Here is a 72,089-nt window from a genome sequence, read left to right on the forward strand (position 1 = left end):
GAAAGATTTGCAGCAGAATTCTACAAGGCCTTTAAAGCAGAGCTCACACCAGTAGCTCTTCAATGAAATTGAAAGAGAAAGTTCACTACTGAACTTATTCTATGAAGACATCATAACCCTTATCCCAAAACCAGTCAGGGACTCATCAAAAAAGAGAACTATAGACCCTTTTCTTTGATGAACATCGATACTAAATTTTGACCAATCAACTTCAACAATTCATGCAAAAAAATCAAACACCATGATCAAACAGGATTCATTTCAGGGATGCAAAGCTGGGTCAATATATGCAAATCAATTAATAAAATTCATCACATCAACAAGACCAAGAATAACAACCACATGGTTATCTCAATAGATTCAGAAAAGGCATTTGGCAAGATTCAACACCCACTGATAATGAAAACTCTGGAAAAATTAGGAATCCAGGGAACATTCATCAATACAATAAAGGCTGTATATGACAAACCTACAGCCAGCATTATACTTAATGGTGAAAAACTAAAGCCATTTCCTCTTTAATCAGGAACAAGACAAGGATGTCCATTCTCGCCACTCCTCTTCAATCTAGTATTAGAATGCCTATCTACAGCAATAAGACAAGATGCAAACATAAAATTGATCCAAATAGGGAAAGATGATGTAAAACTCTCCCTCTTTGCAGATGGAATGATCTTGTATTTCAAGAATCCCACTTACTCCACTCCCAAATTATTCAAGCTTATTCAAACTTGGGCAAAGTAACGGGGTATAATGTTAACCCTCAAAAATCAATGGCTTTTCAGTATGCCAACAATGAGAAAAGTGTGGCTGAAATCACGAAAGCAACTCCATTCATAATAGCTGCACAAAAAATAAAATACCTAGGAATTAACTTAACTAAAGAAGTGAAGGACCTCTATGATGAAAACTTTAAAAACCTGAAAAAGGAAATCAAAACAGAACACACAAAGTGGCAAAAACCCCCCATGCTCCTGCATTGGAAAGATCAACATCATGAAAATGGCAATACTTCCCAAGGCTATCTACAAATTCAATACAATACCTATCAATATCCCAAATTCATTCGTCAAGGAATAGAAGAAACAATCCAAAAATTCATATAGAACAATAAAAGACCCAGGATAGAATAAAAGATCATTAACAGAAAGAAAAGGGCTGGAGGAATATCAATACCATATTTCAAACTCTACTACAACACCATAGTAATCAAAACAACTTGGTAATGGCACAAGAACAGACCTCAGGACCAATGGAATAAAATTGAACCTACAGATATATAGCCATCTTATCTTCGATAAGGAAGGTAAATAATTAGAATGGAAGAAAGACAGCCTCTTCAGTACATGGTGATGCAAAATTGGTTTATCACTTGTAGAAAACTAAAGCTAGATTCTTATAAATCACCCTGCACAAGATTCAACTCCAAGTGGATGAAAGACCCCGGAGTCAAAGCAGACACTCTGAAAACATTACAGGTGTCCTTGGCACAGGCCATAATTTTCTTAATAGAGACCCAGAAACACAACAAATCAAAGAAAATTTGGACAAATGGGATTGCATGAAATTGCAGAACTTCTGCAAGGCAAAGAACATAGCTAGCAAGATCGATAGAAAGCCCACGGATTGGGAGATGATCTTCAATAGCCATACAATGGACAAGTGTCTCATATCTAAAATATACCTGGAACTCAAAAAATTAAATCCCCCAAAAACAAATCCTCAGAGAAACAACTGCCCAATAAATAAGTGGGCTAAAGACTTAAAGGGAAACTTCTCTGAAGAGGAACGAAGGCTGGCCAGTAGACATATGAAGAAATGTTCAACCTCTCTAGCTACAAAAAAAATGCAAATCAACCCAACATTGAGATACCACCTCAGCCCTGTTAGAATAGCTATAATCAAGAAATCTAATAACAACAGATACTGAAGGAGATGGGGACAGAAGGGAATCTTACTGCATAGTTGGTGGGAGGTTCCTCAAAACGACTCCAGATAAAGCTTCCCTATTTCCCAGCAATCAAACTTTTGGGCATTTACCCAAATGATCACAAACAAGATCATACTAAAGCTACCAGCACAACTATTTTTCTTGCAACATTATTTACCATAGATAAGTTATGGAACCAATTCAAATGCCCCTCATTAGATGAATGGATCTAGAAAATGTGGTATATATACACAAAATGCAATTCTATGCCTCTATCAGAAAGAATGTAATTGCCCCATTTGTTAGGAAATGGAAAGACTTGGAAAAAATTAAGTGGATTAAGCCAGGCTCAAAAATATAGGTCCCATGGTTTCCCTTATTTGCAATAACTAGTATATTTTTGAGACATGCAGAAAAGGTAAGATAAGTTCATGTTAGGTGAAATGAACCCCAAGATAAGTATTGAAATGTTTTTTTTTCTTTCTTGCAATTGTTTCTAACATATTTATAAGATTATTTCTTGGTTGCTTTGTATGTCCCTCCCCCATGGTATAACCCCTGCTGCCATTTTATTTGATATTGGTATAATTTGTGGAGGGAATGGGCAAAACCAACCTTTAAATAGGGATACGTTGGACCCATTGCAACAATGCGCTATACAAGTCATTATGTCCAATAATGAACTTTACAACTTTTGCCAAGGGCGGGGTGTTGGGGGGTTGGAGAGGGGAGATCGGAAAGGATGAGAAGTGGAAACAGGAGGAGGCAACAATGCTTGATAAGAAATGTACTCATTACCTTACCCATGTAATTGTAACCCCTCTGTACGAGATTTTGCGAAAAAAATATCTAAAAAACGATTGGCAGAATAATGTCAAAAAGTTTTTGACAGAATAATCATTACTGTATCATCTAGAATCTGGATATGGTTAGTAACTCTAGAGGATTTTCTCATACTTTCAGAATTTCGTAAACATACATAATAAGGCAAATGAGGTGTTTTATACCTATAATCCAAGCTACTCTGAAAATGGAAATGTCGATAGTTACAGTTCAAGGTCAAGCTACAAGAGACCTCCATCTCAATCAATAAAAGCTGGGTGTGCCAATGTGTGGCTGTCATCCTACCTATGTTGGACATAAAACTAGGAAGTTCACTTTCCAGGTAGCCTAGGAATAAACAAATACAAGATTCTATCTCAAACACTAACAAAGCAAAAATTGCTGGATGTAGCATGGTTCAAGTGGTCAGATGCCTGCCTGGCAAATGCAAGGCTCTGAATTTGAATCCAAGTACTTACCTCAAAAAATTAAAAATAAACAATATGAATTAATTCTCTAAATCACTTCTCAGTGCAATTATCTTATGTATTCTTCAAATAATCTTGTAGTCAAGGCAGAGAATTGATTAAACCAGATCAATATGATAGGTGAAATGAACCCAAAAATAAGTATTGAAATGTTTTTTTTTCTTGCTTGCAATTGTTTCTAACATATTTATAAGATTATTTCTTTGGGCCGGGCGCTGGTGGCTCACGCCTGTAATCCTAGCTACTCAGGAGGCTGAGATCTGAGAATCGCGGTTCAAAGCCAGCCCGGGCAGGAAAGACTGTGAGACTCCTACCTCCAATAAACCACTAGAAAACCGGAAGTGGCGCTGTAGCTCAAGTGGTAGAGCGCTCGCCTTGAGCTGAAGAGCTGAAGGACAGCGCCCATGACCGACAAAAAAAAAAAAAAAGATTATTTCTTTGTACTGGGAATGCCTAGCTTCTTCATGGCTCAAAGGCTGGTGTGCTCATGTGGACCCATTCACCAGTGATGCCTGCTATGCCCCGAGTTCAGATCCCAGCCCTGCCAAATGATTCATCTTGATGTCAGAAGCAAATCGTTGCCCTGTTTTCCTTTCCTGTGCAACTCCTGGGTTTCAGCTAGGATGGAGAATGCATGGGCAACCCTGTGGTCATGGGAATAAGTTGTTATACATATCAGCCGAGTTATACCTGTCATCATATACTCAAGAAAATACACAATACATCCATGAATAGCATACAAAATAAAGACAATAACTACACTTAATATATGATGCAGTCCACACACGGATGTGAATATACATCCCATGTTTCAATGATGCATTGAGGACTATTTTGGCCTCCCTGGGGCTCAATATCAGTTCCTGGGAACAGTCCAGCTCCTTACTGGCTCACAGTCTGCTGTGATCACTTGGACCCAATGGGCAGTTGGGCTTCCTAGGCCTCGAGTTCGAATCCCAGCACTACCCAAAATTCTCCCTGATGTGAGAAGCCATTCATTGCACCTGTTTTCATGTGCTCTGCAAATTCTTGATCTCAGCTAGGATAGAGAAGGTATAGGCAACTCTATATTCATGGGAATAGGTTGTCATCCAGTTCACCACAGTTATATCTGTCAAGCTATACTTAAGAAAATACACAATACATCAATGACTGAGACACAAAATAAAGAGAATGACTACACTAAACGCAAGATGTCTCCCACTCATGTTTGGAAATATAGATCCTTTGTTTAATTATAAATTTATGACTATATTAGCCCCCACCAGGACTCCATCACAGTTCCCAGGAATGGCCTACCTCCTTAGTGGTTCACAAGCTGGTGTGCTCACCATGACCCATTCACCAGTTGGGCCTGCTAGGCCTTGAGTTCAAATTCCAGCACTGCCAAAAGATTCATTCTAATGTGAAAAGCCTAGGGTTGCTCATGTTTTCCTGTTCTGCGAATGTCCTGAGTCTCATTGAGGATGGAAAATGCTATATAAGCAAGTCAATAGCCATGGGAATAGGTTGTCATCCATGTAAGCACAGTTATATCTGTCACCATATTCAATAAAATGCACAATACATCCATGAATAAGATAAATAAAAAATGAATAAAAAGTGTAACTACACTGAATGCAAGATGCATACCACACCTGTAGGTTAAGAGAGATCCTATGTTTTAAAAAGGTGGGCTTGCTATTTTGTCCTGTGCTAGGGCTTCAAATCAGGCCCTAAACCAGGCCTGACATTCTAGTCTTCAAAGATGGTGAGCTTCACCTTCCCCCTCAGTGCAACAGAGCTATCCAAACCTGAATTCAAATCCCAGCGCTCACAAAAGATTCATCCTGATGTCAGAAGCCAGTTGTTGCACATGTTTTCCTCTCCTGTGAAAGTCCTGAGTCTCATCCAAGAATAGGAATTCATAAGCAACCCCATAACCATAGGAACAGGTTGTCATCCATGTCAGCAAAGTTATACCTGTCACCATATTTAGTAAAATACAGAATAGCTCCATGAAATAGAGACAAAATAAGAAGTTCACCGAACACAAGATGCTGTACAAACATGTATGTCAATATAGATCGTATGTTTAAATTATGAATTCATGACTATAGTGGACCACCCTGGCAATCAATATCAGATCCTGGGAATGGCCTAGCTCATTAGTTGCTCACAGGTTAGTGTGTTCACCTTGACTTATTGGCCAATTGGTCCTACTAGGACCTGAGTTAAGATCCCAGCACTACCAACAAGTGTATCGTGGAGTAAGAAGCCAAGTGTGAAACTTATTTTCCTTTTCTCTGAATATCCTGGGTAATCCTGAGAATCCTGGCATGATGGAGAACATTTCTATAAATCTAGATGCTCTGTGATAGGATGTCATCAATGTAATAAATTTAAGGTGTTTCATCTTAGTACAATCAATGGTAAATAAATGAATAAAACAAAAAATACAAGAACAACCACACCAAACATGTATGGACTGAACATCTATAAGTAAGTATAACTCCTATCTTTACAATGTATATAAATAGTATATTTCCAGGGCTAGGGCTTGAATACAGGACTAGTGAACAGGCCTAACTTTCCTATCTTCAAATACAGTGATCTTCTCCTTCATCCACATTGCTGCAGATTTACTCAGATCCTGAGTTCAAATCCAAAGCCTGGAAGAATAAACAGCGTGAATTGCAAGCCAGGGAGCTAATTTTTTTTTTATTTTACTTTTCTCAATATGGCGCTTGAAGTCAGGTCGTGGCAACTCTGCCTCAGCTTTGATCACCCTAGGCTGGGTTGCAGCCACTAGATCTACAGCTCCTCCTAGGATCCTAGACCCTCAGGCCTTACAAGGAAAGCAATGCACAGAAAAATTATGGCCATTTTATGTTTTCTTCATTGCATGGTGACCCTCGTGGGTCTGAATGACACTGTTGCAAAGGGTACTTCATCTTGCATTGCTGAAGGCTGCCAGACTATCAGGGATGCCATAGGCCCACGTGGCAACATAGGCTCTGATTTCGAATCCCTGTCCTGACACCAACCAATGGCAGGAGCTATTAAGGAAATGGTTCCCATCCATAGGATTAACAATGGAATGTTGTCAATATCATGGTTGAATGAATTGATCATGAGTGATGCTCCTATAAAATTAAACAGCATCATTTTAGGAGGTTGATGTATTTTATTTAATATTTATGAAGCATTGAAGGAATATTATTAATTAAAGGAACGCAATAATTTCAGGACACTGATTTCATTAATAGTTTAAGGATGAAAACAATTAATTATATTACATTAATTACATTAATTACATGGAGGCATAATTAATACCCAGGAATTGGAAGGAATGTAGTCTATATAACTGAATAATGTATAGTCATATCTAACACTCTATAAAGATATATATTTATTAGCGTACTGCCATCTGCATGTCAATCTTTTCTTATTTTGGTCACCCCTGGGGCTTGATCTGAGGTCCTGGGAACAGCCTGTCAGCTCAATTTGCCCCAGGATGGCATGCTAGCACTCACCCATTCATGAATTGGGCCTTATAGGCTTGTAGGTCTTGAGTTCAGATGCCAGCACTCCCAAAAATGAATCGTGGAGTAAGAAGATGATGATGACACATGTTTTCCTTTTCTATGAAAGTCCTGGGTGTCAGGTATGAAGTGGAATACATATGCAGACCTATATCCTGTGTAATCAATGTAATCAATGTTTTATGTTCCATAATAGTCAATAAAATAAATTGTCAATACATGAATAAAACAACAAAATAAAATAACTACACTGAATGCAATATGGAGTCAACATAGGTATATAAATATAAATCATATATGTAAATTGTACATGAATAGGATGTTTTCTAGTGTTGGAGATCTATTTTAGGCATAAGGAACAGACCTGAATTTCTTGACTTTAAGTAGGCCAGCTTCCCATTCCCACACAGTGCAACAGAGTTACCAAGACATTGAGTTTCAATCCCAGTCCTGGCAGAAAAATGGTACCTTTGCAGTATGGGAGGCCCAATTCTTAAGCCTTTCATTATGCCTCCATTTTATGAATGTGATTGTTTAACTGCTTAATAAAGAATTAACTAAAATCGATCAATGTCCTATAATATAATTGTGTATAATTTTATCCTAGAATCATTCAAGTACTTCCCAACCATGACATACATCACATTCCATTGGTATTCATATGGATAGGAATGAGTTCCTTAGGATCTCCAGCCATTTGGAGGTGGCAGGACCAGGATTCCAAATGTGAGCTCCAGCTCCCACCACTTCAACCTGGGGATAGGCTACTCACCGGGCTGTCCAAGAATATCAGCAAGACCAATGATTAGACAGGCACCAGTGGCTCTCAGCAGTCCACCTTGATACTTACAAGGCTGTGATGGGAGGATCATGGTCAAAGTCATCCTAGTTAGGAAAGTCCTTGAGACCTCTGTCCAACTTCAGTGCCAACAAAGCCAGAAGCCCAGGGCTCCAGTGTGGAGGGCGAGCCTTGAGCAAAAGCAGTGCACAGACTGTGCCCAGATCCTGAGTTCACGGTCCGGGTCTGGCAACAAACAGACATACAGAACAATCTGTGCAGCCATCCAGCTAAAGCAGGTCACCATCTCATCTCCAAATGAATTGGACATTGTTCCCTGAGAAAAGGGCTGGGGGAGCTCCTATCTTCTTGACTCCGCCCATGCTGCTTGCATCACAGAATTCTGGCCACACCCCCATTCTTTCATGGTTTTTTCTGACCAATGAGATACAAGAACGGTGACCACGCCCACATTCCATGCTGCCTAGTAGCACCCCGGATTCCCTCTGTTAGTTTACAACACTACCAGCAGTTGAGGAAGGTAGAGGTGGCTGAGTGGTGAGGAAGAGACTCAAGCAACTTTGGAGTATAGTAGGAAATTGAGAAGCCTGCCCGCACCTCGCTCCCTCCTCGCCTTTCCAAGTTGTAGGATTTCAAACCTCAGGCAATGGTGCACAGCCAGCCCGCATAAAGCCATGACCTGGTCCCTGGCCCTGGTTCTCTGCTCTTGGCCCATGTGTTTGCAATGCCGCTGCCATTGCTGCTTGCCCCACCTGGAGCAACCTCCAGCAGCTTTTCCCAGCAGCACAGGTGAGTGGCTGCCCCCAAATCACCACTACCTGGGATCAGACACCCCTCTGGGGGCACCATGACCACTTTCTTGGATCTGAGGAGCAACCTTTCTGTCTTGGGCATTTCTGAAACAGAAACTCATTATATGTTCTAGTTGGACTGGATTGAGGTCCTCCTATCTGGGACAGGTATGCTCCACCAGGATTGGTCCTCTGTAGTTGGGATGGTAAACACGTAGCGTCATGCTCAGTCATCGATTTAGATGGATTATCCCAAACTTTTAATCCACAGCAGCCGATTCTTGACCACAAGTGAAGCTCTGAGTAGGGCCACAACCATCAGACCTCATTCTCCTCACAGGACAGTTTTGAGGAAACAAGGGATTTATAGAGAGGGAATCTCTGGAGCATGACTTGGCATGGAGGGAGTGGCATTCAGAGAAGGTTCTCTGCAATTCTGTGAGCAAATGACAGGAAGATACCCACAAAGGGCTCAGGTTGGGCCAGTTATTAATCATGCAACAGCTGGGGATTTTGAAACAAACCATGGCTCTCTTTCATCATTACCCTATCCCCATGAGGAAGGGGATCCTTCACTGTGTTGAATTTTGCATCTGGGGAAACCGAGGCACAGAGAAGTCAGGTGACCTCCTTATGACTTCAACTTCACAGGAAGCTCAGCCTGACTTCACTACCATGCTCCCTAGGACAATGGGTGCTATTCAATCCACTTCTTGTGGTAGGAAGTACACTTCTTGTCAGTTGTGGGGTTTGAACCATAGGCATGGGCACTGTTCCTGAGCTCCTCAGCAAAATGCTAGTGCTCTACCACTTGAGCCCACAGCACCACTTCTGGTTTTCTGATGGTTCTTTGGAAATAAAAGGCTCAAAGACGTTAATGCGGGGGCTGGCTATGAACCATGATCCTCATATTTCAGCCTCCAGTGTAGTTAGGATTAGAGTTCTGAGCCACTGGCACTCAACTTCATTTTAATTCTGACTTCTCTCTCTCTTTTACAAAAACTGGTTGAATTGGTGCTGGAGAAGGGGGTCCAGCATCCCCATGTGGCTGGAATCCAAGGTGACCCTCTCATTCTGGAGGTGGGCTGTGGGTCAGGAGCTGTCTCGCTCAGCCTGTTGAAACAGCTCCCTGAGGTAAGCCCCACTGTTCCCTGGCTAGACCATGAAATTCATTGTCCATCCAGCCTTACTGGACTTATTGAATTGTATTGCTTTCTATATCATTTTCTAGCACCTGGCCAAACTTATGATACATAGTTATGGAGTGAAAATATAATGCCTTCTTAAGAAAGTCATTGAGGGCTCTGAGAATGTGCCTTCATGGTATGGTGATTGTCTAGCATGCATGAAAACCTGGGTTCAATTCCTCAGTAACACAGAAAAAAAGAAAAAGACTAGAAGGAATGCTGTGCCTCAAGTGGTAGAGTGCTAGCCTTGAGAAAAAAAGCTCAGGAATAATTCCCTACCCCTGATTTTAAGCCCCAGGACTGGCAAAATTTAGTAAATGGAAAATAAAGGACCCATACTTGAAATACATTATTGCTATTTCCATACTGATACCTGATAATAGCCCCTAATTCATGTATTTTACTTATGTTAGGATACTGTGTTGAAAAAAGTTTTGTTCTTTAAGTAACAGCAATTAATGCTAGGAATGTGCTTAGATGTCAGCTGAAGATTAATTCTGGAAATTCAAGGATTCAAGGATTTTGTGTAATCACTGCTAATCACAAAGTGAAAAGTAGTCTAAGTGTGATTTTGAAATCTTTTGGATCAGTTTTGGCATCAAAAAGGCAGAGGCTAATTACTAGTTGTGACAGAAAATAAGGAATAACTCCAGATGGAAGGAAAAAATGATAGTAAATAACGTATACCAGAAACTGGTCTAGAGAATCATTTTTGGTTATTGAAGAACTCGTTGTCAACTAGGCTTTTGCTCATTGCCTTTATCATTCTAAATCTCTTAGGCTAGTTCTTAATCTCTGCGTGATAAATGTTTCTCTCTTTTTTTTTTTACTTGTGTGCATTTTTTCCTCTTTTTTCTTTTTTAAATTTTTTATTCTTTTAATTTTAATTTTAATTTTTTGTGAACATACTGTACAGAGGGGTTACAATTACAGGGACAAGATAATGAGTACATTTATCAATCATTGCAGCCTCCTCCTTTGTTTACCCTTCACATCCCTTCCCAGCCTCTCCCCATCCCCCAACACCAACACCCCCACCCCCACCAAAGTTGTAATATTCGTTTTTGACATGACAACTTGTACTTCTCATAGTTGCATCAGGTCCACCTGTACCCGTAAACGACTTGTTTTTCCACATCTCCTCCACAAATTATACCGACATCAAATATAGTGAAAGCAGGGATTGTAATGTGGGGGAGGGTCATACAAAGCAACAAAAATATAATCTCATAAATGAGTTAGAAACAAAGGCATGAAAGAAAAAAACATTTAAATACATATCAAGGGTTCATTTTCCTAAGATCACATTATCTGACCTTTACTGCTTTACTCATACATATACTAAATATTGCAAATAAGGGAAACCATGGGACCTTTGTTTCCTTGGGCTTGGCTTACTTCACTTAATATAATTTTTTCCAAGCCTTTCCATTACCTAACAAATGGGGAAATGTCATTCTTTCTGATGGAGGCATAGAATTCCATTGTGTATATATACCACATTTTCTTGATCCATTCATTTACTGAGGGGCATCTGGGGTGGTTCCATATCTTAGCTATGGTAACTAATGCTGCAAAAAACATAGTTGTACTGGTAGCTTTAGTGTGGTCTTGTTTGTGAACATTTGGGTAAATGCCCAAAAGTGGGATTGCTGGGTCATAGGGGAGCTCTATGTGAAGTCTTCAGGAATCTCCAGACTGCTTTCCAAAGTGGTTGAACAAGTTTACACTCCCACCAACAATGAAGTAAGGTTCCCTTCTGTCGACATTCCCTCCAACATCTGTTGTTGTTAGAGTTCTTGATTATAGCCATTCTAAATGGTGTGAGGTAGTATCTCAATATTGTTTTGATTTGCATTTCTTTTATGGCTAGGGAGTTTGAGCATTTCCTCATGTGTGTATTGGCCATCCTTCTTTCTTCTTCAGAGAAGTATCTCTTTAAGTCTTTAGGCCATTTATTTATTGGGCAGCTGTTTCTTTGAGGACATGTTGTTGGGGGATATAATTTTTTTAGTTCCAAGTATATTTGAGATATGAGACCCTTATCCGTTGTATGGTTGTGAAGATCTTCTCCCAATCCGTGGGCTTTCTATTGATCTTGCTAGCTAGGTCCTTTGCCATGCAGAAGCTCTGCAACTTCATGCAATCCCATTTGTCCAACCTTTCTTTGATTTGTTGTATTTCCGGGTCTCTATTAAGAAAATTTTGGCCTGTGCCAGGAGACCTAGGGTTTCTCCTATTCCATCCTGTAATGTTTTCAGAGTGTCTGCTTTGACTCCGAGGTGTTTGATCCATTTGGAGCTTATTCTTGTGTAGGGTGTTATATAAGGACCTAGTTTTAGTTTTCTACAAGTTTTTAACCAATTTTGCCAGCACCATTTACTAAAGAGGCTGTCTTTCTTCCATTCTATTATTTTAGCTCCCTTATCAAGGATTAATTGGGTATAGGTCTATAGGTTCATTTCTGGATTTTCAATTCTATTCCATTGGTCTGAAGTCCGTTCTTTTGCCAGTACCAAGCTGTTTTGATTACTATGGCTTTATAGTAGAGTTTGAAATTTGGTATTGATATTCCACCAGAAGGGTTCTTTCCATTGAGGAGCGTTTTTGCTATTTGGGGATTTTATTCTTCCATATGAATTTTTCTAAGAATGAGGTTGGAATTTTGATAGGTATCACATTGAATTTGTACATAGCCTTGAGAAGTATTGCCATTTTCACAATATTAGTCTTTCCAATCCAGGAGCATGGGAGATTTTGCCATTTTCTAAGTTCTGTTTGATTTCATTTTTTAAGATTTTAAAGTTTTTATCATACCGGTCCTTCACTTCTTTGGTGAAGTTAATTCCTAGGTATTTTATTTTTTGAGGTGCTATTACAAATGGAGTTACTTTCCTAATTTCATCCACACTTTTCTCATTGTTGGCATACAGAAAAGCCATTGATTTTTTGGGGTTAATTTTATACCCTACTACTTTGCCAAAGTTTTGATTCAGCTTGAGTAATGTGGGAATGGAGTCCATGGGATTCTTTAAATACAAGGTCATGTCATCTGCAAAGAGGGAGAGTTTTATTTCTTCTTTCCCTATTTGGATCCCCTTTATGTTTTTGATCTTGTCTGATTGCTGTAGCTAGGCATTCTAATACTAGATTGAAGAGAAGTGGAGAGAGTGGACATCCTTGACTTGTTCCTGAGTTAAGAGGAAATAGCTTTAGTTTTTGATCATTAAGTATAATTCTGGCTGTAGGTTTGTCATACACAGCCAATATTGTATTGAGGAATGTTCCACGGATTCCTAATTTTTCCAAAACCTTCATCATAAAGGGGTGTTGGATCTTGTCGAATGCTTTTTCTGCATCTATTGAGAAAACCAGGTAGTACTTATCCTTGCTCTTGTTGATGTAATGAATAATATTAATTGATTTGCGTATGTTGAAACAGCTTGCATCCCTGAAATGAATCCTGTTTGATCGTGGTGTATGATTTTTTGGATGAATTGTGGAAGTCTATTGGCCAACATTTTGTTGAGAAGTTTTGCATCAATGTTCATCAAAGAAATGGGTCTATAGTTCTCTTTCTTTGATGAGTCCCTGCCTGGTTTTGGTCTGAGGGATATGATGGCTTCATAGAATGTGTTCGGTAGTGAACTTTCTCTTTCAATTTCATTTTAGAGTTGGAGGAGTATTGGTGTGAGCTCTGCTTTGCAGGCCTTGTAGAATTCTGCTGTAAATCCATCTGGTCCTGGACTTTTCTTAGCTGGGAGGTCTCTTATTGTTTCTATTTCAATGCCTCATATGGGCCTGTTAAGCTGATTTAACTCATCTTGGTTTAGTTTTGGCATGTCAATATTTGCTAGGAAACGGTCCATTTCTGTCAAGTTCTCAAACTTATTAGCATAAAGTTTTGTCAAGTATTCCATTATAAACGTTCTGAATCTGGGTTTTTTCCGTGGTGATGTTTCCATTCTCATCTCTGAGTTTATTTATTTGGGTGTGTTCTCTTCTTTTTCTGATAAGATTTGCTAAGAGTGTGTCAATATTGTTGATTTTTTCAAAGAACCTACTCTTTTTTTGTTGATACTTTCTATAGTTTTTTTCGATTCTAATTCATTTAATTCTAATTTAATTTTAATTATTTCTTTCCATCTACTGGATTGGGGTTTATCTTGCTGCTCTTTTTCAGGGAGGTTCAGATGTCTCATTAAAGTGTTGGTTTCAGATCTCTCCAATTCGTTGACTTGGTAACTCAGACCTATACCTTGCTCTGAGTACTGCCTTTGCTATGTCGCAGAGGAGCTGGTAATTTGTGTGTACATTTTTGTTGAATATCATGAATACTTGAACTTCAAGTCTAATCACTTCTATGACCCACTGGGGGTCCAACAGTGTTGTTCAGCCTCCATATGTTACCGGAATTTCTTTGGTGGCTTTTAGTGTTGAGTTCTAATTGTATTCCCTTGTGGTGTGAGTGAATGCAATGTATAACTTCAATGTTTCTGAATTTGGACAAGTTTGCTTTGTGGCCAAAAATGTAGTCTATTTTAGAAAATGTTCCATGTGCTGCTGAGAAAAACGTGTATTCTGAATCTGCTGGGTGAAATATTAGGTAGATGTCTTTTAAATCTAGTTGACCTATGCAGCTGTTTAGATCTGCGGTTTCTCTGTTGAGTTTTTGCCGAGTTGATCTATCTAGCGGGGAGAGTGGTTTGCTAAAATCCCCAACAATTAATGTCTTTGGATCTATGTGTGATATGAGGGAAAGTATTGTTGCTTGTATAAATTTGAGTGCTACATTTTTTTGGCGAATAGATATTAAGAATTGCAATAACCTCCTGAAAGAGAAATCCCTTAATTACTATGTATCGACCTTCTTTAACTCTTCTCCCTAATTTTAAGTTGAAATCTATTTTATCTGATATTAGGATTGCAACACCCGCCTGTTTATGGGGGCCATTTGCTTGGTAGATTTTGCTCCAGCCTTTAACTTTGAAAATGTGTTTGTTTATATGGGCAAGGTGTGACTCCTGAAGGCAGCAGTTAGAAGGATCTTGTTTTTTAATCCAACTAGACAGTCTATGTCGCTTAATTGTAAAGTTAAATCCGTTAATGTTAAGAGATAGGACTAAGAGGTATTTGGGAGTTGCTGCCATGTTATCTACCTTCTTGGGGGTTGCGAAAACTGTGTTCTTCCTATGGTTCTTGGATTCTCAGTTTGGGTGCAGTTTCTTGGCCTTTATTGTGGTCTTGTTGGTTTTCTATGTGTAGGATATCTTGAAGAATCTTTTGGGGGCTGGGAAGGTGGCTCAGTGGTAGAGCGCTTGCCTTGCATGCTCGAGGCCCTGGGTTCGATTCCTCAGCACCACATAAGCAAAAAGAAAAAAGCCAGAAGTGGCACTGTGGCTCAAGTGGTAGAGCGCTAGCCTTGAGCTGAAGAGCTGAGGGACAGCGCCCAGGCCCAGAGTTCAGGCCCCACGACCGGACCCCAAAAAAAAAAAAAAAGAATCTTTTGTAGGCCTGGTTTGGTGGAGATGTATTGTTTCAATTTTTCTTTGCTATGGAAGGTTTTTATTTGGTCTTCAGTTATGAAGGAGAGTTTAGCTGGGTACAGTATTCTTGGTTGATAGATGTTTGTTTTTAGGGCTTGTCATACATCATTCCCGGCTCTTCTTGCTTTGATTGTCTCTGCTGAGAAATCTGAGGTGATTCTAATTGGTTTCCCTTTATAGGTGATTAATCTTTTCGCCTTGACAGCTTTAAAGATCTTTTCCTTGGTCTGAGTTGATCCTGTGTGTATAATAATGTGACACTGGGATGTCCTATTCTGATCTGGTCTATTAGGAGTTCTAAAAGCTTCTTGTATCTAAATAGGTCTATCTTTTTACATGTTTGGGAAGTTCTCTGCTATGATCCTGTTAAACAAATTTCCTAGACCATTTACTTCTGTTTCTAGGTGCTCCTCTATACCCATTATCCTTAGATTAGCCCTTCTGATGGTGTCTTCTAAGTATTGGATAGATCTATAATATTTCTTGGATTTGTCTTGCATGGTTGTATGTTCTTTCTCTATAATATCTAGGCTATCTTCAATCCCCGAGATTCGATCTTCTGCATGGTCTAAACTACTGTCAAGACTTTCTACTTTGTTTTTTATTTCTTTTGCTTCTAATTATTCAGCTTTGATGGCTTCAATTTCTTTATTGAAGCTTTCTTTTAGATCTTGTAAGGAGTTCTTTACTTCCTTAATTTGGTGTTCAGTGTTTATTGTCAAATCACTTAGTTAATTGGTTATGGTTTCCTTGGATTCCCATTCCTTCTGTGGGTTTCCATTCAGCATTCCCTTTGTGGTCTCCCTGACTTCCTTCAGCTCTTTGTTAATGGATCCCATGAATGCCTTTAGTGATCTTTCTGTATTCTCTTCCTGCTTTCTCAATTCCTGTATTACTCCTTGCTTATCTTCCTCCTGTTCACGCCATTCCTACCTTTCTCTTTGATTATTCTCAAGAAACTGCTCACGCAAATCCTGTATCAGTTTTTGAGTAGCTTCCTCACACTCATGATATTCCTGTATAGACATTTGGATTGCCTCCTCTCACTCCCTCTCTCACTCATACAGAGTCCTTTGTAGGTTTTCAATCTTTTCCTGCATTGACCTATTGTTTGCCTCCTCTCTCTCCCTATCACGCTCATACAGAGTTCTTTGTATATTTTCAATCTTTTCATTTATCATGTTTGCCAGCAGTGTTTGTAGAGCTATTTGGGAACTCTCCTCTGAATTATACATTATCTGTTCTGTCCTCTGATTATCATGAGTGGGAGTGGAGATACCCAGACCTGCCATTTTTCTTGTGGTTTTCCGGCTTACTCTGCCCATTTGGGATGAAAGTAACAGCAGTTTTGTGCAAGAACACTAACTTTAGGCAAGCATCAACCAAAGTCTGAATTTGCATAGTCAATAGTCTGTAGATACAATCTAGTTCAACAGATATCTCTATTCAACATCAAACAACTATATATTAATGGGCTATGAACCGTTAAGAAGAATTTGGTAAACCAGAAATTATTAGTGTTAGGGAAATTATTAGTGTTAGGAATGGAGTGATGTGGGAAGGTACAGGGAGAGTTAACTAAGTCCTAGTCTCAAAGCGGGAAATAGGTTAGATAGGATGGAAGTAGGGAGAAAACAAGAAGAAAGAGAAAGGGAAAAAAGAGACCAGAAAAAGTAGAAAATTAAAAATTAGTAATATGCAGATTTGAGAACAAACTATTCAAAGAACGGGAATATATTGAGAGAAGGGGAGGGATATAAAGGAGATGTGAAAAATTTAAAAATAAAAATACTTAAAGTGTTATATAGGTATAAAGAGGTAGTACTGCTATTAAGGAATTTAATTCTCAGAAGTTTTGAATTGAGTAATAAATTTGTGGATTAAGTGTGTACACAATGGGGGATAGAGGCTAATAGTCACCTATGGGTTTATCTGAGGATGTGCAGAACAACAATTAAGTCCCATAAAGAGGAACAAAAGAGAGGAAAAGGTGAGAAGCATAAGAAAGAAAGGAAAAAAAAGATCAGAAATTCAGTCGAGCTAAGCAAAACACAAAAAGAAAAAAATTTTTAAAAGAAGAAAAAAAAAGAAAGAAAAACGCACACATGCATGTATCCCTAAAATAAAGATTATAGGTGGAAAAAATGTTACTAGAAAACATTTTTTTTTCAAAAAAGGTAAAAATTGATTTAAAAAAGTTTTAGAAAATAAAAAAAAATTTAAAGTTGTAATAAAAAATAAGAAGAGGGACAAAAATAGTTCTTTGATTTTTTAGGGAGGGTTGGGAAAAATCCTGTACCTCCCTTGTGTCTGTAATCAGCCTCTGGTTGTAGTCTCCGGTCTGCTTGTGGTCCTGTGGCTTGGTTGGTTTCTTAAGTCAGTTTGTTTGGACAGGCAGAAAAATTTTCTGCTTTACCCAGGATTTTTCGATCCTCCTCCCAAGTTAGTTCAATGAGATGGGGGTGTGCTTTGAGTATTACAAAAGAGGGAGATGGCTTTTTCCTCAAGTTTGGAAATGCTGTGATGAGGCTATGTTCTGGGTAGAGTTGAGGCCTCTCAGCAAACAGTAGCTTTTCCCTGGGGCTAGTTTGTGAGAAACTCACAGAGGCCAGCCTGGAGCCACTTGCAGGGTTTCTGTTTACTGATGTCAAGGCTACTAAAGGGAGGGGCAGTCTGTGGCTCTGATTACCCAATGAAGAAAGCCACTCCCAGGGCTGGTGCCCGAACTGGGTGACTTTTCCCTGGGTGGAGCTGAGTCTGGCAGGTCATGCCATTAAGTTCTTGTGACCTGCTAAATGACCCTATTTTTATTCCAAGGCCTGAGTTGGAGCTAGCAGCTCTGCGGAGCTTTGTCAGTATCCAAGATGGAGATCTCTGGTACTGGGGGGGGGGAAGGGGTGGCCTTCCCTCCTCTGCTACCTGAGAAGGAGTGAGGAAGTCAGGCTTCTACTCACGCTGAGTCTTGGTTCCTGGGTCGTCTCCAGTCTGCGAAATGCAGGATGAAGATGTCTGCTCCTTGTTGGTTCTTCCTGGTGTTGAGTAGTTTCTGCTTGCTTGCCGCATCTGGCTCTTTTAGTCCCCAGACTCTCTCTGTTTCAGGTATGGCGGTACCGCCCCCGCCGCCACCACTGCTGCCACAGCAGCAGCAGCAGTTTCTGGCAAGAGCTCAGATCTGTCTCCTTGCCTGGATTTTCCCTCTCTGGCCTAACTCTCTGTCCTGTGATGGCACACTTGGTGTGATTCTCTGGCTTAGGACTCTTCACTGGAACTCTAAAACTGCTTTCTATGGGAGAGCTTGTTTTGCCTCCAGCTTCTCCTCTGCCATCTTCCCGGAACTCCCAAAATGTACCTCCTTCTATGCTGTTGTTTCATACCTTATCTCCTTTGTTTTCTAAAAATCTCAGTCTTTCTATATTTCCCTATGAACATTTCCTGATAGTAAATACACCTATAAAGATGTCACAGGATGCTAATATAAGGGTCCCATAGCTCTTGAGTCATTAATGTAACAAAATGGAAAAGGAGACATATTTACTGCTTCCTCAATTTTTCTGAAATGCTGCAATGTCATCATTTGGTTAAAATTCAATTCTTTGTTTACACAGTGTCATTCAGTCCACCTAAATGCAAATATGAAATTGGTGCTGGTGGTTTACAACTGTAATCCTAGCTACTCAGGAGATTGAGACCAGGGGATTGTGGTTCAAAGCTAGCCTTGTCAGGAAAGTCCATGAGACACTAATCTTCAATTAACCACCAGAAACCCGGAAGTGGTGCTGTAGCTAAAGTGGTAGTGTGCACAACTTGAACTGAAACGTGGAGGGACAGTGCCCAGGATCAGAATTCAAACCCCACAAACAACAAAAAAGGTGAAATATGACTTTAAGTTTCCCCAGAAGGAACGACAAGATCAATAATCTTCCCAAGCAAAAAAATTAATTCCAAAAAAATTAATTCCAAAATTATTCAGTGCACCTACTTTTGGTGAGTTATGTTATGGAATCTGTGCTGGACATATTCTCTAAAAACAAATTGTTTAGGGATACAGGTGGACCCATTGCAACAATGAGATGTCCATGTCGTTATGTCAAAAAACGAACTTTACAACTTTGGAGAGGGGGAGTATGGGAAGGAATGGGAAGCAGAAACAACGAAGAGGCAACAATGCTTGATAAGAAATGTACACGTTATCTTGCCCGTGTAATTGTAACTCCTCTGTAAGGTATTCCTACAATAAAAAAAGAAAAAATGTAAAATATTAGCTTCACAATAAACATCTAATATTTCTTCTTTGAAGAGTGATGTCTATACAGTCGATGTCACTTGGCTTTCTTACTATCTTAGTTCGAATCCAACCCTGGCAGGAGAGTCTGTCAAACTCTTATCTCTAATTACACAGCAGAAAAGCCACAAGTGGACTTTTGGTTCAAGCAGTATAGTACTAGCTTTGGGGGCAGATTATCAGGAAATAAAACTGTTCAGGGACAGGATCCAGCCTATGAGTTCAAGCCCCATAACCAACACAAACTAAAAAAAAAAAAAAAAGCAAACAAAAAAACCCCAGATATTTCATTGGGACCCTGCTTAAAGGAGTACTGGTCTGAGAAGAGGTGCCTTTTTGCTGATCATACTCACTGGATGCTTTTTTGGAATCCTTATTGCTCTGGAGAATTCAGGACCAAACTAAAGGAATTGATAACTGACTCCTGAAACAAGAGAATCATCTCAGGGGAGGAAATACCAGCGGTAAGACACTTTAAAACCTCCGTGTCATTGTTTCTTGGCAGTAGAACTGTTTTGGGGGGTCCAGTCGTGGGCCTGAACTCTGGGCCTGAGCGCTGTCCCTCAGCTCTTCAACTCAAGGCTAGTGCTCTACAACTTGAGCCACAGCACCACTTCTGGCTTAATTTTTGCTTATATAGTGCTGACGAACCGAACCTGGGCCTCATGCATGAAAGGCAAGCGCTCTACCACTGAGGCAATTTCCCAGTCCCTGCAGTAGAACATGTTTAAAACAATGTTATTTCTTTTTGTTCTATGCTGGCCGTCAAATGGCACATTATTTCTTTTTGTAATACTCTCAATTAGAAGTTTACAGAAAAGCTATATATGAATAAAAACACACACGAAAAAGTCGGGGACAGAGTTTCTTTCAAGCCTTCTGATTTTCTTGTACAGTAAAAAGGAAAGCACAAGTTAACTTGAACTTTGTCAATCCTCTATGTTCCATTCCTCTCCTGGGATCAGTTTCCACATCCAGTAGCAGTTACTTCCAGGAACAATCTACGGTGCTGCCTGAGATATAATGAATGCTTTCTTGCTTCATGGAAATAACACAAAGACCCCCTGATCTGAGGTTACACGTGTTTCAGAGACAACTTAGTAAAGAGAAAATATGAAATTTATATTGCTCTTAAATACATTTTCCATGAGAATATTGAGTTCAAACTTTGTAAGTTCTCTATAAAGTAAGGTGAATTTTAAATGGGAAGAAGGTTCTCAGATCATTTTTTTGTGAGTGTATGTGCTGTGCATTATTTCCCAACTGTTCATGAGTTAACAGTAAGGAAACAATAGCAATAATAGGAGAAAGAGAAGTTTTGTGTTTAAGTATAAGGGTTCAATACACTATAGAAGATTCTACAAATAAGGCGACGTTGAAACAATAAAGCTATGTCCAGTATGTAGATTTGAGAGTGATATAGAGAAAGCATTACTCCCACGTGGAACAGGAAGTATGAGGCCACTCCCTTTCTTAATCACGCTTGCTAATCACGCAACTTTGTAGACAGTAGAATGGAAGCATAATTCTCTTTCCAATGCAACTCAGATATAAGAGCATGGACTTAATTGGAAAAGAAAGTCCATCCTGAGAGAGCAGGGATTATACTAGCCATTAACTGGTGGAGAAGATCACATTTATTTTCTTTCTTTTACTTATGTATTTTTTGTTGGTGGTGGTCTTGGCACTTGAACACTGGGCCTGGGAGCTGTCCCTCTGCTATTCAGCTCAAGGCTAATGCTCTATACTTGAGCCACAGTGCCACTTTCAGTTTTCTTGTAGTTAATTGGAAAAAGAATCTCCAGGACTTTCCTGCCCGGCCTGGCTTTGAACCCTATCCGAAGATCTCATCACCACCCAGCTTAGGATCACACTTCTAACAGTGAACACACAGCATATATAATGTGCATGTTCATCTATCTTTATATAAATTCGTAAGTTAAAAATATAGGCTACAACTTAGCTTTTTCACTCACAAAAATGTTTGTAATTTAAAAGTTGATACTACTGGAGGAATAAAACCTAAGAATATAAAGGTGTTTGGGAAGTTCAGTTTGCATCCAGCCTGGGCAGAACAGTCTTTGAGAAGCTATAATTAACCAACCAAAAGCTGGATTGGAAACATGGCTCAAGTATTGGAATACCAGTCATGAGCAAGATTGCTGAATAAGATCTTGACGCTTTTGCATACATACATACAATCATACACATATATACAGAGACACTTATATGCACACACAAATACACATATGAAGCAACTCTCAGAATATGTGGAAAAGTTGGAAAACAATAGAAAATATGTCCTGAGTAAGACTAGAACCAAGTGATAATTTTTAATGTTAGAAAGTCCTCAAGAGAACCTTCTTCAAAAAATTTTAAGAATATTACTTACATAGATAAGGACCAGAGATAGTAAGAGAGTCAAGTAATGATTATTAATGGGAACCGGTCCATGGAGGAATGAATCAGAGACTCCTGCAGGTGCATCTGAAAATGTTCATATCCTGTGTCAAATGTTAGAACATCTTTGAAAAGAGTACATGAACACTCTGAGCAGTATAGTGGATAATATTATTGGAGAAATTCAGAATTGCTAGTCTGTATCTAGATTAAATAAACCAAGAAACTATGGAGGGGCAATGTGATACAAGGCTAGAATTCTAGCACTCAGACTAAGAAAGGAGATTAGATAGTGGAATTACACAGTGATACCTTCCCTGGACCAGGTAGTATAATTTTGTCTTAATAAAACAAACCAAACAAGAAAGGAATAAAAAGTTGGAAGCATGGGCTAATTTTGTCATTATGTTTTGAGAAGTCAAGTTTCCTATTGAAATGCAACTCATATGTAATCCTCAGTTGTGTTTTAAATGTTCTCTTCATTACAGAACATTCTTAGATGCAAAATGGCTCATGATTCCCATCCAAAATTTGAAAAAGTAAGTAATCATCATTCTGATATATTCCAAGGATAGGATGAAGGATTTCAAAAGCTTAAGGCTGAAAAAATAGCAAAGTTAATCTAATGTAGCAATATGTAGATCTTGCTAAATTAGAGTTTAGATTTAAAATAAATGTTTTGGTTTTGTTTGTAATTTCATATTCTATAGGATACTACAAAATTCTTTTTAAATAGAGGGTTTAATTGACAAATTTACAAATGTTTCTGGAATTCTATTTGCCTAGAAGTTTCTTTCATGAGAGTTATAATTAGAACTGTTAATAGATATCCCAACACTTCATGTATAAAATGATAATGTGAATAATGTCGACAGAGTTGGCAACAAATGGATGATATTAATTTATAAATTTAGAAAAAGGGCGATTTTCTGAGGCTTTGGTATAACATGGTATGAAGAGACTAATTGTGTGACATCTTCTTTCTTCTACCTGTATGTAAAACAGGAAGCAATTTCCTTAATTACGTATATCTGTATACAGTGAGAAAAATGCTAAATTTGGGATTTCTTTTATTTTCGTTTTTGTTTTATTGGTTTGTCCTAGGCTTGAACTCAGGGACCGGGACACTGTCTCTGAGCCTGTTTATGCTCAAGGCCCGTGTCCTACCACTTCCAACCTCAGCTCACTTGTGGCTGGCTTTTGTTAAGAAGTTTATTGCAGATTTTACGGGCAAGATGTGACTCCTGCAGGCAGCAGATAGAAGGGTCTTGTTTTTTAATCCAACTAGATAGTCTATGTCGCTTAATTGGAGAGTTCAGTCCGTTAACGTTAAGAGATAGGACTGAGAGATATTTGGGGGTGCCTGCCATGTTATCCACCTTCTTGGGGGCTGTGAAAACTGGGTTCTTCCTAAGGTTCTTGGATTCTCAGTTTGGGTGCAGTTTCTTGGCCTTTGTTGTGTTCTTGTTGGTTTTCTATGTGTAGGACATCTTTAAGAATCTTTTGCAGGGCTGGTTTGGTGGAGATGTATTGTTTCAATTTTTCTTTGCTATGGAAGGTTTTTATTTGGCCTTCAGTTATGAAGGAGAGTTTAGCTGGGTACAGTATTCTTGGTTGATAGTTGTTTGTTTTTAGGGCATGGCATACGTCATTCCAGGCTCTTCTTGCTTTGATTGACTCTGCTGAGAAATCTGAGGTAATTCTGATTGGTTTCCCTTTATAGGTGATTAACCTTTCCTCCTTGACAGCTTTAAGGATCTTTTCCTTGGTCTGGGTTTATCCTGTGTGGATTATAATGTGACAGTGGGATGTCCTTTTCTGGTCTGGTCTATTTGGGGTTCTAAAAGCTTCTTGTATCTGAATAGGCCTATCTTTTTGTATGTTTGGGAAGTTCTCTGCTAGGATCCTGTTAAACAAATTTCCTAGACCATTAACTTCTGTTTCTAGGTGCTCCTCTACACCCATTATCCTTAGATTGGGCCTTCTGATGGTGTCTTCCAGGTGTTGGATAGACCTATCATATTTCTTGCACTTGTCTTGGATGGTTGTATGTTCTTTCTCTATAATATCTAGGCTGTCTTCAATCCCTTAGATTCGATCTTCTGCATGGTCTAACCTGCTGTCAAGACTCTCTACTTTGTTTTTTATCTCTTTTCCTTCTAATTGGTCAGCTTTGATGGCTTCAAGTTCTTTGTTGAAGCTCTGTTTTAGGTCTTGTATGAATTTCTTTACTTCCTTAATTTGGTGTTCAGTGTTTGTTCTCAAATCACTTAGTTGATTGGTTATGGTTTCTTTGGACTCCCATTCCTTCTGTTGGGTTCCATTCAGCATTCCCTTTGTGGTCTCCCTGACTTCCTTCAGCTCTTTGTTAATGGATTCCATGAATGCCTTTAGGGATCTTTGTGTATTCTCTACCTGGTCTCTTAATTCGTGAATTACTCTTTGATTAGTTTCCTCCCTTCTGTGGGATTGCTGCAGTTCTCTTTGAGTGTTCTCTGCCTGCTCACGCCATTCCTCCCTTTCTCTTTGGGTATTCTCAAGTTGTTCACGCAAATCCTGTATCAGTTTTTGAGAAGCTTCCTCACGCTTATGATATTCCTGTATAAACTTCTGGGATGCCTCCTCTCTCTCCCTATCACGCTCATACAGAGTCCTTTGTACATTGTCAAACTTCTCATTTATCATGTTTGCTATTAGTGTTTGTAGAGCTATTTGGGAACTCTCCTCTGGATTATTCTTTATCTGTTCTAATCCCTGATTATCAAGGTTGGGAATTGAAATACCCGAATTTGCCATTTTTCTTGTGTTTTTCCGGCTTACTCGGCCCATTTGAGATAAAGATTGCACCAGTTTTGTGCTAGAACCCTACCTTAAGGCAACCATCAACCAAGCAAACGGCCCTCATAAACAGGCAGGAGTTGCAATCCTAATATCAGATAAAATAGACTTCAAACTAAAATTCGTGAGAAGAGATAAAGAAGGTCGCTACATACTAATTAAAGGATCCCTCCTTCAGGAGGATATTACAATTCTAAATATCTATTTGCCAAACAATGGAGCACCCAAATTTATCAAAGAAACACTACTTTCCCTCAAATCCCATATAGATCCAAAGACATTAATTGTTGGGGATTTTAAAACACCACTCTCCCCACTAGACAGATCAACCCGGCAAAAACTCAACAGAGAAACCGCAGATCTAAACAGCTGCATAGATCAACTAGACTTAACAGACATTTACCGAACATTTCACCCAGCAGCAACAGAATACACGTTCTTCTCAGCAGCACATGGAACGTTTTCTAAAATAGACCACATTTTAGGCCACAAAGCAAACTTGTCTAAATTCAGAAACATTGAAGTTATACCTTGCATTCTCTCTGACCACAAGGGAATAAAATTAGATCTCAACACCAAAAGCCACCAAAGAAAGTCCAGTATCACATGGAGGCTGAACAACACACTGCTGAATCATGAGTGGGTCATGGAAGAGATTAGAAAGGAAATTCAAATGTTCATGCTATTCAACAAAAATGAACACACAAATTACAAGCTCCTCTGGGACACAGCAAAGGCAGTACTCAGAGGCAAGTTTATAGCTCTGAGCTCCTACATCAACAAATTGGAGAGATCGGAAACTAACAATTTAATGACACATCTAAACCTCCTTGAAAAAGAGCAGCAAGATAAACCCCAATCCAGTAGACGGAAAGAAATAATCAAAATTAAATCAGAATTAAATGAATTAGAATCCCAAAAAACTATAGAAAGAATCAACAAAACAAAGAGTTGGTTCTTCAAAAAACTTAACAAAATTGACAGACCCTTAGCAAACCTTATCAGAAAAAGGAGAGAACACACCCAAATTAATAAACTCAGAGATGAGAATGGAAACATCACCACGGAAACAACCAAGATTCAGAACAGTATAAGGGAATACTTCTCAAAACTTTATGCTAATAAGTTTGAGAACTTGACAGAAATGGACCTTTTCCTAGCAAATATTGACATGCCAAAACTAAACCAAGATGAGTTAAACCAGCTTAACAGGCCCATATCAAGCATTGAAATAGAAACAGCAATAAGAGACCTCCCAGCTAAGAAAAGTCCAGGACCAGATGGTTTTACAGCGGAATTTTACAAGGCCTTCAAACAGAGCTCACACCAATACTCCTCCAACTCTTCAATGAAATTGAAAGAGAAAGCTCACTACCGAACACATTCTATGAAGCCATCATAACCCTCATCCCAAAACCAGGCAGGGACTCATCAAAGAAAGAGAACTACAGACCCATTTCTTTGATGAACATTGATGCAAAACTTCTCAACAAAATTTTGGCCAATTGACTTCAACAATTCATCCAAAAAATCATACACCATGATCAAACAGGATTCATTTCAGGGATGCAAAGCTGGTTCAATATACGCAAATCAATTAATATTATTCATCACATCAACAGGAGCAAGAATAAGAACCACATGGTTATCTCAATAGATGCAGAAAAAGCATTCGATAAGATCCAACACCCCTTTATGATGAAGGTTCTGGAAAAATTAGGAATCCATGGAACATTCCTCAATACAATAAAGGCTGTATATGACAAACCTACAGCCAGCATTATACTCAATGGTGAAAAACTAAAGCCATTTCCTCTTAACTCAGGAACAAGACAAGGATGCCGACTCTCTCCACTTCTCTTCAATCTAGTATTAGAATGCCTAGCTACAGCAATAAGACAAGATGCAGACATAAAGGGGATCCAAATAGGGAAAGAAGAAATAAAACTCTCCCTCTTTGCAGATGACATGATCTTGTATTTAAAGAATCCCATAGACTCCACTCCCAAATTACTCAAGCTGATTCAAAACTTTGGCAAAGTAGCAGGTTATAAAATTAATCCCCAAAAATCAATGGCTTTTCTATATGCCAACAATGAGAAAAGTGTGGCTGAAATTAGGAAAGCAACTCCATTTGTGATAGCCCCACAAAAAATAAAATACCTAGGAATTAACTTAACCAAAGAAGTGAAGGACCTCTATGATGAAAACTTTAAAATCTTGAAAAAGGAAATCAACACAGAACTTAAAAAATGGCAAAACCTCCCATGCTCCTGGATTGGCAAGATTAACATCGTGAAAATGGCAATACTTCCCAAGGCTATCTACAAATTCAACTCGATACCTATCAAAATTCCACCCTCATTCTTCAAGGAAATAGAGGAGGCAATCCAAAAATTCATATGGAACAATAAAAGACCCCGAATAGCAAAAATGCTCCTCAACGGAAAGAACACTGCTGGAGGAATATCAATACCAAATTTCAAACTCTACTATAAAGCCATAATAATCAAAACAGCTTGGTATTGGCATAAGAACAGACCTCAGGACCAATGGAATAGAATTGAAAACCCAGAAATGAACCTACAGACCTATAGCCATCTAATCTTCGATAAGGAAGCTAAAACAATAGAATGGAAGAAAGACAGCCTCTTCAGTAAATGGTGCTGGCAAAATTGGTTAACTACATGTAGAAAACTAAAGCTAGATCCTTATATATCACCCTGCACCAGAATCAACTCCAAATGGATCAAAGACCTTGAAGTCAAAGCAGACACTCTGAAAACATTACAGGATGGAATAGGAGAAACCCTAGGTCTCCTTGGCTCAGGGCGAAATTTTCTGAATAGAGACCCGGAAGCACAACAAATCAAGAAAGGTTGGACAAATGGGATTGCATAAGATTGCAGAGCTTCTGCAGGGCAAATGACATACCTGGCAAGATCAATAGAAAGCCCACCGATTGGGAGAAGATCTTTACTAGCCATACAACGGACAAGGGTCTCATATCTAAAATATACTTGGAACTCAAAAAATTAAACCACCCAACAACAAATCCTCAAAGAAACAACTGCCCAATAAATAAGTGGGCGAAAGACTTAAAGAGAAGCTTCTCTGAAGAAGAAAGAAGGATGGCCAATAGACACATGAAGAAATGTTCAACATCCCTAGCCATAAAAGAAATGCAAATCAAAACAACATTGAGATATCACCTCACTCCAGTTAGAACAGCAAAAATCAAGAACTCTAACAACAACAGATGCTGGAGGGGATGTGGACAGAAAGGAACCTTACTTCATTGTTGGTGGGAATGTAAACTTGTTCAACCACTTTGGAAAGCAGTATGGAGGTTCCTCAAAAGACTTCACATAGATCTCCCCTATGATCCAGCAATCCCACTTTTGGGCATTTACCCAAATGTTTACAAACAAGACCACACTAAAGCTACCAGCACAACTATGTTTATTGCAGCATTATTTACCATAGCTAAGATATGGAACCACCCCAGATGCCCCTCAGTAGATGAATGGATCAAGAAAATGTGGTATATATACACAATGGAATTCTATGCCTCCATCAGAAAGAATGACATTTCCCCATTTGTTAGGAAACGGAAAGGCTTGGAAAAAATTATATTAAGTGAAGTAAGCCAGGCCCAAAGAAGCATAGGTCCCATGGTTTCCCTTATTTGCAATATCTAGTATAGGTATGAGTCAAGCGGAAAAGGTCAGATAATGTGATGTTAGGAAAATGAACCCTTAAATATGTATTTTAATGTTTTCGTTTCTTTCATGCATGTGTTTCTAACGCATTTACAAGATTATTTCTTTGTTGCTTTGTATGTCCATCCCCCACAGTGTAACCCCCGCTTTCATTATATTTGATGTCAGTATAACATGTGGAGGAGATGGGGACAAACAAGTCGTTTAAGGATTCAGGTGGACCTGTTGCAACAATGAGAAGTACAAAATGTCATGTCAAAACCAGCTTTACAATGTCGGTGTGGGGGGGGGGAGGGGGGTATCATTGGGTGGGGGGAGGGGGGTAAAATTGGGTGGGGGGAGGGGGGAGGCGGGGAAGGGAAATGAAGGGTAAACAAAGGAGGAGGCTGCAATGCTTGGTAAGAAAAGTATGCATTATCCTGCCCATGTAATTGTAGCCCCTCTGTACAGTATGTTCCCAAATAAAATAAAATACAATTAAAAAAAAAAGAAGAAGTTTATTGGAGATAAGAATCTAGAGAACATTCCTGCCTGGGTGGGCTTTTGTCAACCTCTAGTGCATTGGGGTCCCTGGGTAAGGGTAATGAAATCACCAGGACACTGGTGATGCAGAGTGCAAACAGCAATTGTCACTGCATGCTGTGCTTTATTGTTAGTGGTATTTAATGACAAGCAAGCTTGATCTTGCCAAGATTTGGTCAGAAGACATTGACACAAAAATTTCAACAGATACATTTTTACTTGACCTATGAGACAATGTCTTGGTGTATAATTATATAAACTATTTTAGAGCAAGCTCAAACCAATCAGGAAAATGCTTGACCAGCTGTTCATCTATGCTTAAGCAAGAAGAAGAGCTACTTCCTCAGCTCTCAGGAGTCTGTGACATGTGTTTTTAGATAGGGAGAGAGAACATTTTCCCTCTCTAGCCCGGCATGCCAAGAGCTTTGCTAATACTCAAATACATTCTTCAGATAATCCTGAGGCGAAGCCTGCATCATTCGGCCCCCTCAACATAGACCCTGAGTCTTCACAATTTCCTTCTTTTTTCTTTTGTTTTAAAAGTAAAGCTTTCCACAGAGTTATCATAGATGATTGCATTGGTTTAATAAAAATCAAATATAACAGTACAAGTGCAGACAAAATAATAACAATCATAATTTCCATACCACTAGCAGTATGTGAAATGCTTTGTAGTATTTCTTTCGGATCTAACCCTTCCAATTGTTTAATGAATGCATTAGCAATATTAGAAGCATCATCATTTGTAAATTGTTTACCAAAAATCTCATGTACATTAAATTGTAACTGAGCAATCAATTGAGCAGCAGTAGAATTTCCAGATAAATACTGCTGTATTACATTCTAATCATGTATGGATTTATTATATTTTATATTAGTAATGCAAAAGGTAGTAAAATTCCAATTACATTTTAACAATAACTGTTTTTCCACAACCAATAACTTGTTTCCTAACCATTCCACTGTCTGTTTAAGAATATTAATGTGTTTGTAATAGAGCATCAATTTCTACCTGTGAGACCCACAATTCATGTGAATCCCGGTGCCATTCTTCCACAAAGTGCTAATTTGTAAGGAAGTGTGTAGGGCAATTCCAGACACCGCAGCAACAGTGGTAATAGCAATTAAGCTTAAGATTAAGCAATTAAGCAATTAAGCTCCAATGGCTCCAATCATACGCTTTGTACGTTTTAGTAGTTTGGTAAAAAATTCAATAACAACACTCTCCAAAGGATTTTGGGACCACTCTCTTCCTAATTTAGCAGGTAGCCAAATATGAGTTCTTTCTGGTAATATCATAATACTATCACTGTCACTAAAATTAAGAGAGGAATTATGCAAGAACACAGGTGACAATTAAAACAAGAAATAGTAGCATAAAATGTAAAATTTCCCACTAAAAATGCATAAGGCAGAGGTACACAAGCAGTTGCATCATAAGATTTGTACAAAGTAAAATTATAAGTCGATGCAGAGTTCACTGTCCTTGAAAACGATCCATTTGATAGCATCACGGGTTTCAGGGCCGCTGCGACCTTCCAAAGATGAGTCTGAACAGCAGTGGGTGCAGCCATGAAAGCCCATAGAGCATCAGCAATGCCTCCAACTCTCCAGGCCATCAATCGAGCTCCAGTATGCGATCCATTAATGGCTTCCGGCATCCTAGTAACATTTGATAAATCACATCTGGTAATATTCCATTCTGAACATGTGTTAATAAACTGCCCAAAAGGTCCTCAATTAATAAAATTATTGAACATTTTTCCAAATATTCCTCTACACTCTTGCCACACAAAAGGCTGATATTTTAAATCAATATAAGTAAATCAGGGCACATAGGTAAGGATAACGTGCCATCAGTGACACTTTCCCAGCTACTATTAATGGCCAAGTAGTTATTCGCTGCAGTTGTGTTTTAGAATTGGAAGTGCGTTTCCCAGGTAAAACCCAATGTTGCCAATTCATTACTAAACATGGAGGAGGCCCCAGTCAAACAGGCAAGGAATGAGTATAGTAAGTATAATTTAAAAAGCTACCATCATCCTTATTGCAAAATGTGAAATTATTCCAAGGAGGAGATAAAACAGCAGGAACAGTATAGACGGTTATATCCATGTCTCCCCAAATAACAGGTTCAAATAACGAGGATTAGGAATAAAGGCCTAATAACTTAAATTAGCATTAGCATGGACAGAGTTTATAGTAAGCAGGGCACACATGGCCAGGAACAAGTTCTCAGCTGGGACAGGTTTACCATTGCATTGTAACACCTTTTGTCCTTCTCCAGTCAACTTTTTAACCTGCCCCTAAGTGGGCAGTGGGGATTTCTTTTTCCTCAACTGGTGGCCGATTCCTTGAAGGATACAGGGCTGTCCTCACTGGGCCGCATCTGTATCCATCAGGCAGGAAGCTAGGATTGTTTGCCATCCTGTGTAGACACAATTCCTCAGCACCACATAAGCAAAAAGAAAAAAGCCGGAAGTGGCGCTGTGGCTCAAGTGCTAGAGCACTAGCCTTGAGCTGAAGAGCTGAGGGACAGCGCCCAGGCCAGAGTTCAGGCCCCAGGAAAGGACCAAAAAAAAAAAAAAGTAGGCCTATCTATTGTCTTCAGGTGATTTTGATGATTGAAGATGCTTAATGAGAAGTCAAAATGTATTAGTCGTCCTTTGATATCAATTAAATTTCATTTTTCCTTCTTGGAGAATATAATGATCAAAGCAATAGTTCAGAATCAGCAAGCATTAGTTCAACATCATGCTTCCAGTGCAAATGGATCTCCAGTAAGTAATCCTCTATACCATTTTCCACAAAGTTTTGTCACAGATACAATCTGCCTGCCTTCTCTAGCTGCTTTCCTAGCCTGGACCTTTTCTTTCATTTTGCAGGAAAAGTGTGTGTCAACTGATTTCAGTCAGATCGGTTCCTAGAATTATCAAGGATTTAGATTCGTTTAAAAAAAATTAGTTGTGGGGCCTGAACTCTGGGCTTTTGCACCGTCCTTGAGCTCTTCAAATCAAGGCAAGCGCTCTACCACTTGAGCCACAGAACCACTTCTGTGGTTCTGTTTATGTGGTGCTGATTTGGGAAATGGCAGAGCAGAAAGTGAAATGATGCAACCAAAAATATAAAAGCAAAATAAATTAGGATAATTATGGAGCAACCATATTGTCTATGAGACTCATGAAAGAGAGAGAGGAAGAGAGATACAGATGTGCAATGACCTAGCTAGCCAAAAAATCCATGCTTCTGATCCATTTACAAAGCAAACAATTTTATTTTTCATTTGTTAAAAGAGATGGAAATAGAATTTATATATTTACTTGAAATTAGTAAATACATTTTTAGTAGCCTACATAAAGAGACATAGCTTTGAACAAATTACAAACAAGAATCTTAATCCTTGGGCTAGGAAAGTGGCTAGTGGTAGAGTGCTTTTCTTGCCACTTATTACAGTGCGGAGACTACTTTCCAAAAAGGCCACTCCTATGAATACTAGGGATGAGGATGTGTATACCCCTCTTCATCGGGAAGCCTAGTGGACACTTAGACAATGTCCACGAGTTGGTAGCTCAAGGCAGATATTCACGCAATTACTGTGAATGTCTGGACACCCCTGCACAGTGCTTATATGTGAAACATATTGCAACAGTACACACACATCACACACACACACACACACACACACACACACACACACATCATCATCATCATCATCATCATCATCATCATCAGATTTCTTCTTAAGTATTTTTTGTGTATGGTCTTAAGAAGAAATTTACATTACTAACTTGAATTTCTGACAGAACAATGTAATCACTATACATCTTGCTTCTATACTGTCAATATTAAATTGCTATCTAAGTATGTGCAATAGATAAGTATAGGAAAAAGTAAGAGCCACACTGGTGGCTCATGTCTTTATTCCTAGATAAGCAGAAAGATGAAATCTGATGATTGTGGTTTGAAACCAGATGAAGAAAAAAATCTATTAGATTCTGGTTTGAAAGTAACCAGCAAAAGCTAGAAATGGAGCTGTGGTACAAGCAATAAAATGCTAGCCTTGAGAAAACTAAAAAAAAAAATAATAAATTTTGGGACAGAGCTAGGGCCTGAGTTCAAGCTCTAGTATTAGTATTTAACTAATGAAGGAATGAATTAGTTAAAGAATTACCTAAAATAAATGAAGTGGTCACATGTGGAGGGGCAGAAAAAATGTAACTACAATGATGACTGAATTATGTATTATTTTGTAATAAGGCAAATTATCATTTGTCATAATCACTAATATTTTATTTGAGCTTTTTTGTACAATAAACCCTGAATTTGGCATGCATGTATATGTGTGTATACGTGTGCACACACATGTGTTTATGTGTGTGTGTGTGTGTGTGTGTGTGTGTGTGTGTGTGTGTGCTGTTGTAATGTTGCTTGCCAACATGAACAGGGTGAGGCTAAAAAGAACTGTATTGCAAAGTTTCTTTTTATTTATCAGTGTTCTGTCCTGTCATTTCAGTGGAACCACCCTTCTGTACATTTTATTTGTTAATAACATCATCATAATCAAAGCATTTACAACATAAGTTATATAAAAGAGATCATTTTCAGTTCTTAATATATGTTAGGTAAAAAGATACACATATAATTAGGTAGTAAGTTATTGCTGTAAGAAGACTGTCAGTACAAAATATGTACTTGACTTCTTAAATTGGTTATATTTTTAAGAAATATTCATGGAGTGATTTTGACCAACTTGACCAAATAGGTATTACTCTCTGGTTATTTCTGTGAAACACAAGTTGGATAAACTCTTTCCGGATTTCTGTTGAAAATAACATTCTTTGTAAGATCGTATCTATTCACACTAAGATAATAAACCCCGTATTTTTAAGGTTTGAATATCGCATCATATTGACAGAAAATCAGTATTGTTGCTATGCTTGTTAGATATATATTTAAAGAAACAAAAACATGTGTCATCTCTAGATTGTGGATGCATTTGAAGTTGTTTTGTACATACAAAGGTTTCTTCATTAATAGTTCTTTTGTGGGAGTAACTATCACAACTTTAACAAATAAGGCTTTTCGAATATCTTTTGCAATATAAATAACATTCCAGACCGTGTCTTGCAATTTCAGAAAACCATTTAAATATTTTAGTAATATTTTAGTTCATTGATTATACAGCTAAAGACATTTCTGAAATAAATATTGTTAAGATCTGAAAATGTAAGTGGGTATATAGGATTTTTTATGGATCATTTTATGAAAGCCAGTTTTTTTGAAACTAAAAGAAATAGAATAAAAGAATGTAAGTGAATTGGGTAACTTAATTATTAGTATAATTTTGTTTTCTATTAGCACAGTCCTTTGAATGTAGATGATGCAGTTAAATTATTTTTGTATCACTGTGCTTCAGTTATTTTTAGAATTTTTGTAGTTATAAGAGTGAATTTGTAGTAAAAATAAATGTCTTTTAATATGATTAGGATTAATTTTGTGTTTTGTGTTCTACTCCCATGAAAATGAGTTATTTTCAAGTGTTAATAGTTTATAATTGAATCTTCAGTATCATAAGAAATTTTGAAAAAAAATGGTAGTATTGATGTCTTCATTTTTGGGGGTAGGGGTTCAGTGGTGGAGCTTGAACTCTGGGCGCTGTCCCTCAGCATTTCAGCTCAAGTCTAGCACTCTACCACTTGAGCCACAGCGTCACTTCCAGCTTTTTTCTTTATGCTTGTTTGGTGCTAAGGAATCGAACCCAGGGCTTCATGCATGCAAGGCAAACACTCTACCACTAAGCCAACTTCCCAGCCCTTCATGTCTTTTTAAACCAATAGTATTCACAAGTTGGAGAGTCTTTAATTCATACTTAGATCTTGGTGTCTATGATTTTTTATCCTCTCATTCCTAACATTAATGATAGGTCAGAGTGCATTTTTGAGTATAGGAAAGGTAAAATATTTATCTGGGGGTCAAAGGTGATTTTTATAGCAGTCTTGCTTTAATAGCATTTTAAAGTAGTTCCTTTCTCTCAAAATGTTGGGTATAAAAAGTAATCAAAATACTTCGAATGGTAAACAACTTCGTTGAGCTACAATATGGAAATGATTGGTCCATAAGACCTGCAGTCTGTTTCCATCAGGAATTGGGAGGTCATTATTTCAATAAGACAGTGTTAAACAGAGATAGGGTCCCCAGGCAGTGCAGTGTTGAGTGAAGGCATAAAATATGATTTCTACTATTTTGAGCTAGAAATCAAGAATATTATTCTTTAACAGCTCCTTTCACCAGGGAGGTATGCATTGATTATGAACTTTGAGTTTTCATATTATAGTTCCCTGTTTTCTAACAAAGATAAAGTGAAATATTGTGAAAGTGAAAACAATAATTCTGGGAAATTTTCCTAGAATTTGTAGACTAAGTGCTGGTATTTTAGTCATAAAATAGAATGAGGTTAATTGATACAGTGGGAGATGATCCTCAGGCTCACACTTACCATGTGTGCAATGTTGTACTAGTAATTTCAACTCTGAAGACTTCAATATCATCATCTGAGAATTAAAAATGTAAGGAGTTCCACTTTATGCAATTATTGTGAGGATTAAATTATATACCATAGGTAAAGTACTTGGAACAATAATCAATTAGCATTTGGCACATTCTACCTGTTATTTTATCATGTGATGAATTCTAATATTTTTACCGTGATTTTATATGTGCAATGTGATGTATTGATATTCATTGCATGGATCAGTTTTCTGTCACTCTGAGGAAAATACCAGCAAAGGAAATTTCTGAGGAGGAAACTATTTTATTGACTCATGGTTTAAGAGAACACAGTTGAAGATCAAATGTCTCCATTGTTTTTAATCATATTTTTATTATCTTAACTAGGTGTACACGGGAATTTCCATTCAATAAATGAGTTTTTAAGTATAATGGATCTTTATATAACTTTTCCCTACCCTTCCAAACCTCACCCCTTTAATTTTTTCTAGTTTCATTTTATTTGCATTGAATATAATGTCTTCACTCTTACTCCATAACTCTCTTTATTTCTTCCCTTTGACTTCCCCTCACATCTTCCAAGTGATAGTTTCCTGGTATTCATTTTGTTGGATTAAAAGTTCAATTTTATAAGAAATTACACCTTTTAAATACTGCTCTGAAAAATGAAAACTTTGGTTAATATTCTTGTTTAACTTGCATAAAATTCTGGCTTCCAAATAGGCGACAGAACATGGGTCCTTTGTGTGTCTGGCTCTGACTTCTTTTACTTAACATATTTTTAGATCTATCCCTTTCTTTGCAAATAATGTAACAGTGCTCATAATGGATAGGTAAAATCCAATTGTGTATATATGACACAATTTCTCCAACCATCCTCTGCCAAAAGGCATCTTGGCTGTTTCCATAACTTGGCTGTGGTGAATAGTGCAGTAATGAACAAGGTTGTGAAAGTGATTTTACTGTAACCTTTTGGAAGAATTCATCACTATCTTTCTGGGAGCAATCCTCTAGCCAGTTTTCTAGAATAAGCACATCCTTCCTTTCATCTCTATCACAAGATATTGCAAGTCCTCAAAAATACACTCTACCATACATGTCTCAATAAGCTAAAACCACACTATGCCCATATTCTTTCAATAAATTTTTAATACTTACATAAATTTAGTGAGAACTTTCTATGTACTTTCCTAATGTGGGAATAAGAGACATAACAACAGAGTAAAAGTAAGAAATATATATTTTAATTAGCTATTATCATATTTAAAATCTTTTTCAGCTCTAACTCATAGCCTCACTTACTATTATTTTAATCTTTATTTGATTACTTCATCTATCCCCTAAATTATAACAGGTGAGTTACAGATAAAAATTTTGGTTTGATTTTGACACTCATGTGTGAGGATGCACAATATGGGCAAATAGATGGATTGGAATTAATAGCAATTATCCATTTTGTTAAAATAGAGATGTTTTTTTTCAAAACTGATACATATTTCATTCAACAAAAAGAAACTTGTAACAATTCCCTTTGTTTTGCTACTTATTAACTTTTGTTTCCATTTTATTTTATAATGAAGGATGATTTCATATATGTACTGTAGATACAAAAATATGTTAAACTATTTCTATCCATATGTATTGATATATACATACATACATATATTACACAGGTTACAATGATAATTTATAACTTCTATAACTATACAATTTACTAAATTATTAAAAACATCGATGGTTCATGCCTGGAATCCTGGTTACTCGGGAGCCTGAGATCTGATGAACATCGTTTAAAGCCATCCTGGGCAGGAAAGTCCATAAGCCTCTTATCTCCAAACAACCAACAGAAAATAAGAATTGGAACTGTGGCTCAAAGTAATAGAGTGGTAGCCTTGAGAGAAAAAGCTCAGGGACATCACCCAGGTTCTTAGTTCAATAACTACAATCTACCCAAAAAAATCTATTTAATTTACACCTGTGTAAGTAGAGTATTTCCATCACCCAAATGCACATCCATGCTCATTCGCAAGGTAAATCTGTTTTGTCTGAAGTACCACTAAGCACTATCACTAAAGTAGCATCGGAACGTGGGTTCATTCTATCTCTCTAATGGATTTTTCTCCACTAAAATACTCAAGTGTTACAATTATTCCAATTATTTAAAATCATACCTTTTTTCTTTAATACCCTTAATATTACAGTTTGAATTCAGTGTCTTGTGTCCCCTAAATGGGTGTTCTTTCCATTTTGTCATGTGCCCAGCCCTAAATTATCCTGACAATTTTTCAGATAGAAACTGGCTTCCTACATGTGTAAGATCTTGGCCTCAGTCCACTTTATGTTATTCTTCCTGGAATTTAGAATAACAAGTGCATGGTATTATTTATAATTTTTTTTCTGTCTAGTCTCGGCGTTAGCCACTGTTCTCACATCAGTGCACTCCCATGTAGTCAGGATTTTCATAAGCTTGTCATAGCTGATTTTTTAAAAAAACTTTGCATTTCCTGCAGGTTCTTGAGTACTGAATTAATTTGTGTTTTCTTGTCTTGTTTTGTTTCATTTGAATGAATGTGTTGAGTTGTTCCTCACTTTTCCATTTGTTTCTTTCCCTGATATTCTTACCTAAAGTGCTGAGAAACGAATTCTTCTTTCTCAAGATAGTCAGGGTGAACATTATTCATTCCAAAGCAATTTCAGTAACATTTAAACACCTTCATATCTATGAATGGTATACAAATGTTAAGCGCTGAGAAGGGTGTTTTTACTTTCACGGTAGTCTTTGTCATACACAGATCATGAAATATATGAAGATAATATAACTACAGATGCATGCCAGGAGTATAAAAACCTATTATTAATTGTGTGACAGAGGCTTCCCTTCTAGTGAAAGAAATATATTGCTTGATGCAGGATTTCACAAAATCATATTGCTAGGAAGAACCTAAGCTATCATCTAATACTACAGACTTGAAAGTGATGAATTGACTTCCTGAATAATTTACTTTTGGGTCAAATAAAAGCAGGCATCCAAAAAGAGTGTAGATTTTAGAGAAACATGATGAATTTTATGTAAATAGGTCCTTAGCTGATTTTGTTAATTTGTGACCTAATACAGGGAAATAAAGTACAGCAAGGTAAAAAAATAAAGAACTTCACAATAAAATACTCATTCGTGTGTGTGTGTGTGTTTATGCGCATACGAGTATGGAAACACACATGTGCATGTGCTCATGCATGCATTCATCATTCTTGAGGCTTGATAGTGCCTGAGAACTATTCCTCAGCTTCTGTGCCCAAGGATAGTGGTCTACCACTTCAGCCACTTCTGTGTTTTTTTTGTTTTTTGTTTTTTAGATAATCACTTGTATTTTCATGATTGGACTGGCTTTGAAGTGGTCATGAGATTTCAGACTCCCGAGTAGCTAGTTAAGCTTATTCAGCCTCTGAGTCCCTAGTTAAAATTCTGCCTGTCCTCTATGCTTCACTGCTCTTTTATTCATTTCCTGAGGTAATCACAAGCCTAAGTCATATATATGCCTAATTGCTTTAAAAGTACTGTTACTGCTTGGCACCAGGCGCTCCTATCTGAACTCTTAACTACTTAGGAGGCTTGAGAACAGAACCCAGGCCAAAAGTTTAGTGGAATTACTTCTCAATCTATAGCTGCCTGCATTGGATCATTTCCACTATCCTTCACTACCTAGTTACTACGATTGGAAGGCCTGTGGATCCAGGCCAGTCAAGGTAGCAGGTTGGAAAAGTTGGTGTTTATCTCAGATGCCACTGATGATGAGAAAGCTAAAAGGACAGATCAGGTGCATGTTCTTGTGGAAAGGAAACCCCTGTCCTAAAATTAACCACTGATATGACGCCGGCCTAGCAAGAAAAATATACCCCCAAGTTGAAATATCCACAATTTCCCACAACCAAAGTAAGTATATACATGAACATTCAAAAACTTAGTAAAATCTCTTCTTTGCTCTAATATCAGCTTCATCTGATTATCATATGACGTGACAGAACAGTTTCTTCATTAATCTTATGATAATTTAAAAATTCTTTCTCACTTATTAAGTGCAAATTATTGGCAAATTGCATCATTTCTTACATATTTGACTACCACTATAAATTCATCTTATGATTATCATTAATAGTAATATATTCTGATTTGTTACTTTACTTTGTAACTCTTTTTAAACTTTTTGCTTTTCTGCTGAAGTTGAAGTATTTAAATAGTATCATCAAAGTATATTCCTTGGGTATTTATGGCAGTTTTTTACAAAGTTTTTAACCAATGGATTCTAAGAATTCTTAATTGGTATATCATTTGGTTTATTTTTAATTTCAATTTAATTTTATTTCAATGGTAGTGTACACAGAGGTTACAGTTACATAAATAAAGTAATGAGTACATTTCATAGGGAGGGAACATTGTTATCTCTTCCATCAATTTTTTGTACACTCAAAAGAAGAACTACTGATGCTTTTGCAGTTGCTATTGTTCCATGGGTACTTTTGCTTTCTTTGTTAATGCACTTTTATTATAAAATCGATATACAGAGGGTTTACACTTAAGTAAACTAAAGAGTACACTTCATTTTATTTTCTAAATTTCAAATTTTGGGCTTAAATGATTTGTTTCTTTAGGTTAATTCATTTTTTCAGAGTTGTACGATTAGTTAATTTATTTTTGCAATGTTTTTACACATGTAAACTATTCAGACACATGTATTTTGCTTTTATAATATTTAACATGTGACTATTTTAAATTATTTTCTTAATTCTTATATGGCTATTGATTTTAAATAAATTTATTTTCTTATAGTTATAAACATATTTGTCCAGGTAACAAATACGTACTGTATTTTCAAGAAGCACATACTTTATTAAGAAAGGCTTCATTACTTGGTCACTCTTTGGAAATATTTTTACTTGAATTAAAAAAAAAGTTTGATCTCCGCATTGTGATTTGTGGCATCCATTTCCTCGCTATGGTGGAAAGTGTAAATAGGGTTTGTAATTCGAGAGATACTGAGAAACTCTGTGACCTTATTATAAAACTATTCAGAATGAAATGATTAGAGATACAGCCATCGCTAGTGTTATATAGGGCACCTCGCTATCATATACTAAATCTTGAGTTAAAACACCAGTAACATCAATCTTTTGTCAAAATAAAAGGACACATATTTAAAAATGTTTATTATTGAAACTTATTTGCAAAGATTCTCATGTCTTCTAATAATTTTCAATTTACTTAATCTATAAAATCCAAGTATATTGTGATTATTTTATTTCTACTAAACTTTTAAATTGTACGAGCAATATTAAGATTTCATATATAACATACTTTTCCTATTTGTGATAATTTCCTCCATTTAATATGATAATATCAATATTCCAAATGTGTGTATGTGGTGTGTATGTGTGTGTTTATGTGGTTTTTGTGTGTGTGTGCTTTGTGTGTACTTTGTAATGTTTGAGAGATCACACCATTGCTTCACACATGCTAGGCCAATGTTTTACCACTGGGCTATACTGCCTATAGTCCAAATATTGTTTTAAATCATGACTTTGAAACTTTCATTCCTAGTATGTTTTTTCAAAATTATATATGATAAAATGTGATCCATATTCTATCCACGCTAGCAATTTTTATTGTTATTTAGAATATTTATTGTTATTTAGAATATTCCAAACTCTTGTGTTTGTTATGATAAAGGTTTTACTTTGCTTTTTTTCTCTCTTCATTCTTTCTCCCTTTATAGTTTAGCTATTCTTTCTTTTATTTCTTTGGGAATTAATTATCATATTCCTACTAAATTTCCTTACATTGTAACAGGATTATACAATGCTTTATTTTCTATTTTTTCCCATTTTTCACTGACTTTTGGTCCAAACTATTAGATGGATTAAAAAGAAACTTGACTCAGGACACTTTACTTTTCTCCTTCTCTTCTCTGAAGTCTTTCTGTGTTTTGAAACACAATAGCAATGACATATAGCTCCTATGTGGTCCATCATTCTTTCCCCTCTCACTCTCCTCTGTTGTAAAGCTCAAGTTGTTATCATTCAGATTTATTATGCTACAGCATTATCTAAATCTTAACTCATTCCTAAATTAATTTTAGTTGTTTCCAGTATTCTCTAAAGACATTTCTCTATGTATAATATCTGGGGTCTTGTGTTTTTCCAAGGTACAAAATATGAGTGACTAACAAACATCTAGATATCTGTGTAGAATATTGGTCCACCTGCTCAACAAACTTGTATGTAAATTCAAGGAATACAGGTCAGTCAGAACATTCTTGTAAAATGGGTGTAGCTTCAGCCTTCAAACTAGTTTTGAAACTTATTACCACGTTTAGTAGTAAAGATAAAATAGTTCTACTATAAGAGCAGATACATAGAAGAATGTAACAGATTTGCAAAAATAAATTCTTAGTTTTATGATCAATAGATATTGAAAACTATCCTATGACTTTATGAAATAAAAATAAAATCTTAAATGGGTGTATTGACACTATTTTCTCTCGAGATTTAAAGAATGATCTTAGACTACTACCTCAAACCTCTTTTGTTTTGTTTTGTATTTTTGTCATTCATGGGGCTTGAACTCTGGGCTTAGGCGCTGTCTGTGTGCTCTTCCGCTCAATGTGAGTGCCCTACCGCTTGAGTCACAGAACCAGATCTGGTTTTCTAGAAGTTTATTGGATATAAGATTCTCATGGACGTTTATGCCCGGGATGGCTTTAAACTGTGATCTTCAGATCTCAGACTCCTCAGTAACTAGGGATACAGATATGAGCCTCAGGAACCCGTCCTACCTCCATCCTTATACAAAAAATTAAAATAAAAATGATTATCAAACTAAATGTGAGATGTGAAAACCTATAAATCATAAATGTAAAATTTCATGACATTGCATCACTAAGGATTTCTAAAAATTTGACATGGAAATCATTAGTGGCTAAAGAAAAACAAGAATAAACTGGATAATATCAAGTGATAGCTTTTCATAATCCAAAGGATACTATAACCGAAGTGAAAACATATCCAACAGATACAGGGAACATATTTGTTAATGCTACAATATTTCTGAATCTTAAGTATTTTTATATCTTCTAATTCTATATAAATTTTACTTGAATAGGATATTTCTTTGAAGAACATATATAAATTAATAGTCAATAGGAGGATCATATGAAATAAGTTCTTCTTTAGTTTCTAAGAAAAAAGACAAAGAAAACTCACTAGTATGACCCTAATATAAAAAGATGACACAAAATATAGTAATGCATTTGTGGAGAAAATGATAAACTCTACATAGGAGAATGATTTGTATAATACTGTGATCATTTTAGCAAGCAAATTGCAAGTCTTCAAAAGGTCAAAGAGAATTGTATATTATCCAGCCATTACACTTCTATGTATGTATTAAAGAGAAGTAAAAAACTTGTTTGGACAGGGAATGTAGTTTATTGACAGTGCACTTGAATAATATGTGTGAGACCCTGGAAATAATCCCCAAAAACAAATGTGAAAAGACACACTATAGAGGATGTATGCTGGAAAATTCCTGTAAGTGAATTTTATATCAATTTTAATGTCGGTTCTAAAATTTACAGCATTTCTATTTGAAGAAATGCAAGTTTGTGAAAATTAGGCTTGGAAAACCTATTATTGTACAATTTACTTCCAAAGCACTAAAATGTATACAATAAAAGGAGATTATTTATTGATGTGAATTTCATGTCAGCAAAAAAAGAAAACTATTGTTAAAAACACTTCACACAAATTGCAGAATACCTAAAAAGATGTTTTCAGTGTTGGCTAAAAATTCCTTGTTAAACTACAGCGTTTAAAACAAAGATGTGATTTCTGTGTACTTTGAGTTTTTTTGATCCGGTGTTTTTTTTGAGTTTATACAGAGATAACTCAATCAAAAAGTGTATGCGATAACTGTAATATCTAGGAATAATGCATCACTTATAAGTAATTGATAACCTTTTCTGGAAGAAACTTTTAGCAAATGACAGATGACCCAAATCTATGCATCTGCATTCTATGAAAGTCATATGTTACTTCCTCAATCCAATTGTATTCTCTACTTTGTTAGGAAAAAAAAAACTATTCTTAATGTAAGAGCCAATAGCAGTGAAAAGAAACAAAATACATAATCATTTTAATTTATTTGTGAAAATAACAAATTAAATAAAACAATTCCACTTAAGCGACTCCAATATTAGTACCTATGAAGATGTTCCTGAATATCAATATCCATTGAATTTTTGGAATGTTAATTTCTACCAACATATAAAAACTAGAACAAGAAAACAAATATAGTCTTAGAGCAAACCAGCCTTGGAATAATTTTTTTAATTGTTTTGACATTACAAAAGAATTGATCCCCTGGGAAGGGATGTGAGGGGTAAAAAAAAGGAGGAAGCTGCAATGCTTGATAAGAAATGTACTCATTATCTTGCCCATGTAATTGTAACTCCTCTGTACAGTATGTTCACAATAAAAAATAAAATTTAAAAAAAAGCGAGTCAAAGGAAAAAAAAAAGGAAAAAAAGAAAAGAAAAAAAAATCAAAAGAATTGATACCATTAAGAAAATGATTTTTTCCTATGGAAATCAATTAAAAATGTTTATTATTTATTATAGCTCAAATACCAAACAAGATTATTTTTATACAATCATTACAAATATCATTTTATTACTATAGTAAAATAAAATAAAAGACCAGTCCCAATATATTATCATTATTCTTAATTCCTAATCATTACCTAAATATCTTAAATTAAATAGTCATGTCTTTAACATAAACTTAATATTCTATAGTTTTTACTTAACATTTTCCAGGGGCTTGTATTCTTGTTTCTAAGAAATGTTCACAGCAGTTAAAAGGTGCTTTTTTGAAATTAATGTGATATATATTGTTGTTGTTTGCAAGGCCTGGGCATTATCCCTAAGACTTTTTATGCTCAAAGCCAGCATTTTACAACTTGAGGCACAGAGGTAACTCCTGTTTTTAGTGGTTAAATGGAGATAAGAATCTAACAAATACTTTTTTGCAGGGGGAGGAGGGTCCAGTCATGGGGCCTGAACTCTGGCCTGGGCACTGTCCCTCAGCTCTTCAGCTCAAGGCTAGATCTCGACCACTTGAGACACAGTGCCACTTCCAGCTTTTTTCTGTTTGCTTATGTGGTGCTGAGGAATCGAACCCAGGGCCTCATGCATGCAAGGCAAGCGCTCTACCACTAAGTCACCTTCCCAGCCCCCTAAAAAGTATTTTCCTGTCTGGGCTAGTTTCGAACACAATTCTAAGATCTCATTAAGCAGAATAGCTCAAATTACAGGCGTGAGTCACTGGCACTTGGTTGATGTATTTTTTTAATTTTAATTATGTTTTAAGATTTTTGTTTCACTATAATGTACATCGTTCTACACATAAATTCATATATATGTATATATTTCTGATGACAAATAATCTCTAAACTGTATGTCTTTCTTCATATAATATATATATATATATGTATATATTGCTGAAGACAGACTTCCTCTAAAACTTTTATGCTACTATTTTTTGACCTTTTTCATTTCAAAGATATACAGTCTATTGTTCCAAATGTTTCGTAGAATAAAATAACTAATATTTCAATAGAATGTAGAATCTATTACTTTCAAGGGAATTTTAGATATACACATGATATTGCAGTAATATTTACAGTATGTTACTTGAAATAATTCTGTTCACACTCTTAAATATTTGTGTGTAGTGGTGGGGAGAGAGGAAGTTAATTCATTCTGGTTAGGAATTTGCAATACATCCAAAATCTATTCCATAATTTGGTATAAACACATAGTCAATCTACCTGTTATGGTTTAGTTTTTTTTTGTTTATTTATTTGTGCAAATCTTTAATATGGATGCATGCACAGTGGTAACATTAAAAATATTAATCCAGATTTTCGGATATTTATGTTTCTCTTGGGAAAACTAATGAGCTCCCAGATAATGTCCATAAGGAGCCTTTCAATTCTAATATCACAGTTTGTCTTAAAATGCTTTAAATTCTACACACTCTAATGTGGACACAGGGTCATATTATGGAACTTTTCTCTTCAGAGAGTGAGCACTACCCTACTGCTTAATATGGACAATATACCTTCATACATAGACTGGGCATGTCAAAGAAGAAGTGGTAGTTGAACAATTTTCTTAGCAGTTTTTACAGATGAAATGGTAATAGAACAACGATGAACTCAAAAGGAATGTGCAAAGAAGACAAGGGCACAAGGTAGAATGTGCCACATGCTGAAGTATATTTTCAAATAATGTGCTCAGGTGTGAGGGTGTGTTCAAAGTACAGATTCAGACAATGTACTAGGATATCTTGGGGGGGGCAACTGCTTTAACCTCTTCTGGGATAAATGTACAAGAACAAGCCCATAACTCTGACTCTACTAAGCCACATCATCATCAACTAGGGATATTTTCCACCTGCAAAGTGAGAAAAAAAAGGGCTCATCACAGTTAGTATTCAGGTTGAAGCAATGGCAATCACATAACTTTTCTTATAAGTTTTCAATTGTTTTGGAGCATTAAAGTAGGAAAAAGCCAAGTAATTATTTTGCATGTACCTAAATTAAATGGCATGTATTCTACTGGTCTCTCTTTGATAGTTATAGACTATGTCTTTTTTACTCTATCTTGGGACAATGATCTGCTGTCAGTTATTTTCTTCCTGTCCCCTTCTTTTGTCCTTCTACTTACATAATTATTATTTAAAGAGACATACTTAAGCTTGCATTTCTAAATTCTTCAAAATTATCTGAACTACTTTATACTTCTGGCAGCCTCCTATATCTTTCTCAAGGGAAATATTTTTGACACTACCATTTTATCCTCTATGATATTGGATAGCTTCCTGCCTAATTCAGTGCAAGATATACATAAGACTCATCCAGATTTCTCAAAAATCGTACCACCATAAAATCCTATCTTACTTAGAAATCATGCTTTTAGAATGTCTGGGGAAGTGGCATCTCTCATTTTTGAATGACCCTAAGTGATACTTACATGCAGTCATGTTTTGAACCAATATGCCACTCAGTAGATGAAAGAATTTACAAAATGGATTTATGTATGCTCGGTGGAATTCTATACTTCAAATTCATACGGAGCTGGAAAGTCTTGGAAAAATCCCACGAAGTAAAATAACCAAGACACAAAGAAACAGATTCCGTGGTTTGCTCATTTTTAATAAGTAGGAAATGTCTAGGATAGTAATAGCAGTTGAGCAGAATTGCTCAATAACTATATATGTATGACCATATAAGATGATGATGAGAAAAATGGAATCCTGGATATGGGAACAGAATTTTCTGTTTGTGGTTGTTTTTAATGTACTATGTGATTTCTTTTTTCTTTTGTGTTTTTCCTTTGGTTTATCCCTGTTATATTTGATTTCAATATCCTGTGTATTGTATATACATTTATCTTAATTTGGCAAGGGAAGAGGAACAACGAAATGGCAAGACTAAGAACAAAGGGCAAACCAATGCAATAGCAATACTCACAAAAGAACATGTTGGAAATTTACATTACAACTATGAGGGGTATTGGGCTGAAGGAAAACTGTGAGAAAAATGAGGGAGGGGGTAAAAAGTTACACATGTTATGTATTCACTACCTTATAATTACTGCAACCCCTTCTATATATCACCTTGACGATATAATTAAATTAAAAATTAGCTGTATAAAATATAATATTACTCTATTGGTATAGTAAATATTATTCTATGTGTATTACCTTTTAAAGAAATGAACATTTTTGGCTGCTAATTTGAATTAATTACCCCTTTATCAGAGGGTCATCAACTTGAATATTATCAAACTATACAATATTTTCAGTATTTTGAAAAAAAGATTGTTTTAGTATTGTCTCATACTAAAACAAAAAAAGTTCAATTCTGTTGAAACTCCTAACTTTTAAAACGGAATAATTGTTAAGAGGACAGAGTATATATGTTTTTCAACATTCCTATGACTACTAACTACTCATTTTCAAATTCTGAACATGCCACACTAGAGACATTCAAAACAGTACCTGTTTGCATTTTATTTAATTCTGCAATAAGTGCAGTTTTCAATGGAGCCTTACATATTTAAATTCAACAGAAAAAATAGCCACAGTCTGGTAGAAGGTAAAACTATGAAGTATCTATATTAATTCCTCAAGAGTAAAAATTTGTCCATCAAAGTAAGCCATCATTTCTATAACCATCAATCCCAAGTTTTTATGCCATAAAGTCATCCTAGCCCCAAAATTTCCAACTTGTAATGTGCACCTTAAAATTCCTTAAATTCACAACATGACAAGCATATAACTATTGTAAAAAAATACTACATTTCTGCTAATGTGATGCCCTTCGTATTCTTGAAAGAACACTACACTAAACTTGCTGCATCATTTTCCACCCAGTGTTATCCTTGAGATCAGAACACTTGCAAATATTATTTACAGTTATATATTTTATCTATCATAGATATTCAGGAGATCTGAATGTCTGAATATTAAGATCTGAAGACTCTGGGAGGACGGTTCCTTAGATTCTTACCTCCAATAAACTGCTCACGAAAAGCCTGACACAAGTGGCACTGAGGTTCAAGTGGTAGAGCAGTAACCATGAGCAAAAACAGGCTCAGGGACAGTGCCCAGGCCTAGAAGTTAAGATGTCACACAATTACTCTCTTCATACCATGTTACACCAAAGTCTCAAAAAGTTGCTCTTTTGGTAAATTTATAAATTAATAGCATCAATTTGTTGTCAACTTTATCTAGATTATTCACATTATCATGTTACTTATGAACTGTTGAAATTAACTGTTAACTAAGTTCTAATTATAGCTTACATGAAAGAATATTTTAGGCAAATAGAATGCCAGAATCATTTGTGAATTTGTAAATTAAATCTTCTACTTAAAAACAATTTTATAGTAACCTATAGAATATTAAATTACAAACAAAAATATTTATTTTAAATCTAAATTATTATTTAGCCAGGTCTACAAAGTCCTACTTTAAATGAACTTTCCTATTTCTCTAGACTTAAGCTTTTGAAATCCTTCATCATTTCTTTGGAATCTAACAGAATGATGGTTGCTTTTTCAAATTCTTGGTTGGGAATCATGAGGTCTTTTGCATCTAGTAATGTTCTGTAATGAAGACGACATTTAAACACAACTGAGGATTATATATGAGTTGCATTTCAATAGGAAACTTGACTTCTCAAAACATATTGACAAAATTAGCCCATACTTCCAACTGTCTATTCCTTTCTGGCTTATTTTTTATTCCTTTCTTGGTTTGTTTTATTGAGACAAAATTATACTACCTATTCCACTGAAAGTATCACTATGTCATTCCACTCTCTAATCACCTGTCTTAGTCTGAGTGCTAGAATTCCTGGCTTATATCACATTGTCCTACCATAGTTTTTTGATTTATTTAATCTAGATACAGACTAGCAATTCTGAACTTCTCCAATAATATTTTCCACTAGAATGATGGCTGAGGCTGTTTATGTACTATTTTCAAAGATGTTCTAACATTTGGCACAGGATATGAATATTTTCAGGTGCACTGAAGGGGTCTCTGATTCATTCCACTCTGGATCCAATCCCTTTATTAATGATGACTTAACTTTCTTACTATCTCCGTTCCCACCTATGTAATATTCTCAAGCTTTTTGGGGAAATTTCACTTGAGGACTTTCAAATATTAAAAATTATCACTTGATTTTCTTTTTATTCAGGACATATTTTCTAACTTTTCTACAGAATCTGAGAGTTGTTCCATACGTGTGTTTGAACATATAAGTGCATCTGTGTGTATGTGCGCATTTGTATGTATATATGTATGCAAAAACCTCAACCTCTGGCTGGGAAGGTGGCTCAGTGATAGAGTGCTTGCCTTGCATGCATGAGGCCCTGGGTTCAATTCCTCAGCACCACATAAGCAAAAAAAAAAGCTGGAAGTGGCGCTGTGGCTCAAGTGGTAGAGCGCTAGCCTTGAGCTGAAGAGCTGAGGGACAGCGCCCAGGCCCAGAGTTCAGGACCCACTACGGGAACCCCCCCCCCAAAAAAAAAAAAAAAAACCTCAAGCTCTTCTTCAGCAATCTTGCTCATAACTAGCATTCCATCACTTGAGACATTATTCTAATGCATCTTTTGGCTGGTTAATTATAGTGTTTTGCCCAAGCTTGTTGCAAACTGAACTTCCCAGACTCCTTTACATTCTTAAGTTTTATTTCTCCAGGGGTATCAACTTTTGAACTGCAACCATTTTTGTGAGTGTAAAATCTAAGCTGTTTCCCATATTTTTAAATCGAGTTCATATAAAGATAGATGAACCTACACATTACATATGCTGAGTATACACTGATAGAAATGTGATCCTAAGCAGGGTTCAAGTGGTTCATAACTGTAATCCTAGGTAATTAGGAGGCTGAGATCTGAGGATTGCAGTTCAAATCCAGCATGAGTAGGAAAGTTTCTGAGGCATTTATCTCTAATTAACCACCAGAAAACTGGAAGTGGTGTGGGGTTCAAAGGTAGAGAAAAAGTTTTGAGCTGAAGAATAGAGGGACAGTGCCCAGGCCCGGAATTCAGGCCCCACTACCATCAAAAAACAAGAAAGAAAGAAAGAAAGAAAAGAAAAAGAAAAAGAAATGTAATCTTAGCCACTAGTTCATTGCTAGTATAATTCCTGCTCTTGACATGGCCTTTTTTCCAGTTAAGTCCATGGTCTTATATCTGAATTGCTTAGAACCAAAATTATTCTTTCATTCTATTTTTCACAAATTTGAATGATTAGCTATCATGATTTAGAGCTAGTAGAAGAAGGAGACTGGTCTCATCCTTCGTGTTCCACTTAGTAGTAATGCTTTGTCTATGTCACTCCCATAGATCTACATACTGGCGTTGGCTTTATTATTTGAAAGTTGTCTTATTTTCAGAGTCTTCTATAGAGTATTGAACCATTATACTTAAATACAGAACTTCTCTTTCTCCTATTCCTATTTTTTCTCCTTCTGTTAACTTATGTACACTTGGATAATAATGCACAACACACTGACAAAAAATGTTTCTGAGAACCTTCTTCCCACTTAAAATAGGTCTTAATTTACAGAGCACTTAGGAAATTTGAACTTAATGTACTCCAGGATAATGTTTTACTTTTTCATGTTTTTTATTGTGAAAATGGTGGACAGAAGGGTTAGAGTTACATAAGTAAGTTAATGACTACATTATCTAACGAGCATTGTTACCTCCACTTTTGTCTTTCCCCTGCCATGCCTTTTCTTTTTTTTTTCTTTTTTTTTTGGGGGGGGGTCCGGTTGTGGTGCCTGAACTCTGGGCCTGGGCGCTGTCCCTCAGCTCTTAAGGTCAAGGCTAGCGCTCTACCACTTGAGCCACAGTGCCACTTCTGGCTTTTTGCTTATGTGGTGCTGAGGAATCGAACCCAGGGCCTCATGCATGCAAGGCAAGCACTCTACCACTGGGCCACCTTCCCAGCCCCCTGCCATGCCTTTTCTCCCCACCACCCCAACTTTCCCCTCCTATCCCCAAGTTGTAAAGTTCGTTTTCAACGTAGTGTTTTGTTCGTCTCATTGTTACAACAGGTCATACTGTATCCTTGTTTCACTATTTTATTTCCCTTCCCCTCCCTACATTAGAAAAACGTATGTGCAAGGTCACCAACATCAAACAGTGGAAATGGGTTATATCATGGAGGAAGAAAATAGAAGAGAAACAAAAAAAGCCACATAATATATGTTAGATACATTAAAAACAATATTAAAAAAGAAAAAAAACACAAGTTGTGTCCCTATTTTGGGGCTCATTTCACTTAACATATTATTACATGGCCATATGTACATGGATAATGTTTTATAAGCCATGTAAATTCCATATTTTCTTGTTACTAAGTTGTCTCTGAAACACGTGTTACCTCATGCCCAAAGATGTCTTTGTGCTATTTCAATGAAGCCAGAAAACATTCACTTTGCCTGGAGAAGCACCGTAGATTGTTACTGAAGTAATTGGAAGGAACTTTTACAGGAAGTAGAAACTGAATCCAGGAGAGAAATTGAACATAGAGAAATGACAAATTTCAAGTTAATTTGTGTTGTCCTTTTACTGTACAAGAAAATAATCCAAGGCTTGAAGGAAACTCTGTCCCTGACTTTTTCGAGTTTGCTCTTTATTCATAAAACTTTCTGTAGACTTCTAGTTGAGAGTATTACAAAAGGAAACAATATGCCATTTGAAGGCCAGCATAGAAAAAATGGAAATAACATTGCTGTACAATGTTCTACTGCCAAGAAACAAAGACACGGAGGTTTTAAAATGACTTATGCATGGATGTTTAAGTCCTGAGATGATTCTCTTGTTGTAAAAGTCAGATATCATTCCTTTCTTCTGGTCCTGAGTTCGCCATATCCATAAGGATTCCATAAAGCAGGATACAGTGAGTATGATCAGCAAAAGGAGCATCTTTTCAAACCAGTGCTTTAAGGATGGTTCCAAAGAAATATGTGGGGTTCTTTGTTTGCTTTTTTTGTTTCTTTACTTTGTGCTGCTTCTGGGGCTTGAACTCAGAGCCTGGACCCTGTCCCTGAACAATTGTCTTTCCTGCCCACCTGCCCCCAAAGCTAGTACACTACTGCTTGAGCCAAAAGTCCACTTCCAGATTTTTTGGTGTTTAATTAGAGATAAGCATTTGACAGATTCTCCTGCCTGGGTTGGCTTTGAACTGAGATAGTAAGAAAGCTAAGTGACATCAACTGTATGGACTTCTCTTTGGAACCAAGAAATATTAGATTAAGATTATTATAAAGGTAATATTTGACCATTTTTAAAAGAAGAGAATACATCCAGCAAAGAAGCCATAACTTAAATAATTCAGCAAAAGTAGGTGTACTGAATCATATTGGAAAAAATTTTCTGCTTGGGAAGATTTCTATTCACTTCGTAGTTCCTTTTGGGAAAGCTTAAAGTATATTTGACTATTTTGTTGGTTGTGGGGCTTGAACTCTGATCCTGGGCATTGTTCCTCAGCTCTTGAGCTCAAATTGAGTGCTCTACCAGTTTAGATACAGCACCACTTCCTGATTTCTGATGGCTAATTGAAGATAAGCGTCCCATGTACCTTCCTGACCATGCAAGCTTTGAACCACAATCCTCTGGTCTCAACCTCTTGAGTAGCCAAGATGACAGCTGTGAGCCACGAGCACCCGGCTCATATTTGTATTTATGTGCACTTAATGACACTGTAGACAAATAATGGAAATTTGAATCAAATGATGACATTTCAGCTTTTCAGAAAATTTGAGGTAGCAATAAATATGTCCTCCTTTTCCATGTTGTTACATTAAAGACTCATGAGCTATTGGACTCTTACTTTAGCATCTTCTGATGTCTGTGGCGGTGGACTTAGTATAAATAATTGTTAGTAGAGAAATATAGAAAGACTGAGATTTTTAGAAAGCAATGGAAATCAGATAGGAAAGAATAACAAAGAATGGCATTCAATTTATCACACAGAGATTAAGAACTAGCCTAAGTGATATAGAATGCTAAAGGTAATGAGGAGTAAGCTTGGTTCATAGCTAGTTCTTCAATAATCAAATATGGTTCCCTAGAAGAATTTCTGGTATAATTTAGTTATTATTATTGTGAGGTCTGCTCCTGGATGGCTAGCAGACTCTACCCTCCTCTCAGCAAAGTCTCCACCCAGTACCTGTGTTAACTAGGCATCTAGGAAACCTGGAAGAGGTCACATCTGCATCCGCTGAGGTCAATCTGAATTTGATGTGGCCACACCTTTCTGCAACCATACCCTAAATAAGGCCTACCCCAGGCCCAGATGCCCTCTCTCTGCTCTTTTCTAGATCTTTCTCAGCTCTTTCCTTCTCTTCTCTTTCCCAGCTCTCTTCTCTTTTTCCTAGCTCTCCCTTTCCCACCTCTTTCCCAGATACTCTCTTTTCTAGCTCTTTTCTCTCTTTTCTAGCTCTTTTCTCTTTCCTAGCTCTCTCTTTCCCAGCTGTTTCTCTTTCCCAGATCTCCCAGCAATCTTTCCCAGGCCTTTCCCCACCACGTGGAGGACCAAGATGGCCTGGTGCCAGCTGGAACGAAGAATTCACCTACTACTTGTCTGAATACCACGTGCATGGTGCTGTTCTTGCTCGGCTATCTCTTTTTTTTTTAAAAAAAACTAACAATTCTCATTTATTTCATCCATCTGGATTTATTCCTTCACTTCTATCACAACTATTAATTAGCTGGTGCCTTTTTGGGGCCATGCTGACCAAAAAGATTTCCAATTCTCACTTAGACGACCCTTCTCATTGTGATTAGCAGTGACCACTCAAAATCTTGGAATCTTTGAATTTCCAGGATTAATCTTCACTTGATATCTAAGCACATTCCGGACATTAATTGCCGTGACTTACTAACAAAATGTTTTTTTTTCTCAACACAGCCTTCTAATATAGGTAAAGTACATGAATTAAGAACTATGATTAAGTCATTATTGGAAACAGCAATTATATATTCAAATATAGGTTCTTTATTTGGCATTTACTAGCTAAAGATTTTTTGCCAGTCCTGGGGCTTGAACTCAGGTCCAGGGAACACTTCCTGAGATGTTTCTTTTCTTTTCTTTTCTTTTTTGCTTAAGGCTTGCACTCTACCACTTGAGGCACAGCACCACTTCCTTTTCTGTTTATGTGGTACTGAGGAATTGAACCCAGGATTTCTTGCATTCTAAGCAATCACTGTACCATGAAGCCACATTCCCAGAGCCCTAAATGACTTTCTTAATATGGCATTACTTTTTCATTCCATTACTATGTATTATAATTTAGGCTAGGTGGTAGAAAAGGAAGTGGAAAACAATACTAAGTCCAGTAAGGCTAACATTCCTATAACCCTAAAGAAGTACAGTGTTAAGACCTGCAGGACTCATAGGGATGTTGCATGTTACATTATTATATAAAAAAACAAAAATTCATCCCTGACATACACAACATTATACTTACACTTTTAAGTTCAAGAGCCAAAAATCTAAACCTTTTTATTGATTGGGTGTATTTCCTGGGAAGGAAGAAGGAGAATGTAGAAGGTGAAGTTGGAAAAATATGTATATTGGCTCTTAGTCCACATTTTTTGCACTTTTACAAAGTGCTACTGACGAACTCCACATCTACTTTAATATACTGTCTGCACAAAATGCAGAAAATGAAGACATTTATTCTGGTGGATAGTCACATATATTAACAAAATACAGTTCTGGAAAAAGAAGTTACCAGTATAAAGTATTGTCTATAAAATCGTTTCATGTCCTAGCAGAACAAAATGTATCATTGAAATAATTAGTGCAGCTTTCTTTGAGATTTTATGCTCTCAGAGTATTAAGATGTTCTCTAATTCCAGTAACATGGAAGCATAAAAGACATGATTTGAAGATCTCAGTAGTTTTAGAAACAAAAGTACATAATAGTTTCCTTCCTGCAGAGATATGTGATGGCAAGTATGACTGATTGTATTATAGTTCTCTTCTTTTTCCTCTTTATCTCAAGTATTGCATATCTTGGCATATTAGTCTGTCCTGTATCAGCTTACTGTAGGTGAGATTTACCTCTACTCTGCAATGTCAAGATGGGTCATGTGACTTACTTCGGCTTACAAAAATGAACCAGAAGTGGTCAAAGGCTATTTCTAGAGGAAGATTTCTATCCCGTTGTCTGTGTCTAAGAGCTAACTTCTTTACCCTTACCGATAAAAATAGCATATTTCTAGAGGGAAACTTTTTTCAACTTATATACTGGAAGAATATGGCATGTAAAATTGAAGCAAAACTCAAACACAGCAAGAATTAAGCGAATATTAGTATGTGATATTAATATGTTAGTTTCTTACCATTCTTGTATGAATACAGCACATCAGAATTTAACAAATACTAAACAAGCACTAAACAAATAGATAACACTTCCTGTTTGATGCTATTACATTTTTTAAATAAATAATCATTCTCTATGTGATCACGTGGGGTTAACTCTTTCTATAAATGTGTTTAATCACTCTAGAGTACTGTATCTAACATCCACAATCATTATCAAGAACTTCTGATTGAGATGAGAAAGAAATACCTAGATTTCTCGCTTCTCTTTTCCTCTTCTCCTTTTTCTAGTGAGAATTCTCAGCCTTTCTCCAAATTCTCCTATTAATAAAGAAAGAATAACACATTGTGGATATCAAGCAAAAGGCTTCAAAGCCAGAATTTTATTCTTTCAGAAATAGATGAAATAAATCAGAGTGGCTCAAGGAAGAAGAAAAGCATGGTTTTTCCCTTTCTGGCTTCAACAATAGAGACTGAACACTACTCTAAACATCTAATAAACAATATTCCTTGGCTAATTTTTAAAAAATATTCTTTTTTAATAAATAATAATTTTGACAATTAAAAAATTTAAAATATGTAGTAATTTGATGTTTGCTTTTAGTAGGCATGAAATAAGACTGCATTAACATTGTGTGAGTTGAGAGGCTAAATTTTATCAGAATCCAAACAAAATGAAAAATATATGATGTTAAGAAAATAGCTTTTAGGTAAATTTTCAACATGAAACACAGGGACGTCTTTTTTCTTCTTTTCCTCTCCACACTTCAATAAGCAGTTCATGTAATTCAAATAGCTGTGTTTCTTTCAGAAATATATTATACATAAACAAGTTAAAAGATGAGAACTAATATTGGTGGTGCATTCTTTAAAAATAGCAGTCAAATAACTATTAACCATAATTCCAAAATAATAATCAAATGCTCTTGAAAAGAGAAGATTGTAAGCAGAATATACAAAAAGTGAAAGTGCCAGAACTGCTTCAGCAGCTGCTGTCTGATATTTAAGATTTCTAGTAAATGACAATTTTTAATCAGGATTAAATGCTTTCAGGAACCAAATTTTTTCTAGTTATATTTTATTGAAGAAATATGTTGTTCAAAATTAATGAAAGGGTAACAGGTAGAAAGAATGCTTACACACTCATTGTGGTAGGCAGTAAAATACCTTCCCAAAATACCTATAGTCCCGAAATATCTAATCAATCAAATGTAGATTTATATTTTATATATGTTTGTAAAATAATCACCTTTCATTACCCAAGGAACACTAATTTGAATAATTATCAGATGGGCAAAAATACTCAAAAGTCCCAGCTGTAGTTCGAACGGGACATCATTAGGTAAGAATCATCAGAAAGATGTAAAGATGCTACATTAGAAGATTAAGGAAAAGACAAGAACAAACATACTGAAGTTTCTGGAAATCAGAACAGGAAGTAAATGCCTTTTCCACTAGATTCACCTGAAAAATATTTTAGCTCTGTAGGAGGCTCTATTTTAATCTAGTGAGACTTATTTTAGATTTCTGTCCTTTAGAAATGTAAATGGTAAATACGGATTATTCAATACATTTATCTTGTAAAAATATTTTACAGCAGATTTGGTGTAGTAAGCTATATCAACCAAGCCTTTTCTTGATGCAACTACAAGGATACCACGAATCCTAGTTTCTGAGAATAAGAAAAAGTTGCCACCAGCTTTTTACACATGTATGATGTACATACTACTAAGGGCTTGGAATTAATGAAGTCTTGAATTCCTAAATAATATTTAAACAAGAAGCTCCCTATCTTCATTTTCATATTTGGGGATCACTAAGTACCAAAGTTATGTAGAAGGTTAGGTTAAGAATATAGAAATGAAATCTGTCTCCTGTTATTATAAAGATAATTTATGTTATTTTGATTTACAGTTTCTAAGGTAATAAAATTAAGGTAAAACCGAAACAGTAACTCAATCTTTTCTCCTTCTTAACTTTCCAACAGAAATTAGAGAATCCAGTAAAGATAAGCAATCCCAGGATGGTATAGGATGTTATAGGATCACCAGATGTTGAAAAAGAAGTTAACAAAAATGGGTCCCATGGAACAATGGTAAAAAAAAAAAAACTACACCTACAGATTGTGATATAGCTAGAAAATAGTTTGCCCTATACTAAGTCTTTGACATTTTAGCTACTTTCATCTCTTAGGAAATGACTACATTAATACTCAAGGGTTTGCAGCTTATAACCCAGCAACAAATAATGCTTCTAAATGTAAACAAGCATGATACTAAGAGTAACCAAGGCTACTTGCATTGCTATAGCTGATAAGGTAGAATGATCTTGGGGAATAGTCAAACAATCTTGAACTTTTTCATATCTTTCCTCTTCTCCAACACAAGAAGTCCTAGTCTAGATATGTAAATTTTCAATAAAGGATTTTTATATTTTTTATCGTTCACATTAAAGCAAATACACTTTTCCTCTTTGCAAGCCTGACTTTGAAAGAGTCAGACCCTCACCATATTTTATAGACAAACGTTTACTGCTTTGGCTTAGTTGTTTTCTTGCCTTTGGGTGCTGCTCTCTATTATTTTGGCAACTACATAGAAAAAAAAGATAAATCCATTTTACTTATGTTGGATTGTTCAAAGTCTAGCTGTCTTCAGTTTTCTTTTTCCTTCTTCACTGTTAATTGAAGTTCATTTATTCCTCTTTAAATGATAACAAAAACGTGATACTTTAACGTATATTCTCATTGAAACCAGTGAATACAGGAGTGTAGGCGATTGTTTTATAATTGTTTCAAATATTTTCCTTAGCTATTTTCATTATTGCCTTTGTTCCTGTCTTCTAATCAGGAACACAAGGTTACACAAAAGATCTTCCTAAGGAATAGGATGTTAGGCAGAAAAAAATAGATATATAATTAAAGGTTTTCATCTCTTAAGAGACTGAAAAGCTCAGAAGACATTGTGTTATTACTTGTACAGTTAAGATGACTTGAATGTTTTGGTTCTTAAACTAAGTGAAATGCATGTAAAATGTTACAGGTCTTCCAAAAAATGATTATGGTTTATATTTTTCTGCTTCATTGAGATGAAACCTCTTACAAGGTTGGAGAGACTATTTATTTTACGGTAGAAGGTTTAATGTTAGAAAGCCAAGGGAGATTCCTAAAAACACACTGCCTATCACATATCAGTTAAATATCCTTATGGCATATAAGTATATAAACATACAAATATGAATTGAGTGAGAAATGTGTGATTTACACAATTGATTCAATGACATTTAAAACCAGAGTTCACTTCTCTACGTTTATATAAACTAGTATATCTAGTGAGAATTTAAAGATTTTTTTATAATACATATTTTAACATTTATACCAAAATATTAGTTTATTTGTAACTTTATTTTTAATTTTTGTCAGTCATGGAGATTGAAATCCTGACCTGGACGATGTCGGTAAGGTCTTCAGCTCAAGACTAGTGATCTACCACTTGAGCCATAGCCAGTTTTCTGGTGGGTCATTGGAGATAAGGGTCTTATGGTCTTTCCTGCCTAGGCTAACTTTGAACCATGATTCTCACCTCTCAGCCTCCTTAGTAAATAGCGTTACAAGGATGAGCCATTGGAGCCTAGCAACAGAATTATTTTTTACACATTTATGAAATATGGAGTGATATTCCCATTCATTTATATGTTGTTTAATGATCAAGCCACATCATATCCATTAATTTCTGCATGTAACTTTTCTTTATGGGGAGAATGCTCAAAAACTTATCTTCTGACTGTGATGAAATATCTATTCTTAAGTATAATCACTTTGCTTCTTGTAGTATAAAATTAATATATTTACTTTTAGTCATGGAAGTTTGCTAATTAAAGTTAAATAAAACATGAATTGTAAAGTGAAAGAAATTCATAGTTCCTTTACTTGTTTAAAGAAAATAATTATGCATTTTTTCAATTATATTTCTTTGGGAATATGTAGCATTCATTGATTTAACTGTTAAAATTGATAACAGTTACATTATATCAAGTAGATTCAAACTTGTATTTGAAAATTGCACACTTAATACAAATAGACTTCACTTTCTTCTAAGACATAATTAAAATAATAGTATAGCAAAGCTTGGTTTTAGTTGTTCTTGTGTAGAATCATAGAAACTCAGGAAGCTAACACCTGAATATTTTAGCTCAATATCAGTCCAAACAGACAAAAATGTGAAAAGTTTTCTCCAATTATCCAGCAGGAGGCAGAAGGTGAAGATGTGGCTCAAGGAATAGCGTGTCATCAGCCATGAGCAAAAAATACAAGGGAGACCAATAAACATTGTGTTCAAGAACTAAAAATGGCATATACACAAAAGACAACAACAAAAAAGTAGTATGAGCATCAATAATGAAGACAACATAGTAGAAAAGATCATGAGAAATGTTGTGAAAACATCTGGAAGACAGACATTATTAGAATTTTGATTCATGAGAGGTAAAAGTCACAGTATAATTTGGACAATCTCATTGTAGTCATATGTGTTGAAACATGGCTATTGGGTAACATGTGAAAGAGCAGACTGCATTACCTGACATATCAGACTTCGTCTGTAACTATGCATCATCTCATTCTGCAAAAATCTAAAATCGTGCTTGTTAATTTAAAAAGAACCTCATGTTAGAGACTGTTTGGTCCACACAGAATGGGGTCCTTATTTTGAGGCTTCAGACCAGTGCTTTTTTTTTTATAACCACCCCTGATTTACCCATCTTCCCTGGTGCAGCTATACCTTACTAAGCTGGCACCAAGCCAAGGCTTTGAACTAGACCTCCCTGCCTTTTTACATTTAGAAGAATTATTTGTTGCTGGGTTATAAGCTGCGAACATTTGAGTATTAATAAAGTCATTTCCTAAGAGATGACAGTAGCTGTGTAAACAAACCTAAAATGTCAAAGACTTAGGATAGTGAAAACTAATTTCTAGCTATATCACAATCTGTAGGTGTAGATTTTGTTTCCCATTGTTCCATGGGACCCATTTTTGTTAACAGATCGTATTTTGCTGTCTTTTCATGAGAAATCATAGAGGTGATGTTTTGCCTCTTATTCAAATATATCTAATATTTTAAAGTAGATTTGTCCTAATATAATATTAATTTAATCAATCATTTCATTATGGCGATGTTGGTCTGATTTTTCTCCAGTAAATCTTATCGCTTACCATAAATGAGAACATGTGTTTCAGTATCCTATTAATATAACAAAATGCATTATAAAATTAACTTAAAAGGAGGAAAGATAAATCTTGACTTCTGATTGTATACATTTCATTGTATGTTTCTTATCCTCATTGCTTTGGATTGCTGGTGGCACAGTACCCCATGTCAGGAATAAGTGATGGATTATTTGTATTCATGGAAGCAAGGAAGTAAAGAAGAGGTGGAATAGGAGTGGGGGAAGGGAGAAAGAGGAGCAGGGGAAGAGGGAGAGGGAGAAGGAAAAGGAGAAGGAGAAAGAGAATTAAAAGAAGGAAGAGGAAGAAAGGACTTTGATCTTAACATCCTCTTTGATCACAAGTTCTCAGTGACCAAATCTTTATGACTATGCCCACTTGAAAGGGTTCATCTCTTTATTGCAACATAGTGAAAGCTAATTATTAATCCCAATCCTTTTTGATTTCAGATTTAATTTATTGCGTGGTGGATAGATACATCTATACAATTGTGATAACTTCTGTTCCTAAATATTTACATGACTTAATCAGAGAAGCTATTTGGCATAAAGGTGGTTTGGTTATACCATTGCTGGAGAAATGAATGAAATATTTAGAAGTACAAATACTTTTTATTTGACAGATAAGGAAGCTTCAAGAGATTTCATTTTTGACTTTCAAAAATGACTATTTCATCTAACTCATAATGACTTGAATTTTTCATAATTTTATGGCATTTCCATTCAGGTATGTGTCATCTATAGTGAGGTTCTTTCTTTCTAGTTGAAGGAAAAATAAATACTATCATGATCATTTATTTTTTAGTTATTCTATAGAGAGTAGCTATTCAAAAATAAGTTCTATTAAAGTCTGTTGGAATAATTGGATAACTGATGGAATATCGTGCTTTAGTTATCTCATATTGAGATTGATTCATTTCTAAAATCACTATTGACATATAATACATGAAATTCAGTGTTTCTCTGAAATGACTTGTTATTCAAACCTTAGAAATACATGACAAATAACTGAGATTTTTATATACCCCAAAATTTATGAATCTACTTTTTTCTGTCAAATATAGCTTATGTTTAAAGGAAGAGAAAATTAAATGTTCAAAGTATATAATATTTAATGTAATGTAAAATTGCTTCATTCAGCCTGACAGAGCCTGATGCTTTTAGTTTACATGAGAAATTTGATTAATTATTCTTTATCTCTTTTGAATAATAGAATATTTCAATTTGTCCAAAAATTCTGTCATCTAAACCTTTGAGTGTATATTTTTTCATAAAAATGAAAACTAGTTTTCACATTGCAAGTTCAAGTTTAATAAATAATAATAATCTAAACGTTAATTTGTTAAATGGAGCCTCTAAAATTCAAATAATATGAAATTTAATTTATTCTTACACATATTAAATCTGTGCTAAGCGTAGATGTCTCAAGCTTGTAATCCTCGCTACTCAGGAAGCTGCGGTTCAAAGCCCAAACACATCACAACCCACACACATATCACACACAAATCATAACACACACACACACACACACACACACACACACACACACACACACACACACACACACAAGCCAAAAACGGAATTCTGGCTAAAATGATAGAGAAATATCTTTGAGGGAAAAATGAAACTAAGTTTTAGGTCTTGAGTTAAAATCACAAGAACAACACACACATACACAATATTATGTCTAAATTCTTATTTTAGTTTGAAGAAATAAACAATATCATGAAAAGTAATATTTGTTACATATCTTGCAACGCTTGTGAAATTGTTTTTAGTATAATTTGTCAAAATATAACAGGATATTTAAATTAATATTAAACTAGTTATATTTATAATTAATCATAATACCTTGGAGTACAACAGTTGGTATATTTTCTATAGCCATTAGAAATATTCTCAGTAAAAGAAAGAAAGGAAGATAGAAAGAAAGAAGGAAAGAAAGAAAGAAAGAAAGAAAGAAAGAAAGAAAGAAAGAAAGAAAGAAAGAAAGAAAGAAAGAAAGAAAGAAAGAAAGGAAGGAAGGAAGGAAGGAAGAAAAGAAGAAAAGAAGGAAGGAAAGAAAGAAAAAGAGAGAGTAGGGATGGAAGGAAGGAGGGAGAAAGGAAAGAAATAAAGAAGGAAGGATGAAAAAAGGAAGGAAGGAAGAAATGAATGAACAAAGGAAGGAAAGGAGGGTGAAAGGAAGAGACAAAACTAATTTCTAAAATCTATTAGTCCAACAGAAACTCGATATAATTAACCCTTTAGTAAATTCAAGTTTGCAATTTTCACTTCTTTGCATGTTCTCCATGCATGAATGAAACTAACGAATTGAGGATCATGAATAACCAGGTGAATCTGTTTGCATCTGTAGTAATATGCATGCAAATCTTTCTCTCATTGTCTATACATTGCAAACAATTTACACTTATAAATATTCTAAAAATTATAAATAATCTAAAAATGATGTAACCAATGAATGTCAATGTATTATATAATGTGCATATTAGTATTTTAGTGCTATTAACGTTACAGTCTTCATGTTATATTAATTACAAAAAATTTATTATGTATTTTATCAGAGAAATTAATATCCTCTGATTTTGGTGTCTGTGAAAGTCCTAATAGCAGAAAGTAATTAAAATGAAACCATATTTGTATTTGTTGGCTTAAACGAATATTTCTGAAAGCAATTAACTCATCAGAGATTCTTCAAATACATCAGAAGGGCCTTAGAAAGGCTGTACAATGTTTACATGGTTACCTATGATGTGATTCAAAAGTCATTAAACTATCATACTTCACTTTGCCATCACTATAATTATTCCCATTTTAAGAAGAATCATCCACATAAATCAAATGATATAAGCTTGTCCTTAAGTTATTATCTTCCATAAAATAATATCCAAATGATATACTACCCTAAGTTAAAGCAAATGTTGCAAAGTGTATTGGACGATGTAACTCCTTTCAGATACACATGTTGAAATTTGATTCCCCTGTCGGGTGACATTAGAATCAACCATTTAGAGATGACCCTGCAATAATGATCCTGATTAAGGAAGCCCAATATGATTACTCTGCCTTATGAATGTCCAGCAAATAATTATAATGAACCAGAAAGTGGACCCCCATGAGAAAAAGAATTGCTTGGAACAACCATTTTTATAATCAATGTTCAAGCTTCTAGAGTATGGGTAATATAGTGCTTTTGATTTTATGCCACTTACTTTGAAGTATTCTCTCATAAAAGCCCAATGGCTAACAAAAAGCAAAGTAGTTTGGAGTTAAATATCACAAATTTTGATAAAAATATTTATACTATTTTATTATTTGAATTTTATTCTCCAAGTCTCCAGGTTAGAAATATTTTTAAATTGGAATTGAATTGAGGTTCAACTATATTCAACTATCATAATTAAGTTCAAAAAGTTTTTATCTTTAAGTAGTTGTACAAAGGAGTTGCCATTCACTGAAACAGTATATGGGATACAGTGCATCTTGATCAATATCACCCCTTTCAACATTCTCATCCACCCCTCCCAATCAAGCCCAATCCTTAAGTATCTAAATATTTTGTTATGGAATTACTTGCCATTTAACAAAGCAGTTTATATGTACAATTCACCTGTAATTGTGTTACCACATCAACATCTCCACTCCCATTTCACACTACCCCTTCTTTTGTATATTTCAATTCTAGGAATTATACAATGGATTGTTGTCTGTATTCTATCCTTTTCCCCTTCAATTTCCTACCCCTCTCACATTGCCCCCCACTGTCGTCTCTTGCAGTACGCATTTACTGCTATTTATTTTGCTGGGCTTTGACAGTCTTTTAAGAGAATTATAGTATTTTCACTCTCCATGGACTATGACATTTCAGATAATTCATTTGTACCTCCTTGCATCCCGTAAGTGGGATTGCTGGATAATAGGTAGCTCTCTATTCAGTTTTGTAAGCAACTTCCATAGTTTTTTCCAAAGTGATTGAACAAGATTACAGTCTCACCAAGAATGAAAAATAGAGTTTCCTTTGGGCCACCGCCATATCAGTATCTGTGATGGTTCATTTTTTCATAATGAAATTGTAACACGGTTGAGATGAGTCTCAGTGTTATTTGGATTTGCATTTCTTTTATGGAGAGAGATGTGTCTATTTGTTATTCTTACTTCTTCTTAGAAGTTATCTTTAAGTATTTAACCATATATTAATTGCGTTCTTCTTTATTTGAGGGTTTATTGTTGTTGGGTTTAACTTTTTCATTTCTAAATATGGGTTAGTTATGAAAATCCTTGTCTGATGATTAGCTAGTAAAATTCTTCTTCCATTCTGTTCTCTTTCTATATATCCTGCTAACTTTTCCTTTGATATGAAGAAACACTTCAGTTGGATGCAATTCTATTGATCCAGATAGAATACTATTACACCATTAATAAGGAAATGGAAAGACTTTGAACAAACATATTAAGTGAAGAAAGACACACTCAAAGAAATATAGGTTGCCTGATTTCCCTCATTTGTTTTATTAAAATGTGCCCCTAATTCTACAAGTAAACACACTTGGATGGTAAAAGAGAAAACATTACACTTGGACATGATAAATTATATGGGATTTTAAACATGTATACACTGAGATCAAAGCAGGATGCCCTTTGGAGAGGATCACAAAAGCTCAATAGTTATATGAATATTATCATATAAAATAATGTTCATCAAAATGATCTCCAATAAATGATAATGAAAGATTTTTTATTGGTTTGCTTTTTCCTTCTTTCTTCTGATGCTGGGTTTTTTTTTCTGCACCTTTGGTCTTATATGTAAGTTTTCAAAGGGCAAGGGGGAGCAGAAATGGTGGGACAAAGGGTGAACAAATGCAGCAGTGCTACTCAATAGACACTACATTAAAAATGAACTATACAACTTATAGGGGAAGGAGGTTGGAAGGGAAAAACTGGGAGAACATTAAGGAAGAGATGACACTTCAAAAAGAAATGTGCTCATTATCTGACGAATGTAATTGTAACCCTTCGGTACATCATCTTTAAAAATTAAAAATAGACCTCATAAACAGGCCAGAGTAGCTATACTAATATTAGATAAAATAGGCTTTAAATTAAAAGTGGTATGAAGGTATAAAATAGGCTTTAAATTAAAAGTGGTATGAAGGTAAAACGAGACAAAGAAAGACATTACATATTGGTAAAGAAAACTATCCATTAGGAGGATATAACAATTCTAACTATCAATGCCCTGAATCCTAGAGCTCCCAAATTTATCAGACAAATACTACTTACCCTAAAAACATGTATACATCCAAACATATTGTTGGTTGCTTGAACACATCATTCTTACCTCTAGACAGGCCAGCCAGGTAAAAACTTAGCAAAATAACTTCAGTGCTAAATAACTGTATTGACAAACCATACCTAACAGATATCTACAGAATATTTCATCTAGCAGTGTCACAATATATATTCCTCTCAGCAGCCCACAGAACGTTCTCCAAAATAGATCATATCTCAGATCACAAGGAAAATCTGTGAAAATTCAAAATAAATGAAATTACTCCTTGTAATCTGTCAGCCCATGATGGGACCAAATGAGATCTCGACATCAAAAGGCATCACAGAAAATTCTGAAACACAGAGACAGAATAACACATTGCTAAATCATCAGTGAGTTACTGATGAGATATGGAGGGAAGTTCCAACGTTTATAGAATTCAGTGGAAGTGAAACAGACAAAATGCTACCTCCTCTGGGATACAACAGCAAAGGCAATACTCAAGGAAAATTTATATCTTTGAGTGTGTATATCAACAAATTAGAACAATCTTGAATCAGCATTAGGTACTTGAAAAACAGGAACAAGCCAAACCAAAAACCAGTAGACAGAAATAACACAAATTAGAATAAAGAAATAAATGAATCAGAGTCTCAAAAACCATACAGACAATCATAATTGACTTATCTTCTAGTAGCTGACAACTTCTCCCAATGAGCTCACAACTTCTCCCAATGAATGTCAATGTATCTATTTTCAGAGATAGACTCAACCAGCCCAAACCACTGAACAAAGCAAACTATTAGGATTCTAAGAAACAATATTTTGTTTGCCTTTAAATAAATTTAGTCTGTTATTATTAAGGTGATTTATAGAGGGATTACAATTACATGAGTCAGGTAATGAGTACATTTCCTTTCATAAAATGTCTTCAGTTCCCTCACTAGTTCCCAGTCCTACCCTCCTGTCCCTACCCGTTTGTTAAATAGTTCACTTTTATCAATGTTCAATGAACTCCACTGCTGCAATTTTTCACTAAAGCTCTGTGCCCACCCATACTTTCCTGAAGACATACAATGAATATACCAGGCATGAGGTAAAGACTATAGAATCATCACAAACTATAAACAACAACAATGAACACAAAACAAAAAAGGAGTTTTTTGTTTCCATATCACATACTTTGTTTCAGTATATATATTATATAAATATAATTATTTTTATCATAAAATTAATTCAGAGATTGAGGAGTGATAACATAATTTTGGTTTCTATTTAATAATGCTTTTTATTCTAACATTAAAGATGTAAGTAACACAATTGAAGTCCTATGAAATTTGAAGGTTTTGATTTAAAGTTATATTCTCAAAAATTCTAATACTTGCATTTCGGCAACCAAAATGAAAAACAGGAATGTTTTATCCTCAAGAATGTCATTATTTCTTTGCAAAAAACTACAATAAGTGTAATATTAATGTAGTGGAAATAAGAAATCAAATACTTATGCAATGCCTCAATTCCATAGATTATGAGATGTATTGATAAAATTAATAAAACTTGTTTTAAATAGATTATTTAAGACATGAAGCAAGTGATAATTTTCTTTTCTAGGTGAAGTTGATATAGAAATCAAAACCCAAAGATTACAGAGTCCTGTATGCTTGATGCGTGGCAATTTACATATATGCTTGTCTCATCTCAAAGTTATTTTAAAATAACTGTGAACAGGAGTAGAATGAAAAGAATCACTCAAATGTTTACTTTTATTTTGTGACTAAATATGCCTTTTTATATGTATTTTATTTCAAAAATCTGGTAAATTTATTTAAGTCATACCAACAATAATGAGAAATAAACAGCCCCACGCTCCTTAAAAGACAGTAAATTAAAAAAAAGGAAAAAACAAAGAAAAAAATGAACCTCATTTTGCACGTGGTCTTTTATATTGTGGTGCTTTGTAATTGTGGATTATGTGACTATCTCATGAGTCTGGGCTTGAATCACTAGGGAGGGCTACTGGAAGAAAATTTCAAAATCTAGAGCAGCTAACAAAGCTGAGCAGTTGTTTGTGGGTTTCACTACAGTAGTAGCAGGGCATATGATTTACGAAGGAAATGATTCCACTGTTTTACAGGCCAGAATGTGATGAAAAGCATACTTTTATCTTTTTAGATGAAATAAGAAGACCACACTTTAAAAGATAACTAAACGATCAGCCCTTTAGATAGCATTGCCATCTTTTAGGCACTCCAGATAATTCAAGTCCTTCATCTCCCCACAAACATTGCTGCCATTCACAATCATTGTTAAGGTGAATATCCAGTTCTTTTTGACATTTCAAATGGTTTAGGAGCAATATAAACAATAATACAAGTTGCTGAGAAAAGTTAATTTAGAATTAGTAAACAAATCAGATTCAACTCTATAGCATAACCTTTAGGAAAAATGAATTAAGGAATATGGCATATCCTTTGTAATTTAATATTAGACATTAGGGCAAAATGCCAGAAACAGACTCTGCAAGAAAGAAAGAGAAGTCTTTGATATGATATATTAAAGATTAACTTGGGAAATGTAATTTTACCTACAGTTTCTATTATATGATAACATACTTTTGTCTACTAATCAGAGAGACTCAAAAAGATTTTTAATTATGATATGAAAAATGCATCGTCATGAGTGAATGAAATCACGGAGTAGATGGCTCATTATTGTAATTATTTTGAATGATCTGGTGTTTTTGTTTGTGTGGAAGTATGAATGTATTTTATGTCTGTGGAGGAAAGTTTGATTATTAGATCATTGTGCGATATCCAATGTCAGGAACCTAACATGAGTCAAAGTGGTAAATATGTATGTGTGTGTGTGTGTGTGTGTGTGTGTGTGTGTGTGTGTGTGTGTGTGTGTGTGTGTGTGTGTGTGTGTGTGTGTGTGTGTGTGTGTGTGTGTGTGTGTGTGTGTGTGTCGGTCATGGGGCTTGAACTCTGGGCCTGGGCGCTGTACCTCAGCTCCACAGCTCAAGGCTAGTGCTCTACCACTTGAGCCACGGTACCACTTCCAGAAGCTATTATTCTTTCCACGAAAGGACTTCACATTGACAGGTATAATTACAAGAAGTAAAACGATAAATATTCACAGTGGGACAAAAATCCCTTAGGTGCCTAGCAAGACAGCACGTTTTTCCAGACACTGCATGTGGTGTGAGTGATTTGCAAAGAAAGCGACTGTAGATGTTGGACCCTAAACAAAACTGACAATTGCATAAACCCAGTCCTCTATGACAGATTTAGCAAGGCCTATCTTGGAGATTCTTGTTAGGGACTTGATGAAAATTTATAGTTTATTTGTTATTACAGAACTCTTTTACAAATATCCCTCAGCCATTAACTATATTTAACATAGTTTCTTTTGCTCTAACATATTTTTTTGGCTCAGGAAACACTTTTGTTTGTGAAAACTTGGTTGTTCACAACATAGACATGAGTCTTTTAAACCTTTTGAAATTGCTGCTCGCATAGAATTCTATGAGATGAGCTACTCTTTGTCATTTCATAGGAATAAAATTACTTTGATTCAAACCTGGACAGCAGCTAGCTTGTTCTCCCTCCTAGAAATCCATCTGTGTAGACTTCTTTACATGTAAACAGACCCTCATTTACTTGCAAAAGTCTGTCAGTGAGTCAAACCTAATTCACCCAATGAGGTGAATTCCTTTCCCATGCTTCCTTTACATTAAAATTACAAACAATTTTTACATTTTGTTGAACATTAAAAATGTTCAACAATGTGCACACTTTTTAATGTGAAGTGTGATTCCTATTTTCCATAATGTGAATCAAACAGAGAAATCATTTTAAGATGTGAAAGAGCCTTTCAAACAATCTTTGACCTTGAAAATTTTCCTGGGTATGAATTTTTGAAGAAAAATCTCTTTTCAAAATTAAAGGACTCATTTTTTTATATTGTGCTGGTACTCGGGTTTGAACTCCTGGCCTTGCGCTCTACCTGTGTAAGGTCTGCTTCTGGATGGAGAGCAGACTCTATCCTCCTTGCAGTAAAGTCTCCGCCCAATAACTGTGTTACCTAGGCAACTGGCACACCTGGAAGATGTCACATCTGCATCTGCTGAGGTCACATCTGAATTTGATGTGGCCACACCTATCTTCACCCATCCCCTAGACAAGGCCTAGCCCATGCCCAGACGTTCTCTTTCCCAGGTCTTTCCCAAGTTTTTCCCAGGCCTTTCCCAGCCGCGTGGTGGACCAACATGGCCTGGTGCCAGCCGGATTGATGAATAAACCTACTGCTTACCTTAATACCACATGTGTGCTGTGGTTCTTACTCAGCAACCTCTTTTTAAAACCTAACATAAATGGTGCCATTTGAACCCGGGAAAGGCTTAAAGTCAGGATAGGAGGTGGGATTCCTCTCCTTTTTTTTTTTCTTTCTTTTGTTTGTTTTTCCCTTTTTTGCTCTGAGGAATACTACAGTTCTGAAGGCCTTTTGGGAACCAGTCTGTCTGCTGTGGACAAAGTGAATCAATTCCTTGCTGGACTCTGCATCTACCCCCATGCTTGTACATTTTGGTGAGTGAATTACTCTCTAAGGTTTCTCGGTCCCTCAGTCTCTCTCCAAATGTGGTTCCGCTGAAGAACCTGCTAGGCCTTTAACTGAAACCCAGTCAAGTCTGGAGCTGAGCACACTTGATTCTGGTTGGTTGGCCACTCCCTCCTAGAGGGCTCAGTGTTAAGTTGTGGGACCACTTCCCTCCAATAAGCCCACCTTCACTCACTGATTATTTTTCTCTCCTACACCCTTAATGGGGAGCTGTGTGTAACTCCAGTGCCTTGAAACCCCTCTGAAATGCCTCCTGTACTCCCTGGATAGCCAGAGCACCTAATTTTTTAGTCTCTTCTCAGATTTAGACAATTTTTGCCTCTGCAATGTTAAACGGTCAGAAGTCTGTTCATTTTCAGGATCTCTTTGCTCTCTGCTAATCATGTCCAACTTCGTGTATCTCTCCCTTTCTTTTCTACAACGTTTTGGATTGTGCCCTGAAGAGTGTAATGAGAGTTGAGTCCCAGGGACCTCCTCTAGCTTCCCTATCAAAGACTAGCCAATCTAGGCTTCATCTATTTGTTCAGGCTTTCTTTGCATACTTTCAGAAATTCACCATCGTGAGTTTGCCATCTTGGCCACATGGTAGGTTCAGGGTTTGGTCCTATCTGACCCATACCTTTCCACCAAGTATACTACTCCTCCATCCATCAATTCTATTGTATCTTGCTAACAACTTGCTCTTTTCTCAGACCCTGGTAACTGAGGCCCAACTATCTGATGTGATTTGTTAGCAAAGATGTCTAAATATTAATGTAAAAAAATTTAGATTTTGAGTTTTGCCTTTTGGTGTTGTGTTATGTATTCTAGTACTGACTACGTGATTCGAAAATATTGGGCATATCTGTGCTAAGATTCTCACATCTAACGAGTTTTGTCATTTCATTTCAGGATATTACTTGGTCAATTCTTGGTAAGGACCAGGTAAACTCTACTTATTCTATTTGATCTCCATGTTATTTAATTGGAAATAATAGAGTTTTCGTGACAAAGATTGCAATTCAAAGCCAACAGGGGCTAAAAAAATCCCTAAGACTCCATCTCCCAACTAACCTGCAAAGAGCCAGGCTGGAAGTATGGCTTAAGATTCTTAACTCTAACCAGCCAAACACTGGAAGTGGTACTATAACTCAAAATGGTAGAGCACTAGCCTTGAGTAGAAGTGCACAGGCACAGTGCCCAGGCCTTGAGTTCAAATCTCCATGAATACTCACTGAGACAAGTCATCTCAGAAACGAGCACCTAGACTCAGCCATTCTGGGGAACAAGGGACCATGGAGAGGAGTAAGAAGAGATGATGTCATATCAGCCATTTTGTGCCTGCCCTTTCAAAATTAACCAGAGCCACGCGGAATATAAGTAAGAAGCCTACCATCTAATGTTCATACCTGTCTACCTTTTAGCTGGATGGGAATTCACATTCTTGTCTTTGTTACCTGAATTCTCCTCTACCTAATCACCAGATAGGGACATTTCTACCAACATTTTTCAGCCCCAAATCCTTCCACTTGCCATTTATTTGCTCTCTAATAATTTTTTCCAGGCCCTCAATGCCTCATGAGACTTTCTCTAGACTTCATCCAAGAGACTTGCCTCCGCCAGACTTTATCAAAGGACTCACACTCACCAAGGGACAGCTGCAGCTCACTGCCTT

General features: G+C 36.0%; 1 long non-coding RNA gene across 1 annotated transcript; it reads left to right on the forward strand.

The window, feature by feature from the left end:
* Positions 1–8,277: 8,277 nt before the first annotated feature.
* On the forward strand, positions 8,278–59,645 carry LOC138831429 (uncharacterized). Its single transcript, XR_011373290.1, has 3 exons — positions 8,278–8,352; positions 22,258–22,308; positions 59,574–59,645. It is a non-coding gene; the product is annotated as an uncharacterized lncRNA (long non-coding RNA).
* The last annotated feature ends 12,444 nt before the right edge of the window (positions 59,646–72,089 follow it).

The sequence above is a fragment of the Dipodomys merriami genome, unplaced genomic scaffold (genome assembly GCF_024711535.1).
Source record: "Dipodomys merriami isolate MVZ:Mamm:240054 unplaced genomic scaffold, mDipMer1.0.p SCAF_1956, whole genome shotgun sequence".
NCBI lineage: Eukaryota > Metazoa > Chordata > Mammalia > Rodentia > Heteromyidae > Dipodomys > Dipodomys merriami.